Source organism: Humulus lupulus, chromosome 9 (genome assembly GCF_963169125.1).
Source record: "Humulus lupulus chromosome 9, drHumLupu1.1, whole genome shotgun sequence".
Lineage (NCBI taxonomy): Eukaryota > Viridiplantae > Streptophyta > Magnoliopsida > Rosales > Cannabaceae > Humulus > Humulus lupulus.
In genome coordinates this window covers 120,890,082-120,962,170 of record NC_084801.1, presented here as the reverse complement: position 1 = coordinate 120,962,170, position 72,089 = coordinate 120,890,082, and the positions used below count along the sequence as shown (strand labels likewise).

Here is a 72,089-nt window from a genome sequence, read left to right as displayed (position 1 = left end):
ACATGTGGACCGACCTTTTGGGAAGCCGTTTTATTTTTGGAAATGTTGTGTAATTTTCCTAAACTAGGCTCACTCTACTCTTTATAAAACATGTTTGTAACTAAATGTTAAGTATGGCCATACGACTTTTTTAAAAGATTTTTTTTCTATGGGTTTTTGAGACATTTTTTTAAATGAAAACATTTATATTTCCGCATTATCGAGTCTTGAAAATCCAGGTCGTTACATGGTTATATCCAAAATAAGCATCCATAAATGACATAAGACCATGCCCAGCTGTGGCATCTACGAGCTGATCGATCCGAGGTAGGGAAAACAATCTTTTAGACATGCCTTGTTGAAGTCAGAGTAATCGATGCAAGTTTTCCATGTTCCGTTGGGTTTCGGGACCAATACCAGATTGGCGATCCAATCAGGATAAAAGGCATCTCGTATGAACCGATTTGCTTTTAACCTATCGACCTCTTCCTTTAAGGCTTTCTTTCTATCATCATCCAAGAGTCTCCGTTTCTGCTGCTTTGGGGGGAAGCTCTTGTCAATATTGAGTGCATGGCTCATTACATTTGGACTTATCCCTACCATGTCCGAATTTGACCATGCGAAAACATCCTGGTTTTTCTTTAAGAAGCAAATTAATTGCTACTTTGCTTTTTCAAAAAGATCACCTTCATGGTCTTTGGGAGATCGACTTCTTCGAGCTTGACCTCTTCGAGCTCCTCCAATGGCTCGAGGTCAGCTCTTTCCTTTACTCTAGGGTCGATTTCTTCGTCGATTTCAAAGATCGTCCCGTCCTCATTCTGAATTATGACAAGTGCCTGTGCACTTGTTTGCTTTTTCCCTCTAACGAAAATGCTATAACATTCCCTCCCTGCGAGCTAGTCCCCTTTTAGAGTCCCGATGCCACTAGAAGTCGGGAGCTTGATGGCCAGGTGCCTAACAGACGAAACTACCCCCAGCCCTACTAGGGCGGGTCTCCCAAGCAGTACGTTATAGGCCGATGGAAGGTCCACCACCATGAACTCCATCATCCTGGTTATAGAGATCGGGTAGTCTCCCAAGGTCACAGGGAGTTCGATGGATCCCATGCAGGCAATCCCTTCTCCTGAAAAGTCGTACAACATAGTTGCATAGGCTTTTAGGTCGCGAAGCGTGAGTCCTAGAGGATATTCATTATAGAGGATATTCACCGAGCTCCCATTGTTAATTAGGACTCGGTGTACTCTCTTGTTCACGAGCTGAAGGGTGATGACCAGAGGATCATTATGAGGGAACTGTACGTGAGAAGTGTCGTCTTCAGTGAAAGTTATAGGTTGAGTTTCAACCCTTTGTTGTTTCGGAGCTCTGGGTTCGGGTTCGTAGGGAGATCTGTCACCAGTCTTTAACTCATTCACATATCTTTTCTGGGCATTCCTGCCCGATCCTGCTATATGGGGTCCCCACGAGATGGTTATAACATCTTCTCCAACAATTGGAGGGGGTCCTTCATCTTCCCGAGCTCGGGAGTTATTATTCTGGGCAGGTGGTGCAACTGCAGTCCTCTGGCTGGTGGAAGCCTGATTGGGGTTTCGGTTTCTTACATACTGACTGAAATACCCTTTTGAGATCAATCCTTCGATCTCATCCTTTAATTGTCTACACTCATCGGTTGTTTGTCCGATATCTCTGTGGAATCTACAATATTTGCTAGAATCTCTTTTCGCCTTTTGGTTCCTCATGGGATCAGTTCGTCTGAAAGGGACCTGGTTTTCATTAGCCAGGTAGATATTCTCCTGAGACTCTTTGAGCTCGGTATACACCTTGTCTACGGAGAAGTATCTTTCCCCTTTCTTCTTCTTTCCCCCATCCACCTCGGGGTTACTCCCTTCATTTTTCTTTCTCTTAGAAGGGTTGTCCCCTGGGGATTTTGAAGTTGTAGGGTTCGCCGAGGTCGAGGCAGAGTTAGCATTCATTGTTGTAGTTATGGGCTGAGAGGTCATATTCAATGCTGACCTCGTCTCATCTACATTAATAAACATCTGAGCTCTTCAAATGAACTCGGTTAAGGACCTTGCAGGCTTTCTTTGCAAGTCTTCCCAAAGAGGACTCCCAGGCACTACTCCGGCTCGAACGGCCATTAAATGGCCACTATCGTCGACATCTCGAGCTCGAGCAACTTTTAAGTTAAACCTTGTGAGGTAACCTTTTAGTGACTCATTTGGCTGTTGCCGGACATTGGTCAAGGCTGAAGCCTCGGGTCTAATGCCGACCATGGCTTTGAATTGTTTCTTAAAATCTCTCGACAATTGATCCTAGGAGGCAATCAAATGTCTCTTATATTTTTCAAACCAGTTTTTTGTTGGTCCCATGAGAGAGGCTGGGAATAGCATACACCTGAGCTCATAGCCCACATTGCTGGCTCGCATAATTGTGTTGAATGTGCTCAAGTGGCTGTATGGATCGAAATTTCCATCGATGGCGGGACATGAGGAATTCTAAATCCTTGAGGAAATGGGGTGTTAGAGATATGTGGGGCAAAGGGCTCGAGTTCCTCATCGAATTCTTCATCCCGTTCCCAGCTACATTCGTTCTGTAAGAGCCTGAATTCTCTCTCCAACTGCTCAATCCTCTCTTGGACTGGATCTATAGGAGCCCTGGCCTGAATTGGAGGGAGCTAGTTATCATTGATTACAACTCCAGTTTCCCGTCTCGGTGCAGGATTGTACATCGACTGTTTCCGACCGTTGAGATGATCTCGTAGATCTGGATTCAGGGGATTATCACGCCCCCGATTATGGTTTAAGTGTTCTCGTAGGCTAGGATGATCTCCTCGATTTCTGACATTCCTTGGCTCTATGTCATAAATGCTCACAGACCTAGTGTAATCCGAGCTTTCACTTACGTAGCTCGTCGCTCGGTGATTATGAGGTGGATCCCCTGCTGGTCTCCTTGTTCCAGCAGCTCGTGACTGCGACATTTGGCTTTTAGTAGGTTGAGGAGCCCTACGATCTCGGGCAGCCTCTCCATTTTTATGTCCCCATCCAGCCTGTCGATCCCTATTTTGAGGGGCAGGTCGCGGAGCATCTTGAATTGGTGAGGGATGCCTTATTGGTGATGGAGGGTGTCTTATGGGAGACGGTGGCTGTCTCCCATTGTTGGGCCTGGAAGGTCCCGAATTCTGCGCTGTACCAAGATTTGGAGTTTGAGCCACCGAGGGGGCTCGGTTATTCCCCATTCCCGTGTGTGCTGTTGCAGTCGGGTTGGCAATGGCCTCAGCCTGATTCCCCCTCCAGGGTCTCGGCTGAACAAGAGGGGATGTTGGTGGCGGTGCTTGTTCCGCTCTCCGGGTGGCCGCATTCTTTCGAGGACGTCCCATGGGCCTACGAGGTGGGGCTTGAGTGTCCCTTGGAGGCGGAGGCTGCGTATCTTGTGGAGGCGGGGCCTGAGCTGCCTGTGCTTCAGCAGCTAGCCTGGCTAACTCTTTATTACACTTTGTAGCTTCTGCCAACTGTTTACGCAGTTGGTGATTTTCGAGTTCCACGATTGGAACATATCTCTCGAGATTGTAGTACATATCCTCGTCGGTCCTGGGGGCAGGTGGTCCCCGGGAGCTAGACGAGTCACTCCTCTCATCGGGATCAGAATTCACCATAGGCTGCTTTCCAGGCCGTCGTGGGTATTCATCTTCATTTAGAATTTCCTCCTCAGGTATATTGAGATCGTTCGCAGCCATTGCTAATCCGAGAGGCTCTCTGACTAAACAGACTCACGCATTGTTTAATGGCTTTCAATGAAAGCATCAAACTGTTGACGCCGTTTTTCGTCAACTTAAAAAGGAGAGCAATTAAACAAGAATATATCAGAGGAAATGCAATAAGAAGATGACAACAGTATCTTTTTACGTGGTTCAGCAATTAAAATCTGTCTAATCCACGAGTCTATATTATTAGTTCTTTGGAGTTTCCTGGAAACTTTCCGAGAATAGTTGCCCAGAGTTTTCTCTCAAGATCTCCAGATTTCGTCCCTTACAAATGGAGCTTCCTTCTCTATTTATAGAGAAGGTTTCAGAATTCTTTCCCACATATTGGAAGATATTCTGTGCATCAAATGATATAATGTCACTTAATGCATTACCTTTTACGTGTATGATAATATCCCTTAGAATGTGGGATTGGATAATTAATTACATCATATCCCTTAAACATAGGGATTTTACAACAATGATTACATTCACATGTAACCGACTAGCTTAGATATTGGGTTTATTATGCCCTCGAGATTATTTGTCAAGCACGAGCTCGTCATTCTAGCTTCGCCTTTGCTCCCCACAAGTTATTGATGGAGTCATCATATTCGAGCTTATGCCTCTCGAGCTCGGATCATCTTGTCTGAGGGCAAGAGATACATCAGGAAATAGATACAAATGTTGAACCCTTTGCTGTTGTGACCTTACCTCATAAGCTTGAATCATCTTCAAGGCTACATACTGCACGAGCTCACGAGATCGTTATTTACAGTGAAACTGTCTGACTGGAGGATCATATGAGGACTGTGCATATTTCGAGCTTACACCTAACGAGCCTAGATTTTGGGATCATAATTCCTCATGCTCGAAATCTGGGTGTAACAACTATATATATATAAAAATAGATTGAGGTGAATTATCTAATTTGTAAATATAAAACTTTAACTAATTTAACAAATTTAGTATTATGTAGTTGATAGAAGGTAAAAATAATAGAATATATTATTGATTTAAAATATTTTTGGCATGTAAATAAAATAAAATATGTATTGATTAATGTATAAATAAATATACTAGGTAGACTTGGTAGAATTAAAAGGTAGAAAACTTGTGTTTTTTTTAAGATAAAAAACTTGAAGAAGAGTTGAAATATATAGAATAAATGACGGTTAAAATACTCAATATTTTTAAATGTTGCATTTTTATACCCAATCTTTTTTTTTTGTGGTAAATATACTCATGTTTTCAAAATGTTACACTATTATGCCCAAAAAAAATTTGGCGGTTATATACTTAATGTTTTTAAAATAATGTACTTTTATAACTATTTTTTAAAATTATTTTGAGAAATAATAAAAAAGTGAAGGAAAAATATAGGATTTTAGTTATTTTTAAAATTTTAAAATTTTAAATTATTTTTACTTTCAAAATAATAAAACAAAATCAAGATTAGTAAAATTAATCAAACTAATTAAACTTATATTTTTCCTTTACTTTTTTTTTTAACAAAGTTATATTTTAAATTGATGAAAATATATAATTTTTAATTATTTTAAATCATTTTTATTAATTTTAATAAAACATTTATTAATGTTTAATTTAAAATAGAATTTTTGAGATAGAATAAGAAAGAGAAAATAATTTAAAATTTAAAAAATAATTAAAATTCTATATTTTCCTTCACTTTCTTATAATTTATCAAAATAATAAAAAATAGGTATAAAAATGAAACATTTTAAAAACATTGAGTATATTTACTGCAAAAAAAATTGAGAATAAAAGTGCAACATTTTGAAGACATTGTATATATTTACCGCCAAAAAAAAAGACTGAGTATAAAAGTACAACTTTTTGAATACATTGGGTATTTTAGCCGCCATTTACTCAAATATATATATATAAGCCATTTTGGTCAACATTGGACCAATATTTATGGAAAAAGGAAAACCGGGTACAAGACCATCAACATTCAACATTAGAGGCGTACAAAAATTATTCGATCCAATTACAATCAACTATCGAAAATTGGATATCTAATTAGGAATGGATCGGATCAAATTTTTGAAGATCCAAATTGGATCTGATCAGTTATTGGATAATATATGCAGAAATCAAATACAATCGAATCAATCCAATTATATATATTTAAAATTTATTTATTAGTTTATTTAATTAGAATTATGTTTATAATTTATGTTGGATTTGTATGGTGTTGTATCATTTTGAACAAATTAGTATTTCTATTTAAAATATTATGAATTATTTGAACAAATGTAGCTAAATAAAGGCTCCAAAATATTAGATGGATCCGATCCGATCAAATATGTAACGAGGGGGACACATCCAATGGATAGAACCGATCTCATCCAATGGATCAGATCAGTTATGGGATCAGATTGGTTGAGACAAGCTAATTGGATTAAATCGGTTATAAAAATCCAACATCCAATAAATAATTGGACCGGATAGAATCAGATAGGCCTAAAAACAATGAATGTGAACCGATGAACACCCTTATTCAACATAGTAGTTTTGTAATTAAAAAATAGTTGTAGACAATTTGTGGAATAAATGCCCTTAATTTTTTATTGTTTACTAAGTCTCACAAGTCTAACACTCCTACATGTAGTGTACCTGGTTTTCCTTCCTCCATAAATATTGGTCCAATGTTGACCAAAATGGCTCGGCTTGTGTTTAATTAGAAAAATTAGTAATACATCAAAATATTTAAAGTAACATAGTTATTCAAAATTAAAAAAAAAAAAACAAAATGAATTAGATTGTTATTTCTATGACAAAGAAGTTAATACTCATAATTTTGTATTTATGTTCTTCAATATTATAAGAATAAAAATTAAGAATTATTCAAAGAAGTTAAACATGTATATTATATATAATTTTCAAATTGAAAATTATTTTGTATTTCTTTAAATTCTAAAATGTACCTCATTATTATGTTTTGTATCATAAAATTTTATTAGGAAAGATTAACTTAAAAATTATATAATTAAAAAAATTATAGAATGTCATATATGAATCATTTGATCAAAATAATTAGTTCAAAGTTATTAATTTTTTAATTAAAGTTGTATTTTGAAAATTGATAATTGTAAATAAATTTTATCAATTTCAAAATATAAGAAGCGATTGGTTAAATATTTGTAGAAATAACTTCTAGGTTTTGAAAAAAATAGAAAAATTAATAAGTATACATTTGTTTTGCAAGATTTTGTATTTTAAATAAAGAGAATTAAAAAGAAAATAGATTATTTTATAAGTTTAATTATGGTAAATAGACTTTTTGGTAAGCATATAATTTAATGATTTGTATTTTTTTTTTACAATAATAACATTTTGACAAATATATTATGTGATAAATTTAATTATAATAAATATTATTTATGCATTATGTTTAATCAATCATACATATTCAAATACACATTATATATTAAGTAATAAATTTAATTATAGTAAATAGTATCACTTATATATTCATCATTTAATATATATTTTAAATATAGTTAATCATTCATGCAAATATGAATTTACATTATTGTTAATTATATTTATGTGTCTCTCTTTAGAAAACTTAGAAACATATTGAAATATATTGATATCGTTTTTCGTCAATCTAATTATGTAGAGCAAATAATCAATTAAATAGGAAGAAAAGAAAAGAAAGAGATTTTTACGTGGTTCAACAGTTAAAATCTGCCTACATCCACGAGTCACTCTTATTAACTTGTTTGTGTTAAAGCTTCAAGAAGGAGCAATTTCACATAGCGTTTTTCAGTACAAAGTTGTGTGTGTCCACAAATGACCAGATCCATGCTATTTATAGACCTAGTTATAAGAATGTCTTCCCAAAAGTTTTAGGGAGGTTACAACATATATTCAAATCTAAATTCAAATGAATATTTGAATAATAATAATAATAATAATACAACTTAAATGCATTATTTAAATAAAGATCCCATAAAAAATAGAGATTCAATACATGGTTTAACCTAACCTCAAAGAAATAGGAATTTCCTAACAGTTTTTCCGTGTGTATGTTTAACGCGTCTTTGAGCTTGAACACTGCTTCAACACGCTTTCAAGATCACGTAATTTCGAGCTCACTATTCCAGTTATTGCCACCTCTTTGCTCGACTAGTTTTTCGAACTCATCCTTTTGGAGGAGACTTCTACATTCGAGCCTGCAACTCATGCTCATGTGCTGATGATGTGACACTAGAACTTCGTGTTTATGTGCACAAGTATAACGACAATACTTGTTAACTTCGAGCTTACAACTTACAAACCTACATTTCGAGGCTACTTATTTATTCTCAAAATTTGGGTGTAACATTTTTCCCCTTCAAAAGTGTTGGTTCGAATCCTATGAGAAGGAAACTTTTGAACTTCACTTTCAGGAAACGAGCCCATCTACCACACTCGAGTATGGACACATGTCACTACGGGATTGCACATTGAGAATACTCAAATACTCTCTTTCTGCACTCGTCTTTTCCCATTCCACCTTTTTGTCGCCAATCTTCGAGATTAAATGTCATCCACTAGATCTCATTTAATTCCCTTTTGACGTTCAAATTTATCCGAACTTCATCCCATTTCATTCCTATATAAACCCTTTCTTCTTCCTCAATCACCACTTTCATTCCTTTTCTTAAAAACTTCCGTGTTCTCTGAGAAGAAAAGAAAAGAAATCTCAAGAATTCCTCAATTACCCACTCACTCCCCTTTCAAAGACGAGTTTCTGAGGATCTCTCTACACAGATACTACCAGTTGACTCTTTGATTCTTCCATCAACTCCCAACGCGTAATTTTTATGATCTTCTTGTTCTAGTTTTTATAGAAAAAAACTTGACTGGTTCCAGATTTAGTTCTTGAAGTGTTATAAAAAAAGGGGTGTTTTGATCCATTATTTTTGTATAAAAAATGGTAAAAAGAAGTTTTTTTTAGGCATTAGATTAAATGGTATCTTTTCTGGGATTTGAAAGCGTTGTGTGAAGGTATCGTATAGAGCAAGGAATATGGTTAAGAAATAAGGTTTAGGTCTACACTATTCAAGGACACTCCCTATTTGGGTAACTGCTCACTTTACCTTGAAAATTGGAATAACTTTTATTAGAATTAACTTCCCACTTCGCGAGTGAGGACACTCTCGATACCCTGAACTTGTATTAGCTCAGCTAGGTCAATTGAATTGCCTCGTTAATTTTGAGCCTTCAGTCTCGAATTCTCGACTTTTTCTAATTTTTATTCACCTTCTTTAATCCCTTTGTCTCGATCATTCGAGCTCAAGTCTTCAAAAAAATTTATCTCCATCCTTTGTAAGTGATAGGCCTTCACTATTTTCTTTCTTGTTAGATGTCGTAGTCTTCAGAGAATCGGTGGGGGCACAAGCTTGTGATCCCTTACCACCCACCTGTTGGGGTATTATGCCCTAATTAAAATTCAATTTCTTATCAATAAAATAATAGAAATCATGTTTTGACTTGGTCAATCACTTTGCTCACATGTGTTTATTTTTAAGATTATTTGTTTAATATAAACTTCTATTAAATCCCGAGCATATAACTAATCGTATTTATAGTGACGTAATCACAGTGGAATATAAATATGATTATATGTTCAAAAATAAGTTAGTCCTAAGATTAGTCAGTGCACAGGATTTACACTGACTTGCCAATCTACGATATGATCTACTTACACATCGCAGTGTTCTTTTTAAAACATTAGCAAAGTAGATAAGATCAGATGTATTTATTACATCGGACTGGACTGATATTGACAGTAGATAGGATAAGTAAAAATATCGTTATTATCTATTCTAGTCATATCATATAGTTGAACATAGGTCAATTCTATCTCAATTCTGAGTGGTTAGTATTCTAACTGATTGTATTAATTGAGTTCTTTGACTTGTTCGTTACCAGCTTACCCTACGGACTAGCCCATACTTACATCTTGGGAACTTGGTAATATAATTAAGTGGGAGAATTAATCATAGATATGAACATCTATAGTTTCTGATGAAGAAGTGAAACGATAGTTTCCTTTTAGTTTGGTTCAATGTGCTAAATGATAAAGATCTCATTTCAGTAATTAATATTAGTTTACTGAAATATCATTTATAAGGAACTAAGTGTTTTAAGGATAAAATACAGTGAGGGGTAAAACGGTATTTTAGTCCCACCTCATTGTAGACCGTCTATAGAGGATTGAGTAACAATTATGGTTGTAACAATGGATAACTAATAATGTATCTATATTGCTTATAGAGCATTCTATGAATTCAAGAGTGCAATTCTGAGTCTTTAGTGGGGTCACGAGGAATTAATAAGTTAGTAAATTTATTTGTTAGATTTATGATAACTTATTGGAGCTTGATTTCATAGACCCATGATCCCCACTGTACCTTCGATAAAATCATCTAGATAGTCTCAATTAATTTAATTAATTATCTATTAGAATTATCAAAGTTGACCAGATCAATTTTTGATAGTTTCACAAAGTTATGTAATTTTGAGAAGAAAAGAGAAATTATGGCAAATTTATTAATTAAGAGAAATTGGTGTCTAAATTAATAAATAATTTTAAATCAACGTTCAAATTATAAATAATTAATTTGATAAAGGATTTAAATAATTATTTAATTAATTAAATCAATAGAAAATAACACATGCCTTGATTTCAAGTCCAATGGGCTTACAATTAAATGAGAAATTTCACGGGCCTAAAGCCCATGATAATTTCGACCTAGGGCTGATAATTGGCTATTATTTTATTGATTTTTTTAATTAAATAAATGACATAATTAAGTGTATAAAAGGAATGCTAAGTGAGAGTTTAAAATAGATGATAGACATTGGTTTTTGAGAAGATCAGAAAATCTAGTAGGTTTTAAATTCTTTCAACTGCATAAGTCATTTTCTAAGCCTCAATTTTTCTCTTCTATTCTTCTTCTCTCTGTATTTATTTCATGTGTTGAGAATTTTCCACCCTAGTCTAAGTGATTCTAAGGATACTTTGGAAGGCTGTGAAGAAAATTGAAGAACGGTTCAGTTTCTTGGTAATACACTGCGACAGAAAGGATACAAGGTTTAGAGAAACTGAAGGAATGACTCAATCATTTCGCTGCGTATAATGTGATTATTAGCAATTTTTAGGTTATTTTGTTGTGTTTTCTATGTCATTAATTTTTATAAATGCTTTATTTTGTGTAAAATTTGGTGAAAATTAATTATAAAACGTTTTTGGTTTGAACACAAAAAAAAAAAAAAATCGGAAAATTTTGCCAGGCTGCCAGTCGCGCGCGCGCGACACCTGCACATCTGCACACAGTGAACAGTACCCGTCATCCAAAGAAAATAAAATCTGAAATTGATTATTTATAACAAAGCCAAAAATATCATATTTATTTTATTTTAAAATAAGATATTTTTGTTGTTTGAGATTTAAATAATTAGAAATTTTCTACACAGATTCAAATTTAAAAATAGGCTAACAAATTAATTTTAAATCTTTTAATATATTAAAATATTAGAATTAAGATATCAGATATTAAAGATATTTTCTTTTAAATACTTGTTATTTTTATTAAATCTTTATTTGAAAATATTAATACTTGTTTATTCTATAGTTTTTAATATTTAAATTATTTGAAATTTGAAATTTATTAGTTAGTGTTGACCGCGTTTTTGGCCAACGATGTGAGAACGTCAAAAACGATAAAGTCTTCAAGAGAAATTAAACGACACAGACAATCTTATAAAGAAAGTAAATAACACACGTAATTTTTATAGTGGTTCAGCCCCAATGTGTTGGTAATAGCCTAATCCACTTAGAGTTGTGATTATAGATCTGTACTCAAGATCAGATGAATTGAGCCAACTGAGTTTCTTCAGTATAGATTACAAGAATACAAGAATTCTTTCAGATGCAAGTACTTTCTCTCTCTAGAAAACTCAGACCCAAAATTTCCCAAAAGTCTCCAAAAAAGAAGAAGCAGAAGAACCCCTTTCTAATCCCATAAGCCATATATTTATAGGCTTAGGATCATACATCTGCTATCCCATAGAATCGAGATATTTTATTATATTTATTACATTTAAATTACAAAAATATTCAAAATGCAACAGAACACCCAATTTGTGGGAAGAATGAGAGATTCCCGCGTATGCCAAGACCAATTCTTGTTGAAGTCGTTTCTGTGAATCTTGACGTAGTCTGTTCTACCTGGTTGATGAATATCACCTTCTGGTCGGCCATACCTCTACTGGACAGTCACGCACTTGGCTGGTAGGACACGCACTCCTCTGGTCTAACATGGCACTCTGGTCTAGCATGCCATGTCTCTGGTCTAACATGGCACTCTGGTCTAGCATGTCATATCTCTGGTCTAACATGGCACACTGATCTAGCATGACACATCTCTGGTCTAACATGGCACACTGAGCTACTCCTAAGCCAAGTCACTTTATCACAACTCTGAGGAGCCAATATATTTATTGACTTATTAATGTCTTTTACGGACTATGTACTGCCACTTGTCACCTCCATTGCCACGTCATCAATCTCCATTTTTTGGGGATAACAGTTAGATATTTTCATAGATATTTGAATTTGTTTAAAATTTTTAAGATATTTAAGGGTTGTTATAATTATTAATACTTTTTTTTAGATGGCTACAATATTTGCTTATAGTTGTAACAACACAATATATTTTTTGAAAAAAAGTTAAGATATTGATTTTAAAATTTAAAATTGGTTAAATTTTGAAAGATATCATTCTTTTCAACCAATTAATAAAATCATTTTTTATATATATAAATGAGATTTAAATTAATTATGGTTAATTGTTGATAAATTCTATTTAAATTAAATTAATATATTTTTTTTCTTCAAATTAACCTAAAACAAGTTGACTGTTGATAAATGAAATTTAAATTAACTATTGTTAATTGTTGATAAATTTCATTTAAATTGACTTATTTTTTTTGTAAAAATTAATTAATTCGAATTTTTGATAAATTCTAGATAATTAATTGTGGTATTTTTGCAAATGAAATAAATTGTGGTATTTTTGCATAAATTCATAGACTTGCTCATATAGTAACATGATTAGGCCCATCCAATTATAACATGTTTGTTTGCACTATATGTAGTATTTTTGCAGTTGGGCTTAGATGCATGTAGTGACTCATATGTTTGCTAGATATATGAATTTTACCAAATAAAATATTCATAAAATGATAGGTTTATTTGAGCCCATTAGAAAATGTAAAGTTTAAATTTGTTGACGCCGTTTTTCGTCAACAGTGAAATAAGAGCACGAAAACAATAATTGGTTATGGCCAGGAAAATACGATAAAAAAAATGGGATTTTTTACGTAGTTCAGCAGTTGACTCTGCCTAGTCCACGAGTCTCTGTTATTAAAACTTAAGATGATCTCTGGAAATTCTTCAAGAATGAATTCTCCAGAGTTTTCTCTCAAGATTACAAAAATTCGGTCCTTTACAATGGTGCATATCTTCTCTATTTCTAGAGAAGATTTCATAATACTATCCCACACATTTCGGGAAGTTATTCTGTATTTGTAAATAAATTTAATGGCATTAAAAGCCTGTAATCCTATATACAAGGAAACGTCCCCTGAAGATCAGGGGACATATAACTGAATAATAAATACCCCTTTATTATAGGGGATTTACAACAATCAATGTAGACCGCGTCTCTCCAAAATGACTCACTAGGATATTAAAAGTTATCAATCTACATTGTCAGTGCTGTTCCCACCCAGGTCTCTTACTGACTTTTCGAGCTATGGCATTTCCCGAGATCACATGACTTCGAGCTCATACTTATGTCAGGCTCGGAGCCCCTGATCCGAGGTCATCCGAGAACAGACGTGCTTTGATGTCTGTCTTTCGAGCTTGTAATGGTTTCGAGGCTACCATCTTCGAGGTTGCCTGCTGCTTGTAGGTCCAGAGCCTAGGTTACGGACACGTGTTCCAGACATTACGAGCCCATTCCTAACGAATCCAGCTTTCGAGATCACAATTCTTAAGGCTCGAAATCTGGGTGTAACAAAATTCGTCTATTGTGAGTGATTTCACTTGTGAATGCCCATTTGCTTTGCATGACTATAGTGGGTCTAATCAATTAATAACAATTAATAAAACAAAGGTTTAAATTCCTGTCTTTTGGACCTTGTATGGAAGTATCAGGGCATTTGTAGTGGGAACGACATACTGGATCCAGCCCTCTTCCATACAAGCTCAATTGTTAAACCTCAATTTCCTAAGTTGGACTTAATTTTATAAGTTCATTATAATAGTTAAACCTAAATATTGATCAGCAAAAAATTAATTCTAATTTAATTGAATTTGTTTCAATGTGACACTTTAGAATTAATAGAAAATTAGAGGACATGGGTTTTAAAAATTTAACTTTTTCAATATTTTGGAGAGCCATAGTCATTAATTTTTTAAAATAAATAATAAAAATACTATTTTTAATTTTATAATGAGCTCATTTTATGAATTATATTCGATCTCCACCATTGATTTAACAAGGTCAATAGCTTAATGAGGCCTCGAGACGCTTTGATTCGTCCCCCTATGGAAGGTGTTCGTTTGTTATTTTAACAAGGTTAGATTTCGAAAGATAGATAATTAAAGGTCAAATTCTACTAGACTCACCACTACGGTGACTACTATGACTAAATCTATTGATTATCGAAACTGTGGGTCTAGCTCATAAAATAAGAGATTTTGTTTTCTTATTTTGATCGAATAGTAGGTTGATAATAATGGTGTCCATTATTAAATAAGTTTACAACTTTATTTAACTCTCGCCAACCGGGACAAGGATATCAGAGATTAGTTAAAAACCTAAAGAAATAGAGATATGATTATTTTCTGTATTTTTTTCTCATATCTTACATATTTTTGGTATATGTTGTGCTATTTCTTGAAATTTGTGTGAGTAGAAGTTTTATTGAGAAAAAGTGATTGATTTCTATTTTATTGATAATTTGTAGTATCATTATGGCTGTGTCTACTCCCATCCTTTCTCAACTTTCGATGGAGAAACTCACTGGAGAAAACTTCCTTAAATGTAAACAAAACATCAACATTATGCTGATTGGTGACAACTCCAAGTTCGTCACGACTGAGGAATCCCTAGAAGTTCCAGCTGAAGGAGCTACCAAGTATGTGAGGGATAAGTATGAGCGTTGGCAAGCGGCTAACAACAAGGCGCGGTACTACATGTTGACTAGTATGGTCGACACTCTCAAGACAAAGATGGAGAATGTCAAGACGGCCTACAAAATCATGGATCAGCTCCAAGACATCCACCAAGAAATATGCCAATGCTCGGATGGTACCGTCTCAACACGTTCGCGATCACCTGATCAAAATGACATACTATTTTCAGGAAGTTGAACTACATATAGCAACAATAGATGCGGAAACTCAAGTCGACTTAATCCTTAACAGTCTACCTCCAGCTTTCCTGCCGTTCACCACCAACTATTTGTTGAATAAACTCAACTATGGTCTAACGCAGCTCATGAATGAGCTTTAGAATTTTGAGTCTAACATGGGTGGACCAAGTAAGGGAGGAGAAAAGAAGACAAATACTACTGCTGCTACTGAACCAGCTAAGGCTGAAGCTAACCAATCTTCATCTTCGAAAGCTGGGAACAAGAGGAAAGGTTGAAAAAACAACAACCCCAAGGCTTTAAAGATGAGTGCACAACCAAATGCATAAATGCCTAAGGGGAAGAACAAGAAAAACAAGAAAGGTAAAGGTAAGTGTTTTCACTACAAAGAGAAGGGGCATTGGAAATATGATTGCCCAAAGTTTCAAGCAGTGAAAAACAAAGGTAATGATTATAGTTCATCTATCTTAGAAACATGTGTTTTAGATAATGATAAAATTGTTTGGATTATTGATTCTGGATCTACTAACCATGTCTATAATTCTTTACAGCTTCTTGAATCGTGCGAGGAAGTGGACGAAGGCGGCTTAAAGCTTAGAGTTGGAAACAGAGCGTTCATTGCAGTCCAAGCCAGAGGAAGAGCTCGCCTGAAGTTCGGAAATAAATATTTAATTTTGAAAGATGTATTTTTTATTTCAGATTTTAGTAGAAATTTAATTTCAGTTTCCATGTTGCAATTAGAACAATTTGTAATGACTTTCACAAGTTTTAATATATCTATTTCTTTCAATGGATCACAATTGTGTTGGGGGTTTTATGACCTAATTAAAACCAAATTTCTTTGTAATATCATTTATTATCAATAAAAAAACAGAAATCATTTTTTGACTTGGTCAATCACTTTGCTCACATGTTTTATTTTCATGATTATTTGTTTAATATAAACTTCTATTAAATACCGAGCATATAGCTAATCGTATTTATAGTGAAGTAATTACAGTGGAATATAAATATGATTATATGTTCAAAATAAGTTAGTCCTAAGATTAGTCAGTGCACAGGATTTACACCGACTTGCCAATCTACGATATGATCTACTTACACATTGCAGTGTTATGTTCTTTCAAGAACATTAGCAAAGTAGATAAGATAGGATGTATTTGTTACATCGGACTAGACCGATATTGACAGTAGATAGGATAAGTAAACATATCGTTATTATCTATTCTAGTCATATCATATAGTTGACCATAGGTCAATTGAATCTTAATTCTGAGTGGTTAATATTCTAACTGATTGTATTATTTGAGTTCTTTGACTTGTTCGTTACCAGCTTACCCTACAGACTAGCCCATACTTACATCATGGGAACTCGGTAGTATAATTGAGTGAGAGTGTTAATCATAGATATGAACATCTATATCTTCTAATGAGGAAGTGAAACAATGGTTTCCTTTTAGTTTGGTTCAAGGAGTTAAATGATAGAGATCTCATTTCAGTAATTAATATTAGTTTACTGAAATATCATTTACAAGGAACTAAGTGTTTTAAGGATAAAATACAATGAGGGGTAAAACGTTATTTTAGTCCCATCTCATTGCAGACCGTCTATAGAGGATTGAGTAATAATTACGGTTGTAACATTGGATAATTAATAGCGTATCTATATTGCTTATAGAGCGTTCTATGAATTCAAGAGTGCAATTCCGAGTCTTTAGTGGAGTCACGAGGTAATAAGTTAGTAAATTTATTTGTTAGATTTATGATAACTTATTGGAGCTTGATTTCATAGGCCCATGGTCCCCACTGTACCTTGGATAAAATGATCTAGATAGTCCCATGTGTTGAGAATTTCGCACTCTAGTCTAGGTGATTCTAAGGACACTTTGGAAGGCTGTGAAGAAAATGTAAGATTGGTTCAGTTTCTTGGTAATACTCTGCGACAGAAAGGATACAAGGGTTAGAGAAACTGAATGAAGGACTCTATTATTCCACTGCGTATAATGTAAGTATTCTTATCATTATTTTTCTTTGAATTCAATTTTAGAAACATGTTCTAGGTTGTCTCATATTAACTTGTTTAATATTAGATCTACATGAAAATAAATAAATATCATATATAAGTTTTCCCAACAACTGGCCTCAAAGCCTTTGGTAATCTTTATTTTCATGCATGAACATGGAAAAAACTGAATTGTTTGATGTGTTAAGTAATTGGGTGGATTTCATGTTTTTTATGATGCATATTGAATTTTATGTGAATATTAGCATATTTGAGTTATTTTGTTGTGTTTTCTTTGCAAATAATTTTTATATAAATGCTTTATTTGATGTAAATCATGGTAAAAATTATTTAGAAAACGTTTTTGGCTTGAAAAATTGCACAAATTTTATCAATTTTTATTTTTATTTTCGGGCAGTGGCCGCGACCTGGGTATGCGATGCTATTGGTCGTGGCCACCATTAACCTCTGGCTGTGCCAGCACACGATTTTTGCCCAGAATGGTCCCGTGGCCGCGGCCCCCAGTTTTCACTGGTCGCAGCCTGCGTCAACTTTTTCTTAAAATTTATTTTTTGAATGTATTTTTTAATAGGTTAATACAAAAATATCAAATATTTTCTATTATTTAAAAATATCCTTTTTGAAATATGATATTTTTGTTGTTTGATTTTTTAAAAATAGATATTTTCTACAAAGATTCAAAATCAAATTTAAAAATAGGTTAAACTAATAAATGTTAAATATATTAAAATATTATAATTAAGTAATCAGATATTTAAGATATTTTTTCTGATATTTGAAAATAATAATATATGATTATTCTATAGATTTTAATATTTAAATTATTTGAAATTTGAAAATTTGTTAACTAGATATTTTTATAAATATTTGAATTTGTTTTACTGTTTAGGATATTTTTTCAAAAACAGCATATGATATTTGTTTTAAAAATTTATAACTGGTTAGATTTTTAAAAATATCACGTTTTTCAAACCAATGAATAAAATATTTTTTAATAAATGGGATTTAAATTAAATTTGGTTAATTGTTGATAAATGCTATTTAGATTAAATTAATATTTTTTAAATTAACCTAAATCAAGTTGATTGTTGATAAATGAAATTTAAATTAACTTTTGTTAATTGTTGATAAATTTCATTCAAATTGACTTATTTTTTTTGTAAAAATTTAATTAATTCGAATTTTTGTTAAATTCTAGATAATTAATTGTGGTATTTTTGAAAATGAAATAAATTATGGTATTTTTGCATAAATTCATAGACTTGCTCATATAGTAATATGATTAGGCACATCCAATTACAACATGTCTGTTTGCACTATATGTGGTCTTTTTGCAATTGAGCTTAGATGCATATAGTGGCCATATGTTTGCTAGATATATGGATTTTTTCCAAATAAAATATTCATAAAATGATAGGTTTTATTTGGGCCCATTAGAAAATGTAAAGTTTAAATTTCTCTCTTGTGGGTGATTCCACTTGTGAATGCTCATTTGTTTTCCATGACTATAGTAGGCCTAATCAATAAATAACAATTAATAAAACGAAGGTTTAAATTCCTGTCTTTTGGACCTCGTATGGAAGTATGGGGGCCTTAGTAGTGGGAATGACATACTGGACTCCGCCCTCCTCCATACAAGCCCAATTGTTGAGGCCCATTTACATGAGTTGGACTTAATTGTATAGGTTCATTATATTAGTTAAACCTAAATATTGATTAGCAACAGATTAATTCTAAATTAATTGAATTTGTTTCAATGTGACACTTTAGAATTAATAGAAGATTATAAGACTTTGGTTTTAAAAATGTATTTTTTTCAACCTTTTGGAGAACCATAGTCATTAATTTTCTAAATAAATAATAAAAATAATATTTTTAATTTTATAATGAGCTTATTTTAATAATTATATTCGATCTCCACCGTTGTTTTAACAAGTTCAATAGCTTAATGGGGCCTCGAGACGCTTTGATTCGTCCCCCTACGGAAGGTGTTCATTAGTTATTTTGACAATGTTAGATTTCGAAAGATAGATAATTATATGTCAAATTCTACTAGAATCACCCCTACGGTGACTACTAGGACTAAATCTATGATTATCGAAACCGTGGGTCTAGCTCATAAAATAAGAGATTTTGTTTTCTTATTTTGATCGAATAGTAGGATGTTAATAATAGTGTCCATTATTAAAAAAGTTTACAACTTTATTTCACTAGTGGTATTTTTTACTCTCGCCAACCGGGACAAGGATATCAAAGATTGATTATAAACCTAAAGAAATAGATATATGATTATTTTAGTATTTTTTTTCTCATATCTTACATATTTTTGGTATATGCTATGCTATTTCTTGAAATTTGTGTGAATAGGAGTTTTATTGAGCAATGTGATTGATTTCTATTTTATTGATAATAAGTAGCTTTTAATTATAGTTGTGTCTACTCCCATCATTTCTTAACTTTCTATGGAGAAACTCACTAGAGAAAACTTCATTAAATGGAAGCAAAACATCAACATTGTGTTGATTGGTGACAACTCCAAAGTCGTCATAACTGAGGAATCCCCAGAATGAGCACCATCTCCGCACGTTCTTGATGGCACCGTAAATGCATGGATAGCACTGTGTCCGCACGTTCATGATGGCACCGTAAATACTCAGATGGCACCGTGTCCGCACGTTCGTGATCAAGTCAACTATGGTCTAACACAGCTTATGAACGAGCTTCATATTTTTGAGCCTATCATGGGTGGGCCTAGTGAAGGATGAGAAAATAAGACTACTGTTGTTGCTGCAGATCCAGCTAAGGCTGAAGCTAACCAAGCTTCGTCTTCGAAAGTTGGAAACAAAAGGAAAGGTGGACAAAACAACAACCCCAAGCCTACGAAGGCTGCAAAGACGAGTGCACAACCAAACGCACAGACGCCTAAGGGGAAGAACAAGAAAAATAAGAAAGGTAAAGGTAAGTGTTTTCACTGCAAAGAGAATGGACATTGGAAACGAGATTGCCTCAAGTTTCTAGCAGCAAAAAATAAAGGTAATGATTATAGTTCATTTATCTTAGAAACATGTGTTTTAGAGAATGATAAATCCATTTGGATTGTTGATAGAGATCTACCAACCATGTTTGTAACTCTTTACAGCTTCTTGAATTGTGGGAGGAAGTGGACGAAGGCGGCTTAAAGTTTAGAGCTGGGAACATAGCGTTCGTTGCGGTCCAAGCTAGAGGAAGAGCTCGTCTGAAGTTCAGAAATAAATACTTAAATTTAAATGATGTATTTTTTATTTTAGATTTTAGTAGAAATTTAATTTCAGTTTCCATGTTGCAATTAGAACAGTTTGTTATGACTTTCACAAGTTCTAATATATCTATTTCCTTCAATGGATCACAATTGTGTATTGCATGTTTGGAAAATGGGCTTTATATTCTACGACCTAACGAACCCCTCGCTCTTAACAATGATTTATTCAAATTAGCTAAACCCAGGACCAATAAACATCAAAAGACCGATAACGATAATATGACGTATTTATGGCACTTGAGATAGGTCACATTGGCTATGATAGGATTCAAAGACTTACAAAGGACGGGCCATTGAGGGAACTCACCTTAGGTGAATTACCTATCTGTGAATCTTGTCTAGAAGGCAAACTGACCAAGCGTCCATTCTCTGAAAAGGGTGATAGGGCCAAAGAACCACTTGGACTTGTGCATTCAGATGTTTGTGGACCTTTGAATGTACAAGATAAGGGTGGTTTTGAGTATTTCATCACTTTTATTGACGATTACTCTAGATACTTATGTCTTTACCTAATGCATAGGAACTAAGAAACATTTTCAAAGTTTCAGGAATTCCTAGCGGTGGCTCAGAACCATTTCAATAAAATGTTAAAGATCTTGCGATCTGATAGGGGTGAAGAATATTTGGATATGCAGTTCCAAGATCATTTAACTGAACTTGGGATTTTATCACAACTTACTTCCCCAGGTACCTCGCAACAAAATGGTGTAGCGGAACGCCGGAACAGAGTTTTATTGGAAATGGTTAGATGCATGCTTAGTTACTCTACTCTACCAACTTCATTCTAGGGACATGCAATTGAAACCGCGAATGACATTCTCAATGTCATGCCATCTAAATCAATCCCCAAAATACCTTTAGAATGCTGGAATGGTCGTGAACCTAGTTTGTGCCATTATAGAATTTGGGGGTGTCCCGCCCACGTCCTAAGGAAAAAGGAAGGAAAGCTAGAATCGCGAACTGAAGTTTGCATGTTTGTTGGCTATCCTAAAGGTACTCGGGGTGGAATTTTCTATAGTCTTTCAGAAAAGAAAGTGTTTACTTCTACGAATGCTACTTTTATGGAAAATGACTATCCAAAACTTCAAACCACACAGCAAAGTAGTTTTAGAGGAGATGGTTGAATAATAGAATCCAACCAATGTTCCATCGTCATCAATGTGAGTTGATGATGAAATTCCCACTCTTCATGTCCAACCAACGCAAGTCGATTTAAATGAAGAAAGTACAACTGTTCCTGAGCAAACAGTCATAGAGCCTCATCGTAGTGGGATGGTTTCTAGGAACCCAGTTCGCTATGGTTTGGATGGTGAAACCAATATGGTTGTTGGTGACACTAGTGATGATGATCCGTTGTTTTTCAAACAGACAATGGCTAGCTCTGAAAAGGAACTATGGCTCGAAGCCATGAAACAGAAAATGGAGTCCATGTACTCAAATTCCGTCTAGGATCTTGTGGAAGCACCTAGTGACTTTAAGGCCATTGGGTGAAAGTGGATCTACAATAAGAAATGAGGTGTTAATGGAAATATAGAGACTTATAAAGCTTGATTAGTGGCAAAGGGTTATACCCAAAGAGAAGGCGTGGACTATGAGGAAACTTTTAGTCTAGTAGCCATGCTCATGTCCATTTGCATCCTCCTATCCCCAGCAGCCGCTCTTGACTATGAGATCTGGAAAATGGACATCAAGACAACTTTTCTTAATGGAAAGCTTGATGAAGTCATTTATATGGATCATCCAGAAGGATGTAAAGTAGTTGGACAAGAAGGAAAAGTTTGCAAGTTGAATAGGTCCATCTATGGACTTAAGCAAGCTTCTCATTCCTGGAACCTTAGTGTACGCCCTGATATTCATCCCGGGTCTTTTATGCAGCTCGAGTACAGATGGTTATCTAAGAACAATTCTAAGGGACCCACAAGTTGATATCTCCTCAGCGGAGGCAGTGCGACCCCCATATAATAACATGAGCTGAGGAGCACGAAACATTAAAGTACAAGATGGAGATGGATATAACTTACAGCCTCATGGACACGGGCTGGCATTATGCTCAGGTTGGAGTCCTCTGATCACTTGCCACGCCCACGGGTTTATTAAGCTGGATACGTTATATATAAATGTGTGTGGTCAGACATCGCATGTCCATTTATCACTAAATTCTCGAACACGTAATATAAACGTACGTAATCAGACATCACGTGTCTGATTATGCCAGGCGGCCCATGATCATTTTTACCTAATGATTAGACCTTACCTTAAGATATATTGTAATATTCATCATTTGTAGAAGACAGGTCACAAAAAGGGATGAATATTCACATGACAACCCCAACACCAATCCTGGGATGGTTCTTCTATAAATACCAAAACCTTGGATAGAAAAGGGGTTGGGTTTTCTCTGTGTAATGAAAATATTCTGTCAAAATATAGAGAGACATAGAATAATAATATCGACTCATGGACTAGGGGTTTTAACCTCCGAACCACGTAAAAAAGGAACGAGTGATCTTACTGTATCATTCTAAGCATCTTTAAGAGTTATTATTCTTGTTACGGTTTATCCTTAAGCACTAGTTTATTCCAGCTAATTTTCGTAATACACTGTTGGCGAAAAACCACGTCAACACTTTGGTTTGATGAAATAATCAAAACCTATGGCTTTGAACAAAATATTGATGAACCTTGTGTTTACCAACTGAAGGCATATAAAGTAATGGTATTCCTGGTTCTTTATGTATATGATATCTTACTCATTGGAAACAATATTAAGAAATTGTCATATGTGAAGAATTGGTCGAGCACTCAATTCCAGATGAAGGATTTGGGTAAAGCAAGTTATGTTCTAGGTATCCATATCATTAGGGATAGAAAGAACAGACTCTTAGCTCTATCTCAAGGAGCTTACATTGATAATGTGCTTGAACGTTTCTCAATGACAAATTCCAAGAAAGGACGTTTACCGTCCCGCCATGGAATCTATCTTTCAAAGAAGCAGTCTCCCCAGGCTCCTGAAGAGGAAGATGCAATGAGAAAATTACCTTACGCATTTGCAGTTGGAAGTCTGATGTATGTTATGTTGTGTACTAGACCAGATATTTGCAATGCAGTGGGAGTAGTGGGCAGGTATCAGTCAAACCCAGGACCTGAACATTGGATAGCAGTTAAGCATATCCTAAAGTATTTAAGATGGACTAGGGATTATATGTTAGTCTACAAGGGTGGTGTCCTGAATCCTATAGGCTACATCGATTTAGATTTTCAGACTAATGTCGATGACATGAAGTCTACTTCTGGAATGGTGTTTACTCTTGGGGGTGGAGCTGTGATATGGAGAAGCATAAAGCAGTATGCGATCTCATATTCCACCATGGAGGCTGCGTACATAGCTGCATCAGCAGCAGCTAAGGAAATAGTCTGGCTAAAGAAGTTCTATTCTGATCTTGGTGTTATTCCAAAAATGGATAAACCGCTTGTGTTGTTTTGTGGCAATACAGGACCGATAGCCAACTCGAAAGAACCTCATAATCACAAGAGGAGTAAGCTTATAGAAAGGAAGTATCACATTATTCGAGAATATATGGCCAGGGGAGATGTGAAAGTTATGAAGATTGCATCTGAAGACAATCTTGCAGATCCGTTTACAAAGACACTACCAGAAGCTACATTTGATAAGCATATCAAAGAAATGAGATTAGTAGAATTAAGGCATTAGTTTTAATTAGTGAAAGTGGGAGTTTGTTGGGGGATTTTATGCCCTAATTAATACCTAATTTCTTTGTAATCTCATTTATTATCAATGAAAGAATAGAAAGCATTTTTTGACTTGCTCAATCACTTTGCTCACATGTTTTATTTTCATGATTATTTGTTTAATATAAACTTCTATTAAATCCCGAGCATACAGCTAATCATATTTATAGTGACGTAATCACAGTGGAATATAAATATGATTATATGTTCAAAATAAGTTAGTCCTAAGATTAGTCAGTGCATAAGATGTACATTGATTTGTCAATCTACGATATGATCTACTTACACATTGTAGTGTTATGTTCTTTCCAGAACATTAGTAAAGTAGATAAGATCGGATGTATTTGTTACATCGGACTGGATCGATATTGACAGTAGATAGGATAAGTAAACATACCATTATTATCTATTCTAGTCATATCATATAAATTCAATCTCAATTCTAAGTGGTTAGTATTCTCTAACTGATTGTATTATTTGAGTTCTTTGACTTGTTCGTTACCAGCTTACCCTACGGACTAGCCCATACTTACATCTTGGGAACTTGGTAGTATAATTGAGTGGGAGTATTAATCATAGATATGAGCATCTATAGTTTCTGATTAAGAAGTGAAACGATAATTTCCTTTTAGTTTGGTTCAAGGTTCTAAATGATAGAGATCTCATTTCAGTAATTAATTTTAGTTAACTGAAATATCATTTATAAGGAACTAAGTGTTTTAAGGATAAAATACAATGAGGGGTAAAACGATAGTTTAGTCCCATCTCATTGTAGACCGTCTATAGAGGATTGAGTAACAATTATGGTTGTAACAATGGATAATTTATAACGTATTTATATTGCTTATAGAGTGTTCTATGAATTCAAGAGTGCAATTCTGAGTCTTTAGTGGAGTCACGAGGAATTAATAAGTTAGTAAATTTATTTGTTAGATTTATGATAACTTATTGGAGCTTGATTTCATAGGCCCATGGTCCCCACTGTACCTTGGATAAAATCATCTAGATATTCTCAATTAATTGATTTAATTATCAATTAGAATGATCAAAGTTGACCAAGTCAATTTTTGATAGTTTCACAGAGTTATGTAATTTGGAGAAGAAAAGAGAAATTAGGGTAAATTTATTAATGAAGATAAATTGGTGTCTAAATTAATAAATAAATTTAAATCAAGGTTCAAATTATAAATGATTTAAGTAATTATTTAATTAATTAAATCAATAGAATATAATACATGCCTTGATTTCAAGTTCAATGAGCTTATATTAAATGGGAAATTTCACGAGCCTAAAGCCCATGATAATTTTGACCTATGGCTTATAATTGGATATTATTTTAATGATTTTTTAATTAAATAAATGACCTAATTGAGGCTATAAAAGGAATGCTAAGTGAGAGTTGAAATCAGATGACATACATTGGTTTCTAAGAAGATCAGAAGATCTAGTAGGTTTTAGATTCTCTCTACTACATAAGTCCTTTTCTAAGCCTCAATTTTTCTCTTCTATTCTTCTTCTCTCTGTATCTATCTCATGTGTTGAGAATTTCCCACCATAGTATAAGTGATTCTAAGGATACTTTAGAAGGTTGTGAAGAAAATTGAAGAACAGTTCAGTTTCTTGGTAATACTCTGCGACATAAAGGATATAAGGGTTAGAGAAACTGAAGGAAGGACTCAATCATTCTGTTGCGTATAATGTAAGTGTTCTTATCATTATTTATGTTTGAATTCAATTTTAGAAACATGTTCTAGGTTACCTTATATTAAAATTTTTAATATATGATTTACATGAAAATAAACAAGAACTTGTATAAGTTTTCCAACACCACCATCACCTCGAGTTGCGTCTCCATTTACTTAGAATCATCGGTTAATTCGAGAGCACGAGGAACGCCTCGATCGTGCAGACATTCGAGCACACTTTCAACGTCAAATCACCGAGGTCGAAGAAAGAAAGCGAAGGAGACTGAGATTTTCCATATATCCAGTTCCCGATCATGAGATCCATCCAATTCCCTTAGATCCATAATTATAGTAGCGTATCGCCCAGGTCAGCTCTCCTTTGAGACCATGGAAAGCTCATCGAGCTAGAACCCCTCATTTGCCCTTTCTCTCTCTTCTATCCCCACTGTCCAGGGTGAGTTTTTTGAGGCTGAACTGTACAAGAGTACCATCCGCACCACAGGGCAGATATTAGACGTTCTGTCTTGCCACAGTTTCAAATTATCTAAGGAGCTCATCTGTCGAGCTCCTAAAGCTGATGAGAGAATTTGTTATCCTCCAGGTGAGGACGACCTAACGAGAAAGGTTGAGTTCGTGGCCTGGATTCGCAAACACCTGCGAGCTGGGGCTCTCCTGCCTCTTAAAGATTACTTTAGAAAGTTCACCGACTACGTCGATATAGCCCCCTTCCAGCTCCAAACAAACTCATACATAGTTTTAGCGGCACTAAAGTCGTTATATCATGAGATGAAGCGAGAAGGTCCATCTCCATTCGAGACCATGTACCTTTTCTGCCTAAAAAGCAATCCCACCAGAGCGAAGGGTGGTATTGGTTTCTATTACCTATCGACCTGGCCTCAAGAGAAATAGATATTCGAGGACATCCCCAATCATCCACCAAACTTCAAAATGCAATTATTTTGGACGAATGGCCTCAAATCATCCAAATTCCTTTCATTCCAACACCCTCGTAAGTTATCTGTCTTTCGAAACAATTTTTCTTTCGATCTTTTTCAAACTCAAATGTTCATACCTTTATGTTATTTTCAGCCAACTATGATCGCCCAAAGCCGACCCAATATATGGTGGACCATAGAGAGAAAATGTTGAAGCTCTTTTATGGGCGACGATCTCTACTCTATCTCTTGCACGAGGATAAGTTGTGCCTTGGCAAGCTCCTTGATGAAGGCGTGTCAACAGACGACTTTCCAACTCGCAAGTATGCACGATGGGAAGATATCCCACTTCCCCGCTCTTTAGGTCCTTCAAAGAAAAGAAAGGGAAAACGAGCATAAAGCTAGTGGAGCCTTCAGGTTCGGGTAGCAAGGCTCAAGATGAAGCGTCTCCAGGCTCATTAGGAGGTAAATTAGTGCTGGATATATCCGTGTGGTCTCCAACCCTTTTGAAATATGAGCCCAGTGTCCATGATCTCTTTAACAATCCCCATAACAGCTTTTCTACTTGTTCGGGAGTAGATTTTAACGTTCATAGAGACGATAGCTGGCTAGGTAGATTTCAAACAATGTATAGTTTGAATGAGATTTAGGAAGGGATAACGGTTCAATACAGAACCAATAATTATAGGAATTTGTCTAGATTATCCCCCACCTATCGAGAAGGTAACCCCTTAGAATCCTCAAAAGATAGAGGGATTTCCTGGTCCCCATGCTCAAGCTCGATTGAATCTTCCAGTTAGGTTTCCCCACAAACTGTTTCTGATCTTGCTATGATATCCAGTTGCTAATATACTCTTGTTTTTCAAGTGATATGGATTCAGAGCTCGACAACATAATTGGGATGTCACCTAAGGCCCAAGGTGGCAAATGAGGTCGTGCGTGCTCGAACAAAGATGCGCATCATTCCAAGGTCGCGAAGGTTGTTGAGGACCCGTCTTTGGTGACCTCGAAGGCTACCCCCAGCAAGCCAAGAAACAAAACTCCATTTCTTTCTCAAAATAACTATTTTAAATGAAACATTAATAAATATTTTATTAAAATTAATAAAATTGATTTAAAATAATTAAAAACTTATATATTTTCATCAATTTAAAATATAAGTTTTTTTTTAAAAAAAAAGTAAAGGAAAAATATAAGTTTAATTATTTTGATTAAGTTTACTAATCTTAATTTTGTTTATTATTTTGAAAGTGAAAATAATTTAAAACTTAAAAAATAATTAAAATCCTATATTTTTCCTTCACTTTCTTATTATTTCTCAAAATAATTTTAAAAAATTAGTATAAAAGTGCAACATTTTTAAAACATTAGCTATATTTTTCACCAAAAAAAGTTTGAGTATAAAAGTATAACATTTTAAAAATATTGAGTATATTTATCGCAAAAAAAAAAAAGAATGGGTATAAAAGTGCAATATTTTGAAGACATTGAGTATATTTACTGCAAAAAAAATTAGGTATAAAAGTACAACATTTTGAAAATATTGAGTATTTTAGCCGCCATTTATTAATTAATTACTTCACTACTGCTAACTATCTTATTCAATTTTTGTTTATATGTACATACGAGTCTATATATGTATTTGTAATCAATCTCATTTTTGTTTTCATAATCTTCTACATTTTTTGTTTCCTTTCTTTTTTTAACTCAAGGATATATATATAATATTTTATTACGATATTTTGATTTATTTAATTTTAGTTAATTACTCCTTTTTTTGAAAGTGTTGTATATAACTTACTCAATTGCTTTTATATTTAGACAGTCATTATTTCTTTTATATTATTGTGTAGGAAGATGAAGAACAAAATAGAATTATATTGATCTGAAATTAATTGATTACAAAAGAGAGAAGTAGGTGTATATATAGGAAAACAGAGGAAACAAAATCAAGAAAGGTAATAGCCTAATAACTAACAAATTAACTAACCTAAACTAATTATAAACTAATTACAAGAAAAGAAAATAACAGTAAAAGAAGTTAACTGTGTATAAGAATAGCTAATACAACAGAAATAAGATTCCTAATAGCCTCCCCTCAAGATGGACAGTGTATGTCATGCACAGTCATCTTTGAAATGTGAGAATCAAGAGCTGGGGAGGGCAGAGCCTTTGTGAAGGCATCAACTAATTGGTGTTTGATACTAACAGAGATAAGCTGTATGGCTGAAGAACATATTTTGTCTCTGATAAAATGGCAATCCAACTCGATGTGTTTGGTACGCTCATGAAAGGTTGGATTATTTGCAATGTGGGCAGCTGAGTTGTTGTCGCAATAGATAAAGGTTGGGGAGGTATGGTCAACTCTGAATGCTTGTAACAAGTATTGTAGCCATGTGACTTCACTTGCTGTTGCTGCCAATGCTCTATATTCTGCTTCTGCAGAACTTCTAGATATTGTGGGCTACTTCTTTGATCACCAAGAGATTAAGCAATCTCCTAAAAAAATACAGAATCTGGTTGTTGAACAACGAGTGATGGGACAAGAAGCCCAATCTGAGTCTGAAAAAGCCTTGAGTGAGAGCGAAGAAGAAGTGGGATAGAGGAGACCTTGACCCGGTTTTCCCTTGAGATATCTCAGCAAGTGATGAACAGCTTGAAGATGAGGAGTACGTAGTGCGGACATGTACTGGCTGAGAGCGTGAACTGAGTATGTGATATCGAGTCTAGATAGAGTTAAGTACAGACGACCAATGAGTCTTCTGTATTGAGAGGGATCTTCTAAAGGAGTGCCTAATGTGGGGTTGAGTTTTAGTCTTGGATCAATAAGTGTAGCCGTTGGTTTGCTTCCTAAGTAGCCAGTGTCTTGTAGGAGCTGCAAAGTATATTGCTGTTATGAAAGGAACAAGCCTGTAGAAGAGCAGACAATTCAAATCCTAGAAAGTATTTGAGAGGATCGAGTGTCTTGAGTTGGAATTGAGAGTGTAATGAATGTTGTAGCTGCTGTAAGTTTGATAGATTAGGTCCAGTGATGATGATATCATCCACATAGACTAGGAGGGCAATGAAATGATCTCCTTGTCTTCTAGTAAAAAGGGTGTAATCAGCTTTGCATTGGTGGAAATCATCTTGTGTGAGAGTTGTGGAGAGCTTTGTGTACCACTGCCTAGAAGACTATCATAGACCATAAATAGATTTGTGCAATTTGCAAACAAGAGGAGATCCTGCATTAGAAGAAATAGAAGTTAGTAAACCAGGAGGAAGTTTCATATAAACTTCTTCATTTAAGTCTCTATTTAGAAAGGCATTATTTATGTCAAGTTAAAGTGTATGCCAATTTTTAATTGCAGATATTGCTAATAAAACTTTAAGTGTAATTATTTTTGCTACAAGTGAGAATGTATCAAAGAAATTGAGGCCTTCTTGTTGTGAGTAACCCTTGGCAACCAATCGAGCTTTATAACGCTCAATGGTTCCATTGTTGTGATATTTTATTTTATAGATCCACCGACAGCCAATAGCTTTTTTTGTTTGATGGAAAATGTATGAGTGTCCATGTGTTATTGTTTTGCAATGCTTTAAGCTCAGTTTGCATTGCTGTGATCCAGTTGCTATCCAAAGCAGCTTCTGTGTATGTTGTTGGTTCACTTGAAGTGGACACTACAAGAGTAAAAGCTTTATGAGTATTAGATAATTTTGAATAATTAATATAGTTACTGATGGGGTAAGGAGTGGGGGGATTAAGCTGGATTAAACTGTGACACTCAAAATCCTTAAGATATGCTGAAGGATGATGCTACTTGCTGGATCTTTGAAGAGGTGGAAAAGGAACCAAATCTGGCATTGTAGAGGCATCTGGCATATTTGAAGTGTCAGCTGAAGGCAACAGCTGATCTGGTAGTGTAGCAGAATTATTTTGCTGAAAAGTTTTGCTAATATCTGAAGTTGGTTGAAGTAAGGTTGTATAATCTGTTACATTAGTATGAGAGACTAAAGTATAAGGTAATAGAGTATTAGGAAATGGGTCAGTTATAACAGAAAAATCATTAAGCTTATGAAATGGAAAAATAGTTTCATGAAATATCACATTCCTTGAAACAAAAAATTGTTTTGAATCAATGTCATAGAGTTTGTAACCCTTGAAACCAGGAGGGTAACCCATAAAAATACAAGTCGTTGCACGAGGTTGGAATTTTGTTCGATGAGTAGATGCAAAAATAAGACAACCGAATGTTCTAAACATTGTATAGTCAGGTAATTTTTGGTAAAGTATTTCATAAGGGGTGTGATTCTTTAAATTAGGAGTAGGGGTTCTATTAATAATGAATGTTGCAGTGAGTATGCAATTTGACTAGAATTTTATAGGAGTGTGTGCTTGGAAGTGTAAAGCCCGAGCTACATTTAAAAGATGTTAATGTTTTCTCTCAACAATGGCATTTTGCTGAGGTGTTTCAACACAAGAAAATTGATTAATTATACCCTTGGAGGCAAATAGTTCAGTGAATGTTAGCTCGAGAGCATTATCAGACCTAAAACATTTAACCTTAGTGTGAAATTGTGTTTCAATCATTGTTAGAAATTTAGGAATGATAGTGATAGCATCATATTTATGGTGCATTAGATAAATCCAAGTAAATCTAGAGTTGTCATCAACAAGAGTGAGAAAATAACGGTGATTGGAATGAGATGGTGTGTGATGTGGTCCCCATACATCACAATGAACAAAGTCAAAAAGATTAGGAGCAAACTGATTTTTATGAGGAAAAGAGAGCTTTATTTGCTTAGCTTTGGGACAAACATAGCAAGGAGTATGTTTATGTGATAGAGATGTGTTACAATTCAAAGTAGCGCTTAGTAAATCCAAACATTTAGAGGATAAGTGTCATAATCTGGAATGCCAAATCTCTGCTGTGGCTGAGTTGACTTGAGAATTGGAGTGAGGGATATCCAAGATATACAAACCATTGGAGGATCTACCCTTGCCAATCATCTTCTTAGTGATTGTGTTCTGAATGGAAAAAGAATCACATCAGAAGGAGAGAACAATATTTTGAGATGATGTTAATGCACTAACAGATATGATATTATATGTTAAACTAGGAACATATAATACATTTAAAAGAGTAAGATTATTAGGTAAAATGACAATGCCACATTGAGAAACACTTATATGAGAATTATCTGGTAAAACCAGTTTTGTTGATGGAATAACAGATAGGGAAATGAAAAGTGACATATTAGAACAAATATGTCTTGTTGCACCAGAGTCAACAATCCAATAGGCATTTTTGTGCATCAATGAAGATTGAGTTGTGGATAGTATTATACCTAAGTTGCCAACAAATGTAGAAGGTTTAGAAGATGCCATATCAGATTGTTGACTTGTGAGTAGGATGAGGAGCTACTGGTATTGAACTGCACTCAGTTGGGGTAAGATTGTAGTGGCATCAGATATTGTTGAGACTGGATTTTCAACAGTCTGAACTTGATGAGCAGCAGCTGGACCATGGGATTTTGATTTGTTATAGCCAAGGGGGTATCCATGTATTTTGTAGCATCTCTCAATAGTATGACGAAGAATATTGCAATGGGTGCAAAGTGGTCTATTTTTCTTAGGATTGTATGGTTTTGGTGGTGCTGAATCAAGTTTATGAGATGAAAGAGGCTGGCCTGAAACAGCAAATGCCATCGAGGGGTTGTTGAGAGGATCTTGACACACGACAGACTAACTGTTAATGCTTCGTTGGTTTTCTTCTTGTGTTACAAGATTGAAAACTCGACTGAGAGAAGGTAGCGGGTCCATAAGAAGGATATTACCCCTAACTTGAGAATAAGAATCCTTAAGTCCCATCAGAAAGGACATAATGTACTCCATGGTATAATGATCTTGGAGTTGTTTTACTCCTCCACAAGTGCATCAATTACAAGTACAAGAGGGTCTATAAGTGGATAATTCTTCCCAAATAATCTTGAGACGAGTATAGTAATGACTTACACAGTGGATATCTTGTTGAAGATTCATGAGTTCGCGCCTAAGATTGAAGATATGAGGTCCATTCCTTTGCTGAAATCGGATCTTGAGATCATTCCAAATCTTAGCAGCGAATTCATCATATAGAATGCTACCTGAAATGTCTTTAGAAACCGAATTAAGAATCCAAGAAATAACAATGTTATTATTTCGAATCCAAGCATTATACAGTAAAGAATTATCATGAGAAGGTTTAGAAGTGGACCCATCAAGAAACCCCAATTTATTTTTCACAGAGATTGCAAGCTAGATAGCTCTAATCCAAGAAGTGTAATTGTCTTGGCCAGGGAGGAGTTGAGAGACCAAGACATTTCTTGGGTTTTCAGCGTGATGAAGATAGTAGGGGTCACTTAGATTTTCGATGGCGGTTCTGGCTATGGACCCTGGAGGAGTGATTTGAGACAAAGGATTGGAGAGAATTGGGTTTCCCGAATTGGCAGTGTTAGTGGAATCTTCTTCTGACATAGGAGGAGTAGACATCTTGAAATATTTGGTTGGACGAATGAAAGAGAGGAACAAGACTGTGGTAAAGTCGAAATCGAGGAATTGAAGAAGATGATTACGCCGGAGTATGCGGAAGAGGAACGTTGCTTTTGCTGGAGAGAGACGAACAGGAAAAGCAGGGAAACAAAGAGTGAAAGGATCTATGAGAAAGCTAAGGGTGTGATTGGTAGGGGATTTGGAAATGATTTTATGATTTTGAAAACTTAAAATTCGTGGGACCTACCAAAATATTTGATTGGTAGATTGTTTTTGAAAACTATATCCTAATCAAAATTCTAATTTTGTGTTGTAATTTAGAAAACAACAATTTTGCGTTTTCTCTGTTTTGTGATTTTTTCTCCAAAAACTTAAAATCAAAATTAGGATTTGTTTGTTCTCTCTACTCCTATCCTTTGTATCATTGCTTGTATTTATTTATTTATTTTTTTGCCAATTTTTATGACTTGAGTATGTTCCCACTAGTAATAAGGTGTTTATGGAACATTTTATGACATTTATGCACAATTCAAAAATAAGTTGTGCTGGTATTTTTATAGATGACAATGAAATATTGTTATAAATTTAATCAATAATTATTATTAAATTTTAATTTATCAATACAATTAAATATTACTTAATTAAATCTATTGATAAATCAAAATTTAATATTATACAACCTATGTATATAAAATATATAAAATTAAAATAATATTCAAATTCAGCTGTTCCAATCACATATTCAGTTTATGTTATATTTTCAAATTTAATACCAATCACAGATTCATTTTTTTAAAACTCAAAAACAGTTTACTGACATTGAACCAATCACATTTTCAGAAACATGATTTTAGTCACTAAATTCATATTTTCATTTTAGAATCTCACTTTTCAAAAATACAGTTCTAATCGCGAACCAATCAGACCCTAAGTTTCCCACTCTGATACCATATTGCATAGGAAGATGAAGAACAAATTGGAATTATATTGATCTGAAATTAATTGATTACAAAAGAGGGAAGTATGTGTATATATAGGAAAACAGAAGAAACAAAATCAAGAAAGGTAATAGCCTAATAACTAACAAATTAACTAACCTAAACTAATTATAAACTGATTACAAGAAAAGAAAATAACAATAAAAGAAGTTAACTGTGTATACGAATAGCTAATACAACAGAAATAAGATTCCTAATATATATAAATATTATTATAATTTAATTAAACCAACTATTTCTTTTTTTTTTCCATTTCTTTTATATAGACTGTAGCTTTTCTTTTTATATAAATGTTATTGTCATTTAATTAAACTGATTCATTTTTTTTTTCTTTTATACCATAATTTTGTGGTAAAGTATTTTTTTTATGGCTTTTTTTAGTACTATTATGTAGACACAAAATCCAATAGCACTAGTTTTGATTTGTCAAAAAAAAAAGTCAATAGGAGTAGTATTCAAAAAGGTGATGTGAAACTGTCATAAAGATTACTATAGAAAAATAAAAAAGAAATAAGGAGTGAAACTAATCAAACTTAAATATTATCATGTTTAAGAATTGTCAATAAAATATTTGCATAAAAAGTGATTTAGATATTTTATTCTCAATCTATCTTCTTCAACTCTTAATATAAATGTCTTCCATCAAGAGGTTGGTAGATTTTGAGGAAGTTCAAAATCATAAAATAAGCAAACATAATTAATAGATTAGATATGTATAAGATATATATTCAGTAGATAAAGTATGCAATACAAATGTACATGTTATAGCAATTCCATCATGCTCATATTGTTATTTAGATTAGTGTAAGCATTTTGATTTTCATGCTACAAAATAATAATGTGTTATTCTCTCAAAACATTATATTAATGAGAAGAATTATGTATACATACATTTTAAAATAAATAAATAATATACGTACTTGGTTAAGATTAAATGGAGATATACATAACTCTGAATTTTGTAATGGTCGTTGAGCAAGAGAAACTTCAAAATGAAGTTGTCTATCTCTACCAAAATAAGATGAAGCCTAAACATAGAATCTTACATCAATTACAAAAATAATTGACATAAACATTAGGTATTAAAATAATAAAAAAAATAGTTACATACTTGTGATGCACCAAAAATGAATGGATCATGTTGATGTGAACCATCAAAGCTATTTTGATTAAACTTTTTTCAACTTCCACTTGATCCATAACACAAATAATTAAAATATAGAGACATAATATTTTGAATTATTATGCATTTGTAGATATATTATATAATACCTTATGTGAAGAAACCCTATTGCGCTCAACTTTTTTCTTCTTTCTAGCTTTTTCAAGAGCTCTTTTTGGCCTGCTAGATTTACCACGAACCCCTTCTATTTGTCTTGATTCCTTTAATATTATTCCTCTCTCTGCTAGAAAATTGATTCTCGTCATAGCTATGTATGATTTGGTCATTTGATGAATTATCAATTTCTCCTACAATCTTTCTAAGACCACTCTTAGCATAATTGTATGCTTTCTCACTCTTTGATGCCTTCGTTACAATGCAAGTTTGAAATAATCTACACAACTCTTCATAACCATTCACCATAGGAATTTTAGGAACTTCACTAAGGTCATTTGTTGCACAATTATCCATTTCAACACTCACCTTTGCCTTAATTGTCCATCTTTTCAAAATATACCGAGAAGGAATTTTCAATATTTTTTTTTTAGAAAGAACTTTAAGAGCATATGAACACAAAATACATGTGAATTGAAATTCATTACAAGAGCATGTCACTGTGTCATTAGATGAATTGTATTCAATTATATGATGAAGATGCATTTTCTTAGAGAAAAATTTGTACTTAAACAATGTCTCATTCTCATCATATAAAGTAATAGCACAATCATAACTCTCACAAACTTAAGTTTGAAATATGTTTAACGTTGTTGGGGTATAAAAAATTGATGCATGCTTCAAAATTTCAACCTCAAATGAAAATTTTACTTTTCTTTGGGTTGTTTGAATTCAGCTTGCACCTCCTCATAGTGACGATAATCAAGCAATCTTTCAAAATTTTCAAAAGAAGCATAAAAGATTTTGTTTATAACTAACAAAATCTTTTATTGCATTGTTCATACTCTCACTCCTTTGGGTAGTCGTCATATCAGCACAAAATTTCTCTCTAACATAAACCAAAGCCCATTTCTCTCATAAGTCATACATTTGTTTCAACCAATCATTTTCCTCAAGATCATATTTGATAAGCGTATTATTCCAGGCTTCAACAAATTCGCTTTCTTCATCATAATCATATATGCAGTTACTAAAATCTTTTGAAAAATCTCTAAACTTCTCAAACGCATTGTTAAGTTGTTTTGCCGCATTTTGATATATGTGCCAAATACACAAGCGATGATATGTTTCTGGCCATTGTAAAGATAGTGCTTTAGCCACAGCAGCATCTTGATCAGTAAGAATTGTCTTTGGCTTCTTCCCAGACATTGTTGTGGCAAAATTTTCAACAATTTCATCATATAATAATGTCACTACTACAAAAAGGACATTTACGTCAGTCTCCAACTCCCACAATTGAGTTTTTGTGTCAGTTTTATATGTGACGTGGAATCCCATGACGCAAACCAGGCTGGCATTTGTGTCAGTGGGGCACTGTCACAAATCTGGTATTTGTGATAGTTCCCCACTAACGCAAACGCTAGCGTTTGCGTCAGTTGGGCACAGTCATAAATGCCATGTTTGTGACAGTTGGGCACTGACGCAAATGCTATATGTAAAAAAAATGCTATGAACCTCGACCAGTGTACCCAGCCCCCAACCACCCCATGCGACCCCAGCCCCCTTGTACCCAGTCCCCAGCCAGCCATCTCTCAACCCCCGCGACCCCAGCCACCCTCGACGATCCCAGCCACATACATGACCCCTGCGAACCCAGTCAGAGAAAAAATCAAGAGGGTTTTGGTTTTTCAAACAATATAATCTTCAAAATTAGAAATCTATACACAAAATTTAAAAAAAACTATGTATAAGGTTCATAAACATATTATATTCACCAATTTAACCTTAAAATTAAAAAAATTAAAAAAAAACTCACCAAAATGGGTCTAGGAAGTCAGAGGTGTCGCTGGTTCTTGGGAGAAAACCTATGTTTTGAATTTGGGAGAATGAGGGGCTTGGGGTCGATGGCTGGGATTTAATACTGGGTGCGCCGTTTGCTTCAGTGGTCAACTGATGCTAACGACGTGTTTGCGTTAGTGCCCCACTGATGCAAACACGCTGTTAGTGTCAGTTGCCCACTAACGCAAACAATGCGTTAACGACGTCAGTTGGCCTCTGACGCAAACTTCACCAATTAACAGCGTCAGTGTTGTCACTGAAGCAAATGCCCCTGCATTTGTGGCAGTGCTCAACTGCCACAAATGCTTATTCTTGATCAATGGCGTCATTCAACTACATTGACTAACGCGTTTGACTGACACAAAATGGGTATTTTGGTATAGTGTGCAGCCCCAAAAATAGTTGTTTGTTTATGATTATTTACTGCAAGAAACATAGCAAAAGGTCTTCCTTCTTGATTTTTCCGATATGTAGTATCAAAACTAATAACATCACCAAAATGAAAGTACGATGTTATCATAGCAGCCTCCGCCCAAAAAATATCGGTTATCAAATTATCCACATCAACTTGTAAAGCATAAATTTTTTTTTGGATCATTTGATTGCATGCACTGAAGATATTCTAAAACACCACATGTATCTCCTAATCTCATTTGGATCATCTGTTTAGTTCGTAAACATTTCTTATAATCAAGTGGAATCATACCAAGACTTTCTCGTCCACTAGTTCTCCTTGCCATTAATTCACAACTTTCTTTTGGAGCGATCCCTGAACGGTCAGCGATATCGATTTCAGCTGCCTGAGCAGCAGTCACTCTTCTATGTGATCTGTGCAAATGACTCTTATTAGGACTTGATGTTACATGAGTATGTTCTACAACAAACTCAATTACACGATAATTATTAGCTTGGCGAGATGTAACTTTCATTCTCGCTAAACACCCAAATCTTGTCTCAGCTCTATGATACTTTACATTCATATCTTGTATATCTTTTCTGTGGTATCCTTCACAAGAACAACAAAACATTCTATCTATCATTCTACCATCTTGATATTTTTGTCCTTTACTTCTACGAATACTAAATTCAACCTTAAAAGAATAGGAATTGTAAAATTATATGCTTCTTCTTCACTTCCAAATTCCATATCCATTTTTGGTATTTCTTCATCTAAAATTTTAGAATGAATCATCTCTATTCTTCCCATAGCTTCAATATGTTTTTCACCTTCAAAGTCTAACTTTCGACATGACCGATACTCTTCTAAATTATCACAATCCATAATCTTTAATAAAATAATATGCAAATATAAGTATGTTGAAAAATAAATGATACATTCTCAAAGCAGTCAAATAATATTCTAACAAAATAACAAAGAATGTAAAACCGTACCCGTAGATGAAAATAATATTTGACTCTATTTCAATTAACTATTGTTGTCTCTTGACAACGCTAATTCTTGTAAGTAATATGATTATGTAACAAAATTGTATTATTCCCAATAAAAAAAATAAAAAATGTATTCATTAAGCTTATATATACATATATAAATACCGTTTATATTGATTTAAGTGCTAATATAATATATATGTATATGTATATATATATCATTTAGATCCAAAACTAAAAAACTTACCTAAAACCTATATAAGCTACAGTTGTGATTATTTATACATATATATAAATAGGCCAATATATATTGTTTGTGTTAATTTTCTTAATAAAATATGTTATATTATTTAATTATCCTTGAGTTAAAATAAAACGGAAACAAAAAAAAAATGCAAAATGTTATGGAAACAAATAGGATATATTGCATATACACATAGACTCATGTATATAAACTCAAAAAAATGGAGAAGAACTTACTGTCAGAAAAAAAAAATGTTGTCTTCAAAGCCTGGAAAAGAAATAGCTTCACCAATTGGCAATTACATATGTACATATAAACAAAAATAGAATAAGACAACGGGCAGTAGTGAATAAATTGACTAAATAAAAAAATAAAAAATAAAAGGGATGGAAAGTAACGAGGATAACAAACGGCAGTTAAGTGTTAGGTTTTGTTGGAGAAACCATTAAATGATTTGTCACAAAATTATTGGTGGACACACAATGGTACACAAATTTTGGACAGACAATCTTGATCCCGTTCCATATGCCCACACACCAGTGATTAGTGAAAAGATTCTAAATTAATCTTTTATATAATTCTTAGGTAATTTTGTAAGCTTTTCTTAATTTATTTGGATTTCGAATATAATTTAATAAACGAACCAAGTATAATGCTGAGTGAGCATGATATGGCAAGGAGCATGACTGTAATGTCCCAGAATTTCCTAATGAGGCTTAGGGCATTGATTATGGGGCCAGGGTGAAAATATGTGGAATTATGTGCTTAATGGTTATATTGATTGTAATTATGTGAATTATGTGATAATATGACTAGTTGTGCATATTTAGGGGTATAAAATATGCATGTAGGCCCGTTTCTTATTAGAAGGGCGATTTTGGTAATTTTGGCCGTTTCGGGCATAATTGTATATTTATGTGCATATATGTGAGAGACCACATTATTATGTGAGTTTATTTGAGTTACTCGGGATGAGGCGATCCTAGGGAGCAAGCTAGCAGGAAAGTCACAACGGGACCCAATACCCGACTCGAGGCGAGTCAAGGGTATTTTGGGTATTAGACATTTAATCGAGTTATGGAAATAAATAATTGGAGATATATTCAAAGTTAGTGAGCTTAGGAGGGAATATTGGGGAATTTGAACTTTTGCCCTCGGGGATATTTTTGGTACCCCGAGCCTCAGGATTAGCTTAAGTTAGTTAAGTTAGAAAAGACAAAATGAAAGAAACACATAGAGCTTTCTGCCTAGACCGACTCTTTCTCTCTCTTCTTCTCTAAGCTTCCTTTGAGCTATCTATTGAAGAACTAAGGGATTTTGGGCTGGAAATCAGTGAATTGGAGCTCTAAAATTGGGGATTAGTTCAATTGCAGCTTGTGGGTTCAATCTTTAGTAGAGGTAAGCTTTGAATTATGGTTTTGGCATTTAAATTCTGTATTTTCTTGGCTGGTTTCAATAGTCTTGAACCTTTAAGCTCAAAGATTGAAAGTGTGGTTTTGAGGAGTTTTAAGATTAGATTTTGTTGGGTTTTGTTGCTGGGAATGTGTTAGAGTGATTGTGATAATTGAATTATGTTTTGGTGTGAAAATGGAGAAATTTCTGGGTTCATGGGGCCAAGTCGCGACTTTGTTCTTGATAAGTCGCAACTCAGCCTGAGCCAGGCGCCTTGGGAGGTCTCTGCCTAGGGGGTGCGCTGCGACCTGTTAAGGCAAGTCGCGGTCTGTGCCTCTGGATAGAGGCAAGGAGGCTCTCTGTTTGGAGGGGCGCGTCGCGACCTGTTAGGGCATGTCGCGGCCCGCCTTGGCATTTTTACCTTGGGAGTTTGATTTGAATGGAAACCTTTTCCTTAGGGCTCAGGATTGATTCCACTGCCCGGTTTAGTGGAACTCGAGGTCCTGGAGGCTAGGACTCCGTCCAAAAGCCTTTATTCGCTCGTTGTTAATAGAATCTTATTTTATTGGTTGTGACTAGGGTATTGCTAGGGGCTCGGAACCAGGATCGTGCTCGAGGGTTGTTCTTATTTACGCTTGGACCTGAGGTAAGAAAACTACACCCAATACGTGTTATATGTGATTAGGGCTTGAACCTGACTGTTGTCCTTTGGTGTGACTAGGGCTTGGGCCCTGAGGTTATTTGTGTTTAGGCTATTGCTTCACATATTGGTTGATACTGCTTAAGTGCTTTATAATTATTGAATGAACTTTATTGTTAGGGCTTGAGGCCCCAATCGATAGGTATGTTAGCACTGTGAAAATGAGTATTCGATGGTGTTATGTGATTAACATGTATATGTGTGTATTTTGTTGGGATATGCTTATCCAAATCTATTTTCAGTGCTGAAAGGGCTGAAATCCTGGATCAGGGCTTGACTTATTAGTCAAGGACGACAATAGCACGCTGCGCACTGGTCGAAAGGCTTAGGCCTAACCCAGTAACGTACTATTACGTTGGTTGACTTTAAGGTCGATGGTGAACCAAGGGGGTTGGGCTAGTGAGACAGAGCTAAGGGCAAGGGCCCCAGGTGACTCTACGGTCAACATAGCTAGGGCATAGGCCCCGAGAATTGGCTCTAAGGCCAATTGATTAGGGCAGTGGCCCTAAGTTGATCCAATGATCATTTGCTTGAACCTAAATGACAGTATCTATGAGTTGATATTACTAATTATGTTGAATGGGTATTTCAAGGTTTATATTCTTTATTCATGCATATGTTGAGTTTTCTTGTTGTGCCTCGACTCACGGGTGCTTTGTGGTGCAGGTAAGGGAAATGGAAAGCTTGACCAGCCATGAGTTGGAGAGCTTCGGTGGCAGCGTGTACACATACGGCTGCTCGACTACCACGGCCAGGGTTATCTCAGAGGAACTAGGGTTGAAGCCCTGTTTTGCCGCTTAGGCCGGCTAAATGTAATTTTGATGTATACATACCTTTTTGACAGTTTAGTTGTAATATTTTTGGGATCCCATGTTTATATGAAACTTTTTAAATAAAAGTCAACGGTTCTTTAACCAAATTTTTTAACCCTAACCCTTGTCACTAACCTTAGTTGCACATTTTAAACCAAATGACCTGATTAGCAGGTCTGACACAATTTTAAGTACACAGTGTAACGGTCCTCGATTAGGAAGACGTTACAATAACGTGGTAGGAAGCTTGTATCAGAACTATCCAATAACATGTCTCATACTCAGTTAATTCTCAAGTGTTTATGAAAAATTGTTAAGCACATACTCATTATTTTTTATATATCACAACACATACGATTTGAGTCATTTTTCCAACTGCTTAGTTTCAATTAGTAATCTCAAATTGCATCACTTCACATATTATGTGAGATATTTCGACGATTTATCTTTTTTGTATTTCTTTTGTACAAAACTATTTATATAAAATTTAAAGATTAAATCATTGGCTTTGAACTCCAAATAAAATATTAACTCTCCCTAATAAAATAATTGCAATTAAACATAAAGAGCATAACCAAATTTTCAAATCAAAATAAAAGGTTACTGCTTGGCTTGGCTTGGCTCCACATATTGATGATGGCACGCGATACATGTTTCATATGTTGTTCTCTTCTACCTAATTACCCATACAATACTATACAATCTATTTATTCATGCTAAAAGTATTTATCATGTGCTTTCTTTAAACTTGGGATTTTCTATGTTTTAATTATTTTTTATTGATTTTAGGGTTTATACTTTTTTGAACCATGTGTTTTGTCTCATTACCTGTTTGGACCATGTGTTTTGACAAATTACTTTTTGGACCCTATGTTTTGTAAAATAGTTAAAATAGAACCATAAACTCAATTTTGATAAAGAAAAAATTGAATATAACATCACAGTTTTTAAGCAGAATGATTTTATTTTTGTTCTGAATTGTTAGTTTGGTAAATTATTTGTAATTTTAGTTAAGAAAACATTGACCATAATTGAGTTTAGGGTTCTATTTTAACCATTTTACAAAACATAGGGTCCAAAAAGTAATTTGTTAAAACACAGGGTCCAAACAAGTAATGAGAAAAAACACAGGGTCCAAAAAGGTATAAACCCTTGATTTTAAATGGGTTAGATAAGATAAGATAATTTTTTTAAATTTGCATCACATAAATCCTAATAGTAACCTATCCTATCCTTATTGATTTTCTATGTTAAATTGAATTGAATTCTATTTAAAAATCGATATCTTAAGCTATTGTTAGCTTCAACATTAATAATGTCCCTTTTATGTACGGCTAGCTACTAAACTAATGTATATTTAAATAATATTACTTTTTTTTAGAACATATTTTAATAAAATTACTTAAGTTATTATAAAAATTGTTCTTAAATTTAGGAGCAATTTGCAAAAGGTTAAGATCCAACAATTGTTTAGAAGGGTCTATTTTCCATATCCAGGATGTCTTTTCTTTTGAAAGCCCTTCTTATTCTAGAAATGAATGTGTAACTAACTAGGTCCCGAAATGGGGCATTTTTCCAAAGAACAACTAAGAAAGTGCCACAACATGAATACATTCCTACGTCAGCTATCCCCGGACTTGGGATATACCATGTTAGTGTCAAGCTCTCTTCGCAAATCTCCAAGGCAATCAAATTGCTATTTCATTTAATATATCCCAGTATTTTCAACAGCCAAACAATATATACTCTCTAGCCAAATACAAATTAACTGAAATTAGTTTCATGACCTCACATACTCGCAACTTCCTAGCCTCATCACGTACTCCCTCATCCAGCGAAGCTTCGCACGCTCCCTTTTGGCACAAGCTCGGTTCTCCCATGCTTTGCTGCTGCTCGGGTCTCCTGCCTCTGCGTTGTGTGCCTCTTCAGCAAACACAGCTTCTTCAGCATCCTGGGCCAAACCCTTTTCCCAGCTTCTCATATGTTCTTGCACTCCTTTGGGCTCTAACGTAATTGGGCCAACCTCTTGGGCTTCACTAACACTACTCCCCTCCCCGAAACAAACCTTGTCCGCAAGGTTGGGCAGCTTGTACATCTGAATGAACGTGTCGAAATCTTCCCAAGTGGCATCTTCAGGCGAGCTTATAGACCACTGAACCAGTACTTTCCGAGTAGGCTTGTTATTCCTCATGTGAATCCGAGTAGCGATAATGGCCAATGGAACCATAACAAGTTTGTTGGCAAGCTTAATTCTGGCAGCGGGTAACAAGTTATTGGCTGGCTGCCATGGTATGGTTTCAGTAAAGAAACATGGAAAGTGGGATGAATGCGACTCCCTTGAGGAAGCTTCAGTGTGTAAGCGACTGGACCTGCACGAGCTAGGACTTCAAAGGGGCCAAAGTAACGACGGCATAACTTGGAATTGAGAAGGTGGGCCACAGTAGTTTGCCTGTTAGGCTGGAGTTTGACCAGCACCAACTCGCCGACCCGGAATTCAATATCGCGGCGCTTTTTATTGGCCTGTTGTTGCATCCTTTGTTGTGCCTGCTGTAGGTTGTGCTTCAAATGGTGAAGAATCTCATCCCGCGTCAGTAAATCAGCTTCCACGGCCTGAATAGTAGTAGCACCACGAGTGTACGCTGGTATGGACGGAGGAGTACGACCATAAACTGCCTGGAAAGGGGTCATGCCAATAGCGGAGTGATGGCTGGTGTTGTAATGGTATTCCGCCCATGATAAGAATTTTCTCCACTGTTTAGGATGCTCGGTTGTGAAGGCACGCAAATACTGCTCAAGATAACGATTGGTGACCTCGGTTTGACCATCCGTTTGCGGGTGGTAAGAAGAGCTCATCTTCAATGTCGCACCCATCAATTCAAACAATTTCTTCCAAAAAGCACTAGTGAAGATTGGGTCTCTGTCTAAGACAATAGTTCGAGGCATACCATGAAGGCGAATCACCATGTTGGAAAAAAGATCAGCTACTTTAGTTGCGGAATAATGGTTCGGGAGAGCTCCAAAATGGGCATACTTTGTGAACCTATCCACAACCACCAAGATATTGGTCACTCCATGTGAATTAGGCAATCCCACAATAAAGTCCATAGCCAAGTCTTCCCACACTCGCTCGGGAATCTCTAATGGTTGAAGCAGCCCGTAAGGTGCGGTTGGCAAATATTTGGTCGTTTGACAGACCAAACATGCCAATACAAACTGGCGCACATCCTTGCGCATACCCTGCCAAAAAAAATTGGAACTCAGCCTGAGATATGTGCGGTTTGCCCCTGTGTGTCCCCCCGAAGGAGAAGCATGAAACTCATGCAGCAATGGTTGCTTTAAGTTGGAGTGTTGGCTGATGTACAATTTCTGGTGGTAATATAACAGCCCCTCTCTAACCGTGTATTGAGTAGCATCTAATTTCCCTTGCTGTAATTGCTCATGGAATAGGCGAAGATTCGTACAAGTGATGTTCTCTTGGCGCAATTCTTCTAGAAAATCAAAATGCCCAGCACTAATGGCTAAGTGCAAGGATGAGAGTGACCCTTCATGCTGCCTGGAAAGAGCATCAGCCACACAATTATATTTTCCTGCCTTGTATTCGATAGAAAATTGGAAACCCAACAACTTTCTGATGAATTGTTGCTGCTCCGGCGTTTGTATAACCTGTGTAAGCAGCTCACGGAGGCTTTTATGGTCCATTCGTATGATGAAATGTCGCCCCAACAAGTATTGACGCCACTTCGAAACCGCTTCGACAATGGCCCTCATTTCACGGATATAGGCTGAAGCACCCGCAAAGCGAGGGCCCAATTTCTTGCTGAAATAGGCTAAGGGATGCCCATCCTGCATAAGTACCCCGCCTATGCCGACATTGGATGCATCCGTTTCCAAAATGAATACTTTGGAAAAATCTGGCAGCTTAAGAACGGGGGTGTCGGTCATAGCCTGCTTGAGTTGGGTGAATGCTGTGGCTGCTAGTGTAGTCCATACAAAGCTGTTTCGCTTTAGTAACTCAGTAAGTGGCGCTGCAATAGTGGCATAGTGAGCCACAAAACGACGATAATACCCCGTAAGGCCGAGAAAACCCCTCAACTGTTTAAGGTGCGTGGAATCGACCAATTGACCATGGCTGCTACCTTCGAAGGATCGGCCTGTACTCCGTTGGAGGAAACTAAATAGCCCAAATACTCAATGGTCCGCTGAAAAAATTGGCACTTGCTGAGTTTAGCAAAGAAGGTGTATTCCCTAAGCAACTGCAGTACTTGTTTTAAATGAGTAACATGCTCCTCCTCACTGCTGTTGTATATGAGAATGTCATCGAAGAAAACAATGACGAAATGACGCAAAAATGGGCGAAAAACCTGGTTCATAGCCGCCTGAAATGTGGATGGGGCGTTAGTGAGTCCGAATGGCATGACCACAAATTCATAGTGTCCCTCGTGAGTACGGAAAGTTGTCTTGTGAACATCTCGTCTATCCATACGAATTTGATGATAGCCAGCCCTCAAATCCAACTTAGAAAACACCTCAGCGCTGCCCAATTCGTCTAGCAACTCATCAATAGTCGGAATAGGAAAACGATCTTTGACTGTAATTCCGTTAAGAGCTCTATAATCCATGCAAAATTGCCACGTGCCATCCTTCTTCTTAACAAGCAAAACCGGAGATGAGTATGGGCTGGTGCTTTGTCGGATAAATCCCATTTCCATCATTTCTTGCACCAATTTCTCAATGACGTCCTATTGAAAATGCGGGTACCGATAAGGCCTTACGTTCACAGGAGATGAACCCAGTTGTAAGAAGATGAGATGGTCCACACTTCGGTAAGGGGGCAGCTCCTTGGGTTCAGTAAAAATGTCGGCATATTGAGTGAGAATACCCTTGCCCGGTGCAGGAAAATGTGCCTCTAAATCAGGTAAGGCAGCCACGATCAGGCCTTGGTCTTCCAAAACAGCAGACAAATGGTACAACATATTCACGTCACCTTCTTGCAATAGGGCATTAAATTGAGCGTAAGAGAGCTGATGTGCCGAAACATCAGTCGATCCTTTTAACTTCACCACACTACCTTTCCATGAAAACTCCATAGTGAGTTCTTTATGATTATGAATACATGGACCTAAAGTCTGCAACCATTGCATTCCGAGAACCACCTCTAGACCAGAAATCGACAACACATAAAGATCCACAACAAACTTGTGTCCCTGCAAAACTAGTTCGACTCCTTTACAAATCTTCGAACACAAAAGGAAATGCCCATTACCCATATAGACTTTGAATCGCTTGGTCTCCTCCGAAAACAGTTGTAGTTGATAAACCAAGGCCTCCTGGATAAAATTGTTGTTGCTGCCCGTATCTACTAGCACCTCCAAGGACTCTTTGTCGTGTTTGGCAGTAATACGAAAAATTTGGGGTTCATCGAATTCGAAAGTGAATTGAGACTCACTTCCTCTTCTGCGATGTCAAAGTCCTGTTTGTCTGTTTCAGTTCCTGCCTCAAGCTCATCCTCGCAAACACACATAATTAGCATCCTATTCTTGCACTTATGACCATAATTGAATTTCTCATCACAAGTATAACAGAGGCCTTTCTCGCGACGGTCTTTCATTTCAGCAGAGGTCAATTTTTTTACAGGAAGTGGGGCGATACCTGCCTGAGTTATCGGTGGTAGATTTGTAACGGTGGAAGCAGTGTAACCATGTTTAGAAGTAGTGAAGGCAGTTGGCGGAGTGAATGGGGTAGCCGTCACGGCCCTCGGCGACCAACCCGAGCGGTGGCCCTCCGATTTCTGTCGACTTACTAAATCCTCATTCCGATCCTCAAATAACTGAGCCTTTGCCATAGCGTCCGCCAAATCTATCGGTTTGGCCAGCAACAATTCCCGTCGAATGTCTGACTTGAGTCCCCATATAAAAAAATTCAAGAACATAGAATCGGCCACACCCGAAATGCGCGGCATGAGGGATTCGAATTCCGCCCGGAATTGAGAAACACGACCCGTCTGAGTGAGCTTCGAAATCCTGCCCAGAGGATCATCATAGATTAAGGCCCCAAATCGTAGTTGCAATGCCGAAATGAATGAGTCCAAGTATGTAATTGAGCCTCCCTTTTCCATCCATTGGAACCAAGTTGACGGAGCTCCATCCAAGTGAAAAGCGACTACAGCAAGTCGCGTAGCTGGGACAACTCTGTGCAGATCAAAAAATTTGTTGATCTTGTAAATCCAATCATCAACATTCTGACCATCAAAACGTGGAACCTTAACCCACAAAGTTTTGATAATCGAATTCAATTCACAGGAGGCGGAATCAGCATCAAATTGCCTTCCCTTCTCATGCGGCACCTGCTCACGAATGGCACTTGCCTCCCCACCCATGCTCGGCGATGATGGTGATGACAATTGAGCCAAACGTTCATCCAGCAAAGACTTGAGATGCTCCAGTTGGGACTCAGAACGTTGTTCCCATTTAAGGTCCAAAGCCTGCAAAAGTGTTGCAATCTCTTCGTTCTTCATAATGAAGGAGGAAGAAAGCAATGAAAGCACCAGTGTTAGTGTCAAGCTCTCTTCGAGACAGAGCAAATCTCCAAGGCAATCAAATTGCTATTTCATTCAGCATATCCCAGTATTTTCAACAGCCAAACAATATATACTCTCTAGCCAAATACAAATTAATTGAAATTAGTTACATGACCTCACATACTCTCAACTTCCCAGCCTCATCACGTACTCTCTCATCCAACGAGGCTTCGCACGCTCCCTTTTGGCACATGCTCGGTTCTCCCATGCTTTGCTGCTGCTTGGGTCTCCTGCCTCTGCGTTGTGTGCCTCTTCAGCAAACACAGCTTCTTCAGCATCCTGGGCCGAACCCTTTTCCCAGCTTCTCATATGTTCTTGCACTCCTTTGGGCTCTAACGTAATTGGGCCAACCTCTTGGGCTTCATTAACATACCACCACATCACAAAGAATGAATAATTCTTCGTTCGACAATCCTGGAAGATTGATTATTACAAAATGAAAGAGCAATCCAGAACTGATAACTTTTCTGGGGGATAAGGCAAGTGCCCAAAAGTGATACAGAAGTTGTTATCCTAATTTTTTTTCCTTTAATGTTCCATTATTTAACAATAATTTAGGTCAAAAGGATACAAAAGTTGTTACTAACAATGTCTTTTCTCATCATTTTATTTGTTGCCAGTGAGGTTTCCTTTGGTTTAATATTAAAGAGTCGTTATCTTTTGTTCTAGATGCTTAGTTCTTATTAACAGTTAAAAAATAATTTTATTTAATCATGTTTTTCTATTTTAAAGTTTTTTAGTTATGTGATTTTTTAAAATTTTGGGTATTTAAATGCTTAGAAACTTTAAGTATTTTTTCTGAAAAAAAAAATTAAGTATTTAAATGCTACATTTTAGTATTAAGTATTTTTACTATAAAAAAGTATTAGTATAAAAATATAATATTTTAAAAATATTAGATATTTTAGCCACCTTTTACTATAAAATAAAACTAAACTAAATAAACATTTATAAAATAATTTATAAAAAACATAAAAAACCAAATAAATCATTTTATTTGATCTTGGCCTAACCCTTGGCCTACATACAATTCAAGAACAATGAAGAGAAGAAGAAAAGAACAACTGAAGTTGTTTTTTTTCTTTTAATATATCATATTTGAATTTTGAGTGAGTCTAGATTAAGGTACATATTTTTACCTTATCAGTAGGGCACATGAACTGAAGAAGAACATCCTCAAAACTCATATAATTGAGAGTAGTTTGGTTGTATTGATAAGAAAATTAATTGATCAAATTTGAGTCTAATGTGACAATTTGGCCCCTGTGTTTTGTTCGAATACTCGATCAACCCATATGTTTTGTTCGAATACTCGATCAACCCATATGTTTTGTTAAATGACAAATCGGACCATGTGTTTTGCAAAACGGATCAATTTAATACCCTGAGCCTAATTTTGGTCAAACTATATTCAAATATGACCAAAAGTTTTACTAAGTAATGAATTAGTTAAATAAATAAAAATTATATAACTTGATTTTAAAATAAAAAATATTTTAATTAATTAAATCAAAATTTAACAAACTCATAACCTATATTACATTAAAACAAAATCTTAATAAACCCAAAAACACAAATAAACAGAAAATTATATCAACACAAATTAATAAATATTTGTGTTCATCAATATCTTTATCAACATACTCAAACAAAGCTAGTATTATACCCAAAAATCACAATCAACAATCAACTCTTTTCATCCTTACTCTAACTTAATAATCAACATAGATTAATACAAACTCAAACAAACCCAGTATTATACCCAGAAATCACAATCAACAATCAACCATTTTCATCCATATTCTAACTCAATAATGTACATAGATTAATACATACAAAAATACCCATATATTTTGTCAAAAAATATTAAATTTGAATACTAAATGAGATTGCTACATCTGGATTTGTTGTCATTGTACCCAACCCACAGGTCTTGGGTTCCTCCAGATTCGTCTTCGTTGTCCACAACTCATAGGTCTTAGGTTCCTCCAGATCTGTCGCCGTCGACCCAAACTCATGGCTCGTGGGTTTGTTCGCTCATCATTCCCAACCCAGAAACCATACTCGTTCTCGTCACTTGAAACCCAAAAAAAAATTCAAAACCTCTTTTTGCAATCTTCGTCTTTGCCTCCGATGCCTTGCACCTAGTTCGCCATATCCAAATTCGTTCTCAAATTGTGCATTCTAGCCCAGATCCAACCTTTAAAACCTTGCCATGCTCACCTTTCATTGACTCAATTGTCATCCTCGTATTGATATGAGGCAAGAAGAAGGTTAGGGAGCGACAATGGGTTCTGGGTGCTAAGTACAGAGCATGGAAAATATGAGGGATAATTATGGGGAAAAGATGGAGGGTGTTTGACTCCTTAACTAAAAAAACTGTATTTTGTTTTTAAATGTTAAAAACTCTTTTTTGAAAACAAGTTGAGGTGTTTGGCTTTGTTTTCAAAAAACATTTTTTAAAAACAAAGTTACAAAAAACAGAAAATTTTGAGGAAAAAAAAAACTTGTTTTCTGTTGTTTTCAAAAATTTTTTGTCTATCTTTTTTTTTTCTTACATCACTTTTTTAATTATTATTATCTAACATCATTTATTATCATATCATTTTCTCTCTCTTCACTTTCTCTCACATCACTTTCTATCTCCTGATTTTCTCTCTCATCACTTTCTCTCTCCTTACCTTTTCTCTCTTCACTTTTTATCTTTTTATTTTATCTTTCATCATTTTTTATCTCTTTATTTTCTCTCTCATCATTTTTTTCTCTCTGGCCATTTCCTCTCTCTCTACTCACTTCTTTCTTTTCACTTTCTTTCTCATCACATTCTCTCTCATTTTTTCTTGCATCGATCAATTTCTCTATTCTCAATTTCTATTTCTTCAAATTTTCTCTCCTTACTTTCTCACTCCTTATTTTTAATCATTTTTTCTTTCAAATTATTTTATCTCATTATTTATTACAAACTTTTAAAAGATTTTTATCTTTGTAAATATATTTATTAATTTTTTATTTAAGATTTAAAAAAATAAAACTAAAAAATTATTTTTAGAAAACATTAACCAAACACCTCTTGTTTTTTAAAAACTACAAAAAATATTTTCTATTCTCATTTCTGAGAACACAACTTTGAAAACAGAAAACAAAGCCAAACGGGCCCATGGATTCTTGGTTTTGTGGGTTCAAGGGTGAGGGTTCTTAGAAAGAAGATGAACAAATTTTAGATTTAATTTTTATGTTTTTATTAGTTAAATTTTAGGTTTGAATTTGTTGGTTTGAGTTTAATTTTTAGATTTTCTTTTTGAGAAAATTTTAATTTTGGTTTCAATTACATTTTAAAAAATAACATATTTTTTTTAACTAAAATTACATTTTTTTTTAATTTTTAATACATAAAATTATTAAAAGTAATTTAAAATTCAATACATAATATAACTTAGGTATAATTTGGTCATATTTGAAAATAGTTTGACCAAAATTGAACTCAGGGTATTAAATTGATATGTTTTGCAAAACATAGAGTTCGATTTGTCATTTAATAAAACATAAAGATCGATCGAGTATTCAGGCAAAACACATGGGCCAAACTGATATTTTTCTCTTTTACTATAAAAGAAGTATTAGTATAAATATACAACATTTTTAAAATATTGGATATTTTAGCCACCATTTACTCTAAAAAAAAACTAAACTAAATAAACATTTATAAAATAATTTATAAAAATCATAAAAAACCAAATAAATCATTTTATTTGATCTTGGCCTAACCTTTGGCCTCCATACAATTCAAGAACAATGAAGAGAAGAAGAAAATAACAACTGTAGTTGTTTTTTTCTTTTAATATATCATATTTGAATTTTGAGTGAGTTACAGTAACGTACATATTTTTACCTTATGAGTAAGGCACGTGAACATAACAACATCTCAAAACTCATATAATTGAGTGCAATTTGGTTGTATTAATAAAAAATTGATTAATCAAATTTGAGTCTAATGTACTATCACATGTATACAATTTTATATTATAAAATACCAAAATAATATTATTAAAAATATAAGGTATATTTTAATAGGATACTAAAGTCTGTATTTCCTAAAAAGAGAGGTAACAAATAAATATATTCTCATATAAATAAATATATACTTATATATTTATTCAATTTTAAGGCTATTCAATTAAAAAAAAAAAAAGTGGTTGAAGACCACCCATAATTAGGTAGGATTCTAAATCAAGAAGTTATATCTTAAGCTCTTGTCGTGTATTTTAAAATTGTACATATTTTATACCCTAAACTCAAATTTAATTAATAAAATTTTATCAATTTAATTAAGTTGTTCTCAATTATATGAATTCTAAATTTAAATTTAATTATTTAATTACAATTTAGTCATATTGCTAAAGTTTTATTCATCAAATATAAATCTAATTACAAATGTATAATTTTAAAATATAAAATAATATATTAACATTATTAAAAAAAAGTACCGAAATAATATTTTACAAAAACAATTCATTCCACCAAATGATGAAATTGGCAAGGACTAATTTTTATATTCATTCAAACTATTCCCTTATTTATTATTATTTAAAAAAAAAAAGATGCCACGTCACTATCAAAATGATTAAGAAAAAAAAGTAGATTGGAGAATATATATAGCACTAGAGAACTATATGTAGAAGAGCCCCAGCTTCCCTAACTTCTTGTCATTCATTATTAAAAAAAAAAAAACTTCTTATCATTGACCTTAAAATATGGCAGGCGAACCGGAGAAGAACATCCTCAAAACCCCAGCCCTTCTAGAGGTAATCATTTTTAAATTTTATTTTACTTTTCTCTGTACGAATAACAAACCCAAATACATACATACATATATATATATATATATATATATGCATCAATTAATTATTAATATATTTTTTATATTGATCAGTACATCTTTCAAACAAACTCTTATCGAAGAGAACATGAGCAATTGAAGGAGCTGAGAGAAGCGACTGTCAAGAACTATAATCAAAGCAGGTTTTTTTTTTTTAAAAAATATATATTTATGTGCTAATTAATTATAACCAAATTATATATAGAAAAAAAAAACTTAATTATATAAAAATGGTGTTATAGAGTGATGGGTGTGCCAGTGGATGAAGGACAGCTTTTGTCAATGTTATTGAAAGTGATGAATGCAAAGAGGGCTATTGAAGTTGGAGTCTTTACTGGCTATTCTCTTCTTACTACTGCTCTTGCTCTGCCTGCTGATGGACATGTAAATTCAATATATATTTCTTCTATATATATATATATATATATACACACATACGAGTAAATAGTGAAAAGATTCTAAATTAATTTTGTTAATTGACTCTCCCCTAAAATGATTTTCCTATTTATTAAGAATTATCAAAAGAAAATAACTAAAAAAATATTTTCTCAAGCATATAATTGTGTTCAATAATTTTTTTTTTTGCAGAAACAGTTTTTCAAACACATTGAATACTCTGTCGAACACAATCAACACTTTTTTTAAAAAATTCAATATTTTGTTTGAAAGTTATTTATTTTTAAAAAAAGTTATAAAAGAACCATTTTGCAAAGTGACATTAAAATAGAGAGTATATTTTCACCAATTACTCTTTAATATGTCATAATTTATCTATATATATTAAAATATTATTATAGGTGTTTTGTGAGTATTATAATATATGTGTTTTGGGTGGCTTTTGTAGATAGTAGCCATTGATACAAATAGAGAAGCCTTTGATTTTGGATTGGAGTTTATTAAAAAGGCAGGGGTTGATAACAAAATTAACATCATTAACTCTGATGCTTACTCTGTTCTTAATGATCTCATTAACAATGTAAGTACACTCATCCTTATTCCTTTGCAAATTAATCCTAAAAAAATTGTTTTGTAAAATAGTTTATGTCAATAAATTTATTGTAAAATTCCTAGAATATTGACTGTACATGAATCCATAATAAGATGATAAGTATGTTCATATATATATTTTTTTTTTAAATAACATATGTTATTTTGCTAAGATGATACATTATTACATTATTTTTTCACCAATTATTTTTATTTTTACTATATTTTTATTAGAATTTATTTTTATATATCAATATTTCCTCCTTAAAAACATCTATATTTATATACATAGGGAAAAAAAAAACTATTGTTAAGATACATAAGTTCAACAACACTTATACTAATAGCAGTTTATAGTGTTAGGTTTTATAGTGTTAGGTGGTGTTAAGCACCACCATATCTCTTAACAATTTTCATATTTTTTTTTAATGTTTTTTAGAAAAATAACATTATTTTATTTTTACTTTTTGTAAAATGGTTCTTCAAGCAGGACAGCTAAGTTAATTTGAGAGTATGAAATGCATCGAGGAAACTATTTTCACTACTAGTGTCCCTTAGTAGTTCTCATATTTTTTTAATGTATTTAGAAAAATAACATTTTTTTTTACTTTTTGTAAAATGATTCTACATTATTTATTTATTTATTTTTATTTTTTGTAAAATGATTGTTCAAGGCACCTAAGTTAATTTGAGAGTATAAAATGTACAAAGGAAACTATTTTGCACAGTTTGTTTTTTATAAATCATTTTGTAGATTAACATTTAAAAAATATATACTTATACACATTTTACAAGACATTCTTGGTATATAAACACTAAGTCAACCTAATCATCACATGTAGACATTCTTGCATTTGTGGATGCTATGAAGGTGGATTTCAAGAAATATCATGAGCAACTTCTAAAGTTGGTTAAAATTGGTGGAGTAATAGCATATGACAGCACCTTATGGTCTGGAACAGTGGCACAAACATTAGAGGAATTGCACCAAAATCTTAATGATCATCCTAGTCGTGATATGCTAATCAAAGCAAGAAATGATACACAAGATTTCAATACCTTCATAGCCAATGATCCTCGAATTGAATCCTCTCTTGTTTCTATTGGGGATGGAGTTACTCTTTGTAGACGTGTCTATTAATAGTACTAAATCGTTTTTTAATGCGTATTCTGAAATTTTTTTTTCCAAAATCTAGTAAGTTTGGGATGGATTTATATGATACACATCTAATAAGTTTTGGGATAAAAGTGATACAAAATAAAACTTAGGGACTTAAGTAATATTTTTTAGAAAGATTCAGAACATGTGCTGATATAAACCCGAATTTAAATAACTCAAGTATAAAGTATTAGTATGCTTGTTTTGTGTTTATCTGGTGCAACAATAATTTATTATGTTATGTTTAAGCTATTTTGAGGGAATATTCGTTTTTTTTTTCAATTATCCTCAATTATATTTAGAATAATTATGGGCGTGATTTTTAAATATGTTTTGTGAAATAATATATATATATTTTTAAAAAAGTCTTTTAATTACAAAAAATAAGTATATGACTATTACCTTAGTTCACTGTTGTAAGTGTTGGTCTTTGGTGTCACTGGGGAATAAAACACTGTTAGAGATAGTAATATTTCCAATAGAAATAGTAAAAACAAAGTACAATTCTAGACAAAAAATAAAAAAAGATATAGTTGACAAGATGATTGATTAAATAAAATTATAACTATATTGCAAAAATACAAGTAAATAGAGAATGAATAGAATACTAGAAACAACAATTATATAACAAAATATACAAATAAACTAGAACATGTAGACTAAGAGATGTAAATGGAAATACAACTTTATAGAAAAAGATACAATTAAATATAAAAAGAAAAAGAAGAAAGATGTAATAAAAGTAATAGAAGAAATAAGACAATGATAAGAACAAAGTAGAAAAGCTATACTTACTCACACAACCAAAGTGAAGAGCATTGGGGATTACCAACTTGAGCAAGGTTTACAACCTTTGTCCAAAAACTTATTTCTCTCTATCTCAAGCACTAAAGGAACTCTCACAAATGAAAATATCACGTGGGAATAAACAAGTTTTTTGGTGTATTTCTAGCAAAGTACTCTAGTGGATAGAAATGGTGTGCCTTACAAGTGAGCATTAGGCTCCCATTTATAGAGTTTTGAGACACCATTTGAATTTCAAATTCTACCAACCTCCTTGGCTGTTGCCAATGTTTAATTGGGTGTTTATAGAATTAAAATGAAGATTTAGGAGTTACTTGGGGTGCTAGAAACGTTAAAAAATGAAAATGAGAATTGGAATTTGGATGTCAGCAAGCCTGGCCACTGTCCCCCAGGTCGCGACCACAGTGCTTTTCAGCCTCCTAAATTCTCACAAATTTCCAAAAAGCCTCAAAGTCCTTTCCACTTGATTTTGTAATCTCCATACACATAATAGGAGTTAAAATCATATATCCAACAACCATATTACATTATGTTATCCCAAAATTTTGCTCGATGATGTGGCAATAGGATGGGACAAGTGGCAATGCATGGTCAGTAGATGACATATTAATAGTCAATAAATGTGTTGACTAAAGAAGTGAAAAGGTTGGAAATTAATCTTTGGAGTTGTGATATTACTGGTCATGAAATTGATTTATCTGGTCAGGAAGTAATTTGACCGACCAGGTAAGGTTTTTGTTCGACCAGTAAGGTTCTTGACCGACCAATAAAAAATTATGTCCAACCAGTCACTTCAGAAAATAGTGTTATCCGACCAGTAAAGTGTTTTGGCCAACCAGTCACTTCAGTAATGTGATATAACCAACCAGTCATCTCATAGGTGGGTTTCATCCGACCAACTATGGCAAATTGAAGGAGTAGCCGACCGGATGTGTCAGAATCTATGGAGTTTGTTGACGCCATTTTTCGTCAACTTAAAACGTAGAGCAATTAAACAACAGGAACTATGGCGCAGATGAATAGTACAGAAAACAACAAGAATTTTACGTGGTTCAGCAGTTAACTCTACCTAGTCCACGAGTCAATTTTATTAATACTTTGGAAATTTCAGGAAATTCTTTAGGGATGAATTCTCCAGAAATTCTCTCAAGATATCAAAATTTCGTCCCTTACAAATGTTCATGACCTCTCTATTTATAGAGGGTTCTCAGAGTGCGTTAGAACAACAAAGGCGTGATATGGAGGCCATAAGCGAATTGATCAGACAACGACAAGAGGAAGTTGACCAGAGACATCGTGAAGCAGCACTTGCTCTAGAAGCAGCTACCCAATTGGCCCAAGCCAATGCTCAAGCCGCGGCACAAACAACGACCCAAGGAGCACGAAAGGACAACGCTAGTCGGAAGTCCCCTGCTGGAAGGACGGACTCTCGGGGACCAGACCGGAGTCGAAGCAATCAGACTGGTTGGGCAGATGACGGAGTCCGCTCTAGAACTACATCAACACAAAGGGAGAACTCTAAAACCCCTTCCAGAAGTCACCAGTCAGAAACCTCCTGATCAGACAGTTTCCGGTCGGATAGTAAGCACACTCCGCCTAGAAACAACCAAACCAAAGCTCCTCGAGATAAAAAAACTCCTAGCTACAAAGATGGACATGGTCGAGACGAGGGGGAAAGTCATCAGACCGACCGGTCAAAAGAAAAAGAAAAGGAAGGCATTGACCAGCAAGGAGGAGAAGACTGCCCGGGCCGTACCGAAAAGCTGCCACTACATCCCAGCCAGCAGCGCAGGGGGAGAGAGCAGGTCCCACGCGGTAAGCCTTCTAAGAAATCTAGGAGCACAATGTTTGATCGGTTAGGAGGACGCACTTCCCAGAAGGATGACATTGTCATCAACAAGAGGAAGACCGTCCCGGTCGAAGGGCAAGATCTGACCCGCCCTGCCAGTCAAATAGAAATACTTGACGACAGTGCTCCAAATGGAAATGCCCGACCAGGAGGTCAAAACCTTGTAACGTTGTCGATTGCTCCAGCCATCCAAGCCTAGCTTGATGCGCTAGCGGCTCCAGTTCAAGGTTTGTTAAAACGACATTTCGGAATGGATGCTGTAGACCACAAGAGTGGAAGTCCATTTTGTGCCCGGATTAGAGCAGCCCGGCCTCCGGAAAAATATAAAGCACTGATGCTGCCGGTATATACAGAAAAGGCGGATCCCATCAGACATGTTGGGAAATTTGAGGACCAGATGGAGCTGGTCGGGGTAAGTGATGATTATCAGTGTGCAATTTTCTTGACTACATTGTCAGATACTGCCCAGGAATGGTATTGGATGTTTAAGCCGAATTCCATTACCTCTTGGGAAACATTCAGGAAGGAGTTATGTAGACAGTTCAGCGCTGCTCGGACTCCACCAGTTTATGCCAACCACTTGGCAGATATCAAATAAGGAAAGGATGAGTCTCTAAAGAATTATATACAGAGATTCATGAGAGAAGCCAATAGAGCAACTGCTGTAGGAGACGAGGGGAAGATGGTTGCCATATCCTCTGGAATCACTTACCGGAGCCCTTTGCGGAGTCCAATTTCAACACTTCAACAATTTCTTGACAGAGCAGACAAGTATATGAAATTGGATGATGCAATCGAGAAAGAGGAGAATGACATAAACAATCCGGGCAGATACGCTGACCCTCCTAAGAATGGTGGAAACGATCAGAATGGTGGAAAGAAACGTGGGAATAACGGGTCTGACCGCCATGAAGAAAAGAAGGCTACGTCGAGTTCAAACGAAAAAGCCAACCAAGTATGAGCCTTAGTTCACTAATTACACAACTCTCTTGGCTAGCCGGGCGGAAATATATCTTGCTAGTCATGAAGAGGTTCCCTACAAGAAACCTCCACCCATCAGGAAAGAGATGAGTAAGAGAGACATGAATAAGTTTTGTTGTTTCCATGGAGATTATGGTCATGACACAAATGAATGTAATCACCTCAAAGACAAGATATAATTTCTTCTCCGGTCGGGCTAGTTGAAAAAGTACCGGGCAGAGACACCCCAAGGAGAAGGAGGCAGCAACAATCCTGGGTTCAAACGACAGAGATCTCCACCCTTGCAACCCGGGCCTGTGGACTTTACCTTAGACACTATATGTGGAGGTCCACGCACAAAGGGAGAGGTATGCCCGAACACTTCGACATGAGCTGGAGTGCTAGGATTAGATTAGGTGAGCGGAGCGCAATCAGAAACCACTGGAATGGCGAGCATCTGATGTTATATTATCACTAAATACCGCTTTCAGAGTGGTGGCTAAATTTCAAGATGTTTAACTTGTCATTTAAATTTGGTTTATGAGCTAGTTATTTGCTGACCAGTCATTTAATTTTAGAACAATTTTTGTTGTTTAAGACTCGTTATTAGACACGTTTTGTCCTTTTTTAATTTACGAGTAATAAAAGAGACTATGCGCAGCGTGGTTGATTCTTGCTACAAATATGCATGTGTGTTAATTTTGCGAATAGTGTTCAACTGGTCGGTAAAATCAGATAGTGTTCAATTTCTTGATACGTTCAAGCAGTGTTCAACTGCTCGAATATTTTCCATATATTCTATGTGTTTCACAAGTAATTAACTGCTTGAACAGATTCAGTCAAGTAGCAAGTGACCAAGGATCTTTCAACCCTCGATCACTTGGGAGGCACATGGGGTATACTGGTATATAATTTAACACAGGAAATAAGAGCACGAGTTAAGATATCTGTTTTTAGGCTGACTTGTAAATTTTTGAAGTCAAAAAAGGCCATTAAGCTAACTTGTTTGACAAAGCTTAAGTAACTTGGAATTTTTCAAACTTTCAAGTTAGAAGCAAATGTTCGTGTGACAATAAACATTGTGCTCATAAAATGTTAGAGCAATAAGAGTGTGAGAAAGTATACTTAGTAGGGACTTATGAAATGTCTAGAATTTCTAAGTTAGAAAACTAAGTACTCATGCGAAAATATAAGGCATATATCAGAGTGACTTTAATATTCACAAAAAACTTATAACTTTTTAAGTCTAAAAAGACTTAGAATGTTTCAAGTTAGCAAAGAAAAGTAAAGTATAACTGCCAACGGCTCAACCTTACGAGAAAAATATCAAAGCTGCTAAGTAGCAGTTGTCTTCACAAAAGTATAAGAACAAAGAGTACACTGGTAGCCAGATACAAAGTTCAGCTGGTCAGGTGTAAAGTTTGCCTGGTCGGGAGAGCAGATACAACTTCCTTGGTTGGCTAAGCATGTTTCACTGGTTGAGTAGGAAACTTTGTTGATGGATAGGAAGCTTTCAAGTTGGCTAAGAGTGTCTACTGGTCGGGTAAACTAGTCCCTGGCTGGTCAACACCATCGTCAGCATCCAGAACCTTCTCTAGTCGGAATGATAGAGCAGGAGAGGCAGGCACAGTGTCAGCTGGATTAGTTGCCTCCTCGGCGGCCTTTGCCTTGCATTCGGCAAGCTCTTCCGCCCTTGCCTCTTCTGAGAGAAAATCGAGGTTGAGGGGATTGTTCAGCTTCCATATCTGCTGGGTGGTCAATGTCTTATTGGCCTGGAATTGCGTGTTGTTCTCATCAACCAACTCTGTACGCCCTAAGTATCAGCACGTACTCTGTTGAGGCAGCTTGGAAGAAGTGAACTAATAAAAAGCCATAAGCAATATGCCACGTGTTCACCATTCATTCAGGGAAACTTGGAACGATCCCCTAGACGAATAGCTCGAACTGATGAATCATTTAGCAGCTTATCACCTGGAACCATTGTATAAATATGGCACCAAAAGACACGAGCTAGACTTACATTAAGCTCGTGGTACCACAGAAGCCTGACATACTCCAGGGTCTTTGTAAAGTTGACCACGCAATATAAATGTGCATATAACAGACATCACGTGTCTGTTTTATTCCTGAATTCCCGGATACTCAATATAAACGTGCGTGATCAGACATCCCACACCTGATTTAGGCCATGCGGTCCATTATCCATTTTTACCAATTGATTAGACCACACTTCAATGTAAGGTTTAGATATTAATCATCAGTGTCACAGAGATGATGTGAAGGATGAAGAGATCACGGGATGACCCCAATACCTACTCAGAGATCATTCTCCTATAAATACCAAAACCCTGGGTAGTGCAGGTGGTTGAATTCTTCTTGTAAGGCAAATACTCTGTAAAAATAGCAAGAGAGAGAAACAGTAATAATATTGACTCGTGGACTAGGGGGATTTTAACCTCCGAACCATGTAAAAAGGAGTGATCATTGTTCTTCTCTTGATAGTTGATTGCCAGCATCCTTGAGTATTATCATTTTCTTATTACGGTTTACCATTAAGCACTAATCCATCCTAGTTATTCATATAATTCACCGTTGATGAAAAACCGCGTCAACAAACTCCTTCAACGATCTTTCTCAGTCAGCAATTGTTTTCTCAACGTGCTCAGTCTTTCCTTGGAGATTTTTCTCAAACTTAGTCAGACTTTCAATCTTGGCCTGGGCTTCCACCAATTGATCATTCAAGACCTTGAACAGCTCCTTATAGTCTACTACTTGGCGTTGAGCATGACTAACAATGATGAGTTCCTGGAACCAAACAAACATGAACAAATGAATGCAAAGAAAAATATTTACTACCCAGTAAAATATTTTCTCTGAGCAGTAAAAATATTTACTACCCAGTAAAATATTTTATCTGAGTAGTAAAAATATTTTACTACCCAGATAAAAATGTATGAGAGCAACAATAATAATCAGAAATTTTTGGTGCCTAAAATGCATGAACCATTTTTTACAAGCCCGAGGACTTAAGAGCATACAAAACTGAGCAGTTAGGCTCTGGTGTCTGAGCGGATAGGGATGCGTCCGAGAAGCCAGGCGCGTGACCGAGTGGCTAGGCGCTGATCTGAATGGTTGAGATACATGCGCCCGAGCGGATAGGTGTACATCCGAGCAGATGGGGGTGCATCCGAGTAGCCAGGAGCGCGACCGAGCAGCTTGGGGGCGCGTCCGAGTGACCGAGTGGATAGGTGTGCGTCCGAGCAGTTGGCGTGTGTGTCCGAGCGGCTTGGGAGGTCTGCGTCCGAGTGGCTTTGGGGGCATGTCCCAGTGTCCGAGCGGTTCGAAGAGACGAGTGTATGTCCCGATTGGCCATATACATGTTTTCTAATTAGTTATTTCCGAGGAATAAGGCATCCAAATAAGCTGTTTCTGAGGAGTTGAGAAGAGACGGAGGAGCTAGGCCTATCCTATTAGTCACACACGTATTCAAGGGGCCAAGGAAATGACCGATCGGCTAGAGGATCTGAGGAGACAACAAATCTCAAGAGCATGGGGCACAAACGTGTTTTCCTACTCATGAGAAAAGTTCAATCGTGAGTTTACTTCAAAAGTGAAAGTTACTGACCGGGTGGAAGCTTTTGGACGACGTGAATAATTATCAGCTAGAGAAAAAGTTTATCATATGAGAAAATCATATAATAAACTTGGGGGTCAAATGTTATCCCAAAATTTCATTCGATGATGTGGCAATAGGATGGGACAAGTGGCAATGCATGGTCAGTAAATGACACATTAATAGTCAGTAAATGTGTTGACTAAAGAAGTGAAAAAGTTGGAAATTAATCTTTGGAGTTGTGATATTACTGGTCACGAAATTGATTTATCTGGCCAGGAAGTAATTTGACCGACCAGGTAAGGTTTTTGTCCGACCAGTAAAATATTATGTCCAACAAGTCACTTCATAAAATAGTGTTATCCGACCAGTAAAGTATTTTGATCGACCAGTCACTTCAGTAATGTGATATAGCCGACCAGTCATCTCATAGGTGGGTTTCATCTGATTAGCTATGTCAAATTGAAGGAGTAACCGACCGGATGTGTCAGAATCTCAGGAGTTAATTGCCCAGCAACTTCTTTATAGAATCTCAGTAACAACTTCAACCTGAATCACTCGTAACTACCGCGCTAATCTCTCGGATATCTCGAAGTAATAGCTATATTGTTGTAATTTTGATTTATTTATTATTATATTAATTAAAATTGGTTGAAACAACCAAGGACCCCGTCAAAACGGGATATTTTTCATGTATGATCCATGAGTCTATAAATAAAGAGCTCATGGCATCATTTTAAGGGGCTGGTCTTTTGAAAGAAAAAGGAACTCTCTGGTTTTGAGAACTTGGGACTGTTACTTGGGGCATTCTTGGGGCATTTTCTAAGAGAGCTTAGAAGGAGAAAGCTTGTATTCTTTAGAGAGAGAAACTCTGTATTTTTCTACTTACACTTGAGAAACTTAGTTGGCTCAAGTCCATCTAATCTTAAGTGTAGGCCACATATATCACAACTCCAAGTGGATTAGGCTATTACCAACAAATTGGGGCTGAACCACTATAAAATTATTGGTGTCATCATTTTCTATTCAAGGCTTACTGTAGTTTTGACGTCTACTCGTCGTTGGCAAAAATTGGGTCAACACATTATTGCTTTGTGAAATTCAAACTCAAATATGTAACTATCAATCTACACATTATTGGGTAATATTTGGGAGTTACAAATTTGTAACTGAATTGTGACTCCAAAATATGTTACATTTGGACACACACATGTATCTAATTTTGTAACTCTCAATACTATGTTACAATGTGTGACAAATCACATTTGTGTGATAAACCACATTTTGTCACATTATTTAGTCTAACATTATATTATATGAAATAATATAACAAACATAGAAGGAAAACCACAATTTCCACAAAAATGGATTAAAATGCCTTCGAAAAGGGGGCTTGAAAATGCCCAGCAAAAGTCTCAACACCTGTTGTTGGGGGAAAGTGAGATAACACTACCATAAAAAATAGAATCTACACAAAATTTGGATTGATAGAGACTTGAAAAAGATTAAGAAAGAACATCTAAACCCTAGTAGAACAATGGTGTTCTTCACGTTTTGATGAAGCTTTAAACCCTAGGCAAATTCACCACTTTGAACAATCCATTGAGCAAACCAAAACGCAAACAAAGGCTTATAAACATTGAGAAACGATGTCATAATACTCTGTTTCCCAGCCACCATTGATACTTGAGGCCTTCTCTTTGAGGAAATGAGGATTGAGATTGAACAAGCCTTCAACTCTCTAAGTCAAGCACTTTCTTGGATAGTTCTTGGAGAAAACTAGAGATTCTTGGAGCTAGAGAGAGAGAGAGAGAGCGGGTAGAGAGAGATTGGAGATAGTGATCAAGTCTTCCAAATCACTATTTTTGACCCATGTATAGAGTAGACACCGTCATTAGGTCTAACCAATAGGATTAGACTTGCAAAACACGTAATTTTGAGCATTTACGTAAATTCATGTAATACAGCAAGTGACGCATTGCCTGCAAGCAAATGATGCATCGCCTGCTAGGGTTTCTGGAAAACCTAGCCAACAGACGACGTGTCGCCTCTTGAGTGGCAACGTATCACCACCCCCTCTGACTTTGGACACTTCCGAAGGTCCAAAAAATGCTCCAAATGCCACCAAAATTTTTGGGAACCTTTAGATACTTTTATGTCTCACTTTGGACCCAAATTTGCACTTTATAAGTGCCTACAATTTGAAACTCAAATTTACACCTTCACTATGTGAATTCTACTAAGTGTTTATACCTTGCTTGTATTTTAATAATTTATTATTTGTATTGGACCAATCATAAAAATCTCTCACTTGATTAAATACAAGCCACATTCTATAGCTTAAACAATTTTGGTGCATAAAATAAAGTGTCTTTCAGTTTGAACTTTATCTTAGTGAAAATATCACAAAGCATTATCGAAACCATTAGTAGCTTAAGCTTGAAATAAGTATTCCATGTGATAACACCTATGATACCTCACACACCTCCACCACATCTTTCGTTTTCCCACTTTCTCGCTTAGCACTATCATGGCTATGTGCTCATCTCTTCATAGACTTTTTGGGGAGAAACTCTAACTCCCATGAGAGGCGACACCACCTCTAAGTCCACATAGGTGAAGTTCTTAGAACATCTTTGCTACCTTTATAGATGTCTGTTACACTCAACTGAACTTCATTAAAAGCCCTAGGCTTAACCCTAACTCGGTGAAAACCAACACTAACCATCTCGGATGGAACTCGTCATAAATTTTAGTGTTGAAACTATTCACTTATCAATGACTTGTACTTACCCATTGAACTCTTTCCCTTGATTTTTACAAGTTGAGAGTTGGGTTTTTGTCATTGGTGTATCAATTATTCTAGGAGTTTCATTCTCATTCCTTTTGAAGTAGAACTTACTAACCTTCTCACAAGAGGTTTTGTAAATGGATCCGCTAAGTTCTCACTTGTTTTAACATGTGAGATCGATATGATTCCACCTTGAATCAATTGTCTCACATATTCATGTCTTAGACTAATGTGTCTAGACTTTCCATTATACACACTATTATATGCTCTAGCAAGTGCGAATTGGCTATCACAATGTATTGAAATTGTTGATACCATAGCTGCGGTTAAAGGAATATCCATCATGAGATTCCTAAGCCACTCGACCTCTTTGTCGGTTGCTGCTAAAGCTACGAACTCTACTTCCATGGTTGAGTGTGATATACACATTTTCTTCTTAGAGCCCCATGAGATTGCACCTCCTCCAAGACTAAACACCTAACTGGTGGTGGAGAGATTATCACCAATTCCTGATATCCAATTAGCATTGGAATGTCCTTCAAGTATCTTTGGAAAGTTTGTATTGTGAAGACTATACTCCTTAGTACCCTTAAGATAACTAAGTATTCTCTCAATAGCTTTCCAATGCTTGATACTTGGATTTCTAATAAACCTACTAAGTTTACTAACCACATATGCAATATCCGCTCTTGTGCAATGAGCAGCGTACATTAGGATACCTATTGCACTTGCATATTCCAATTGAGCCACCACTCATCCTTCATTCTTTTCAAACTTCATGTTTGAATCAAATGGTGTATGTGCCTCTTTGATTTTGAGATGACTGATTTTATCGAGCACTTTCTCAACATAGTGGTTTTGACTCAACATAAAACCCCCACTATTCCTTCTAGCTTTGATACCTAGAATGGTATCCACCTCTCCAAGGTCTTTCATTTTAAAGTTAGAAGATAGAAAACTTTTCATTTCCATTACTCCTTTCATGTCATTACTCAAAATCAACATATCATCTACATATAGACACACAAGTATGACATAGTCACCACAAGTCTTATAGTATAAACACTTGTCCACATTGTTGTGTCTAAATCAATTAGAAACAATGACTTTATCAAATTTCTCATGCCATTGTTTTGGAGCTTGTTTTAAACCATATAATGATTTCACAAGTCTACACACTTTATGTTCATTTCCTTGAAGAACAATACATTTTGGTTGTTCCATATAGACCTCCTCTTCGAGATCCCCATTTAGGAATGTCATTTTGACATCCATTTGGTGAACATAAAGGTTGTATATAGATGATAAGGCAAACAATAATCTTATAGAAGTAATTATTGCTACCAGTGCATATGTGTCAAAGTAATTCATTCCCTCTTTTTGTTTGAAACCTTTGGCTACTAACCTAGTCTTGAAGGTTTGTATGGTGCCATCGATATGGTATTTCTTTCTAAATACCCATTTGCACCCAATTGGTTTGGATTGGACCCCTTTGGAAGGTCAACCGATTCCTAAGTGTGGTTTGACATAGTTGAATCCATTTCATCGTTAATTGCCTCCTTCCAAAAAGCGGATTCCCTTGAGGACATTGCTTCCTTGAAGGTTTTGGGATCATCTTCTATTTGAAGTACTATTGGATGTTTCCAAGTAACTTCCTCATTATCACCTTCAACAAGGTATAGTGTCTCTATTGGAGAACACTTCTCATTTGATCTCAAATCTTTGAGCCTTTGGCTCCTTCTAGGCAATTGAGGTTGCTCACCAACTATTCTAGGATACTCCTCTTGAGGCTCTCTAGTTTGAGTTGGTTCCAAATTTTTGTCATCACATGACATGTTCTCAAAGAACTCAACCTCTCTAGATTCATTTATTACATTATACTCCAAGTCTAATTATCTATAAGCTTTGCTATTTTGGGCATATCCCACAAATGCACTGCTTATAGCTCTTGGACCCAACTTGGTCCTTTTAGGATTGGTGCTCTTGCAATAAGCAGACACTCCCACCCTTTAATATAACCAATTTTTGGTTTCTTTCCTTTCCATAACTCATATGGAGATATATTATTTTTCTTCATGGGAATACGATTCAAAATATGACAAGCAGATAGCAAGGCTTCACCCCACAAACTAAAATTCAATTTAGAATGTAATAGCATATCATTAATCATCTCAATAAATGTTCTATTCTTTCTTTCCGCTATACCATTTTGTTGTGGAGTATAAGGGGATGTACATTCATGAATTATTCCATGTTCCTCACAAAACAAGTTAAATTCATTTGAAAAATATTCACCACCCCTATCACTTCTAAGTAGGACTGAACATTTAACCCGCAAAACCTGAAAACCCAACTAACCCGACCGACACGAGCCCGCAAAACCCGATTTTAGCCAAAATCCAAAATTTTTGGGTGCCCCCGAACCGATCCAAATACATTCGGGTTCATGTTCTGGTTTAATATTGTGATTGTGTGCGGGTTTAGGTTAAACCCGAAATCTGCTCCGAAAAAAGCCAATTTTTTTTTTATATTTTCCCTAACCTAAAAATCCCTAATAATATTATGAAATCAGCTCTCTCTCTCTCTCTCTCTTCTCATGACCTCTCTTCCCCAAAACCCCCAACCCCAGCAGCAGCCAGCCAGCCATCCCATCCCCAGCTAGCCACCACTGTACCCCAGCTACCCTTCTTCGGCCCTCTCTCTCTCTCGTGACCTTCTCTTCTATTCTCTTCCCCAACCCCAACCCCAACGGTAGCGCCCAACTAGCTACCCCACCCTAGGACGGCCTGAGGTAGCTTCTCCAGTAGCCAGCCCCTCGGTCCCTCTTCGTTCTGGCAGAACCCCAGCCGCCCCTCCAGCCTGAGCTAGCCACGGCCCTCACCTCTCTCTGTCTCTCACACTCAGCTTGGATAGCACCACCACCACCACTGTCAACAGCGGCTCCGGCTCAGATTCAGGCAGGTATACACTCTCAAACTAATATTAAATTTACATATATTATTGTTTGATATAGGAGTGAAGATTAATAGATTATGTTAATGGTTTTGAAAGTTTTTTGGTGTAAATATTAAATAATATAGGATATATGCAACCATTATTTGTGTGATTCAAATCAAATCAAATAGACATATGCATATTATTATTTGTGTGTTTAAATCAAAGGCAGTGACTATAATAGTAGTCATATTATTATTATTGCATATTATTAATTGTGTGTTAAAATCAAATAGACATATCCTAAAAAAAAATTGTTTTGGATTTATTTAATCATTTGGTATGTATATATTATATATATATATATGTCTGAGGCCATATGCTAAAAAAATTATGTTTATTTTTGTAGTGAGTTTGAGAAGAAGGTGAGTGCTGAGTGGTCGATAAATTTGAAGAGGTCGCGACTCGCTTCTACTAAATTTTTTTAGGTAAATCTTAATCTATTATCTTTCTTTTAGTGGATTCTAAGCTTGTGTGTGAATATGTACTGCTCAGTTGTAGTGGATTCTAGGCTTGTGTGTGAATGAGTGCTGCTCAATTGTAGTGGATTCTAGGCTTGTGTGTGAATGAGTGCTGCTCAGTTGTAGTGGATTCTAGGCTTGTGTGTGAATGTGTTCTGCTCAGTTGTAGTGGATTATAGGCTTGTGTGCTGTTATGTTGATTAGATTTAGTTATGTATTTTTATTAAATCATTTGTATTAGGAGATGGATACTGAGGAAGTCGATGAAATTCATGCAGAAGAGAATCAAGATCAACCTCCTCCTCCCACTGATAACCCCACAGATAAAGGTCAACTTAGGAGTAGAAGGAAGAAGGGTAAACCTTCTTCTAGTTATTAAGCCTCCCCTCCCTAGGAAAAAGGCAAAAGGGTCTTCCATTTGAGAATATTTCACCAAGGAAAACCCTCCTCCTCCCCCACCCCCATCAACAACCAATTCTTTGGAAGAGCCTCCTTCGCCTAAGTGTATGTGTAACTATTGTGGATTTGGTTTTTTTTTTGTGACACAAGAAAACATGAGACAAGTCATCTATGAAACCATTTTAGGAACATTTGTGAGTTTAGTCCATGGAGGATAGATGCCAAAAAACAGAAGATTTTAAGTTTTGAACAGGTTAAGGGAGGAAAGGAGGAGAAAACAAGCTTAGTAGCATTGGCTTATAACAAAGAAGCTTGTAGGATAGCCCTTACACAATATATTCTGTTAGATGAGTTACCATTTAGACATGTTGAGGGCAAGGGCATCAAAAAATTTGTGAAAACTCTTCAACCTAGGTTTGTAATCCATTCTTGAATGACCGTTGCTAGGGATGTTTTGAAGTTATATGAAAAAGAGAATGTGACATTGAAAAATGTTTTGAGCAATGAGAGGCTATCTATTACTACAGACACATGGACTTCTATCCAAAATATGAATTACATGGTCATCACAGCTCATTGGATTGATAATAATTAGGCATACCAAAAAAGAATTATTACCTTTTGCCAAGTGATAGATCATAAAGGGGAAACTATTGGTAAAGAGATCAAGCGATGTCTGAATGATTGGGGTATATCTAAGTTGTTTACCATTATGGTAGACAATGCTTCCTCTAATAATGTTGCCTTTAGGTACTTGAAGAGGAAGTTCAGAGAGAAAGAGAAATGACTTATTTTGGAAGGAAAGTTCTTACATATGAGGTGTTGTGCTCATATAGTAAACTTAATTGTCAGTGAAGGATTGAAGGAAAAACAAGAGTCCATTGCTGCAATTAGAAATGCTATGAGATATGTTAGGTGTTCCCCTTCTAGGCTTATAACGTTTAAGGAATGTGTGAAAGAGGAAGGGATCGAATGCAAGGGACTTCTCTGTTTAGATGCCCAAACAAGGTGGAAATCGACATTCCTCATGCTTAATTGTGCACTCAAATTTTGAAAGGCATTTGAAAGAATGGAAGGCGATGGAAATTATTCGAAATATTTTAATGAGGCTGACAAAGATGGGAAGCCAAAGGAGGAACCACCATCCAAAAAACATTGGCAAGATACGTCAATTTTTGTGAGATTTATTGAGACATTTTATGATGTAACATTGAAGTTTAGTGGGTCCACATACGTCACCACCAATAAGTACTTTATTGAAATATGCAACATGCAACAGGAGTTGAATGACTTAACACTTGATGATGAGGGGGATGAGTTGTTGCGTGGCATGGCAAAGAATATGAAGCAGAAATATGTCAAGTATTGGGAAAAGCTTGATCAATGTAATGAGGCACTTCTGATTGCCTTGGTTCTTGACCCCAGATACAAGCTTGGTTATCTCCATCATTGCTTTAGTGATATTCATGATGATGTAACGTGTACTATGATGGTTAAAGGGGTGAAGCAAACTATATGAGCAATGTTTGATCAATATCATGAGTCAATTGATACACATGTTGATCAATCAATGACTCAGTCTCAAGCTATTGTTTCTGGTTCGTCCTCATATGTCATGTCTACTCAGCCTACCACCAGTAGTACCACTAGCAAGAGTAAGAGGTCACATAACTTGCATGATGAGTATGTGGCACGAAAAATGGAGAAGGAGGGTGGTAAGACAAAAAATGAGGTCGATAAGTATTTGGAAGAGGCAGTTGAGCTACCAAGTCAGAATTTGATGTTTTGGGATGGTGGGCAAGTAGTGGATGCAAATACAAGATCTTGTCGACCATGACTCGTGATGTGTTAGCTATACCAGTTACCACAGTTGCTTCTGAGGTGGCATTTTCAACTGGAAGCTGAATTTTGGATGCTTTTATGAGTTCACTGAGTCCAAGGATGGTTGAAGCATTAATTTGTCTCAAGACTATATGGATGAAGCAGAAGTGCTTCAAACCTTTGATGATCTTGAGTCTGGTAATTTTATTAGGAATTTTCATTATTTCAATTCAAGTGTCTAAGTGTTTTATATTCTAATATTTATCTTTATTTTAATAATATTTGCAGAGATGATGACCGATGCTAGTGTTCCCTTTGTTCATGCTCCATCTTCAGTTTCAGCCTCAACAGCCTCATCGTCTGCACAACAATCTGGGAATTGAAGTTTGTTTAAGGAATTATTGTTGTATTTTTTAGACTTTATGAACCAAATCTTTTAGTGTTTACTGTTTAGTATTTAATATTTACTATTTGGAAGTTTGTACCTATTTTGGACTTTGTACTTTATAACTTATTTTCTTTTCTTATGATTGTATTTTGAATTTGAACTTTTGCTGAGCATTAGTTAGGGAAGAGACTTTATGAAATTTCTAACTTTCTATAAATTGTGTTGAAATTATGTTTGGCATGATGAAAATGTGGAACAAAAATTATGTTTGTTTTTATACATTATGTTCAAATTAAGTTTCTCAAAAAACATGACAAACGTAAAAAAAATACAAGACAAAAGTAAAAAAAACTGAAAAAATGACATTTTTGAAAAAAAAT

The 72,089-nt window shown here is 35.3% G+C and overlaps 1 protein-coding gene across 4 annotated transcripts; it reads left to right on the top strand.

Annotated features, from left to right (window-relative positions):
• The first annotated feature begins 53,269 nt into the window (after positions 1-53,269).
• LOC133802180 (putative caffeoyl-CoA O-methyltransferase At1g67980) lies at positions 53,270-71,848 on the top strand. Of its 4 annotated transcripts, none has more exons than XR_009877181.1 (6): positions 53,270-53,409; positions 53,538-53,626; positions 53,726-53,867; positions 54,328-54,459; positions 68,990-69,068; positions 71,610-71,848. XR_009877181.1 is itself a non-coding variant. In XM_062240452.1 (5 exons), exons 1-5 carry the CDS (start codon positions 53,359-53,361, stop codon positions 71,613-71,615), a joined length of 420 nt encoding a protein of 139 aa, XP_062096436.1. In that variant the 5' UTR covers positions 53,270-53,358; the 3' UTR covers positions 71,616-71,848. The 4 variants fall into 4 exon arrangements, 2 of the variants coding, with proteins under 2 accessions (XP_062096436.1, XP_062096435.1); XR_009877180.1 differs by having other exon boundaries at positions 68,990-71,519; XM_062240452.1 differs by lacking the exon at positions 68,990-69,068.
• Positions 71,849-72,089: the final 241 nt, after the last annotated feature.

What these genes read in the sequence shown, in the direction of transcription:
- LOC133802180 (XM_062240451.1), top strand. Translation starts at nt 53,359, where the DNA reads ATGGCAGGCGAACCGGAGAAGAACATCCTCAAAACCCCAGCCCTTCTA. An exon ending in AAACCCCAGCCCTTCTAGAG is followed by an intron (nt 53,410 to 53,537) that starts GTAATCATTTTT and finishes TATATTGATCAG; the next exon opens with TACATCTTTCAAACAAACTC. An exon ending in TTAATGATCTCATTAACAAT is followed by an intron (nt 54,460 to 55,312) that starts GTAAGTACACTC and finishes CATCACATGTAG; the next exon opens with ACATTCTTGCATTTGTGGAT.